Raw genomic sequence first — 72,089 nt, 5'->3', positions numbered from 1 at the left:
TCCATATTTATAACCTAACTACCTTAACTAACTAATTGCACCTCGGCAGTGTAACTAGTCAGACTATAGTATAGTTTTGGGTAAATCGGGTGTCGATCACGAGGAACGGTATTGACTAATTAATCTACTTACTATTAAATTAACCTAATTATTAACAAAGGAAGGGGTTTTATCTAATTTTGCAAGTTTTAGATGAACTTAATTCTTAATACAAATTCAATCAATTAACAAAACACCTCTGTTAGTTCGAATCCACTTTCTCTCAATGGTTTATAATTTAGCTATGACAATTACTGTTGGTACCAATTAAGATAGTATTAGCAATTTAGTTCTAAATCTACTAGCATTAATTAATTCATGTAAGTCTAATGTATGATCACACAATAGTTAACACAGAATCAATTATTAAATATGGTTGGAGCCATGTAAGATTGATTTGATAAACACAATTATGGTCATAATATGAGTTCTCTAGCACAGCCTAATTCAATGTTCCAATTACTTATCTAAGATTGGTTTTATCTTAGCTCTAATAAACTAGTGTTCACTGAATTATTAGGTATTCATATTCATGCAGCTTCATATTCACTAACTACACAGAACAAGAATTTAAAGCAATAAAATACTAAATCAAACATGTTAGGTTCAATCAATCTAACACAAGCACAATACCAACAAGTAAAGTCAAATCTAATGTGTTAAAACCATGAGTTCCAGCTTCATCTAGCTAACAGAAGCAGCTAGATTTAGCTGGACATACTAGCAATTAAACAAACACAAGTCATATTAAAAAGCATACTAAATGTACCAAACTATAAGTCAACTTATGAACTTCTCTTCTCCTTTTGTGTTGATACCCTATTTCAGAACTTCTTCTCTTCTGATATTCGTCTTTAGGAACCCTCCAAGGCAGCCAAAAAGTCCCTCAAGTCGTAATGGACAAGGATATATATACTTTCTTATTTTTCCAAGTTCACGTCGTGAATACGAGATAAACGTGTTCGACAAGGACTCTTTCATCCGGTGCATATCTTCTAGAATACTCCACTCACGTCGTGAGTCTTCAATTACTCACGTCGTGAGTACGTGTTTTGCTGAGTTTTTATTCTTCTTTCCTTCAAGCCTCCAAAGTTCCATGTTTTGTCAACTTTGGTACCTCTTCTTCTAAAATGCTTCTATTTGGCTGCAAAATATAATTTAAGCCTATAAGTACCATTATTCTATGCAAATAACCAAAATATTAATAAAAATGTAAATAAATATTGCCTAAAAATATGTATAAATATGGCAATATCAGTGGTCCTTGACTTGCCGGAAAGTCAAGGTCGAGCATCAGCGACCTCATGGTGGGGGATATGGTTCTCCTGAAAGTATCACCTTGGAAAGGTGTCATCCGGTTCAGGAAGCGGGGCAAGCTTGGCCCTAGGTATATCGGTCCCTTCAGGGTTTTGGCTCGGGTGGGCCAGGCTGCGTATCGTCTAGATCTTCCAGCCGAGCTCGGCCAAATTCATAGCACATTTCATGCCTCTCAGTTGCGGAAGTGTTTAATGGATGAATCCGCAGTCGTGCCCTTGGAGGATATTCAGGTAGATGACCGCCTGAATTACGTTGAGAGACCACTGACAATATTATATCGGAAGACAAAGACCTTGAGTAACAAGGTTGTTGAACCAGTGAAGGTGCAGTGGCTTCACCACAAAGGGTCGGAGTGGACATAGGAGCCCGGGGAGGAGATGAGGGAGCATTACCCAGGAATGTTCGAGACACCGGACTTCGAGGACGAAGTCTGATTCAAGTGGAGGAGAATTGTAACGCCTGGTTTCCGGTATGAATTTATTCCCAATTAATTGCATTTTCTTGGAGGACTCGTCGAGTCAGAAGCCTCAACTCAACGTGTCGAAGTTGTTTTGCACGCGAAATTTAATGAGTCAACTCGACGAGTTGGCATCTGGGAAGTAAACCCTAACTTTAGGGTTTTGCACCCTATTTAAACACCTTAAGTCCCAGGTGTTGGCCTCATTCCCAGCCTCCAAAGCCCCTAACCCTAATCTCGAAACCCTAGAGCCTCCTTGAGTGTTGTGAGCTCATTGTGGGTGTGTTTTGGTGTGTTTGAAGCTCATTGAAGGAAGGGAAGTTTGGTGCAAGGTGGTGGTTCAAGTAGGAGCTTTCAGATCTTGATTCTCTGCTCCATTTCCAACACATTTCGGGTATAAAGTTCTAACCTTCCTTAATATTTTCTTAGATCTCTTCTTGGGTTAGATCTGCATGCTTTTAGCCATGGATGGGTGGTTGTTGGGGAAGTAGAAGTGCCAAGTGTTTATTCTTTCAGATCTATGATCTTCATGAGCTCTTTTGGCATAAAGGTGTGCCAACTTTTCCTCAATGGTTTATAATTTAGCTATGACAATTACTGTTGGTACCAATTAAGATAGTATTAGCAATTTAGTTCTAAATATACTAACATTAATTAATTCATGTAAGTCTAATGTATGGTCACACAATAGTTAACACATAATCAATTATTAAATATGGTTGGAGCCATGTAAGATTGATTCTATAAACACAATTATGGTCATAATATGAGTTCTCTAGCACAGCCTAATTCAATGTTCCAATTACTTATCTAAGATTGGTTTTATCTTAGCTCTAATAAACTAGTGTTCACTGAATTATTAGGTATTCATATTCATGCAGTTTCATATTCACTAACTACACAGAACAAGAATTTAAAGCAATCAAATACTAAATCAAACATGCTAGGTTCAATCAATCTAACACAAGCACAATACCAACAAGTAAAGTCAAATCTAATGTGTTAAAACCATGAGTTCCAGCTTCATCTAGCTAACAGAAGCAGCTAGATTTAGCTGGACATACTAGCAATTAAACAAACACAAGTCATATTAAAAAAGCATACTAAATGTACCAAACTATAAGTCAAATTATGAACTTCTCTTCTCCTTTTGTGTTTATACCCTATTTCAGAACTTCTTCTCTTCTGATATTCGTCTTTAGGAACCCTCCAAGGCAGCCAAAAAGTCCCTCAAGTCGTAATGGACAAGGATATATATACTTTCTGATTTTTCCAAGTTCACGTCGTGAGAAGATAAGCCTCACGTCGTGAATACGAGATAAACGTGTTCGACAAGGACTCTTTCATCCGGTGCATATCTTCTAGAATACTCTACTCACGTCGTGAGTCTTCAATTACTCACGTCGTGAGTACGTGTTTTGCTGAGTTTTTATTCTTCTTTCCTTCAAGCCTCCAAAGTTCCGTGTTTTGTTAACTTTGGTCCCTCTTCTTCGAAAATGCTTCTATTTGGCTGCAAAATATAATTTAAGCCTATAAGTACCATTATTCTATGCAAATAACCAAATTATTAATAAAAATGTAAATAAATATTGCCTAAAAATATGTATAAATATGGCAATATCAAAATACCCCACACTTGTGCTTTGCTTGCCCTCAAGCAAATCTAATTATTTTTAAATTAAATCTTTATCACCAATATCACATAGAACGATCCAACTCAAACTCAGTCATTATGCCAAGACCTCAATGCGTGCATTTGTGTCTAAAATTTTTCATAAGTAACCCCTCCTCAATTCTAAATACTCACAATCCTCAAAAACACGCGCCCACTTCTTTTAAACAATGCTCATGTTATGCATCCCTCCGAATCCATCCTCATAAATTTTTCTAACCTCAAGGTATTTTTGTAAAGCTACCCAAGCATACATAATTTAGAAAATTACAACTTTTATATACCACACTATGGAGCTCTTGAATTCTTCACTTCTTTGATAATTGATATTTGATTTCTTCAAATTCATCACCTTTTTGTGTAATTCTTGGTATCTTCAACTTTTATATTTCTTGTTTTGATCTTTGATCTTCAAACTTTGATACTTCTATAGCTCCAAAAATTCTTCAACTTTTCACTTTTTGGTAATTTCTCTCTCTCTCTTTTTTTACATGTACTCACTTTTTTTATTTTTTACTTTTCACTCAAAATCTACATGCTTAAGCATGGGCGCTTAACTTCAACCCTTATTGGTTAAGGCATTAATCTATGTGCAATGACTACATAAGCTTCCCTGGATACATTTCAGGTACAGGCTGCTAAACATATTGCATCCCTCAAACTAAGCGATGTTGTGTTTTTGTCTCATGATTTCACTAGAATAAAGGAGGCCACAAATGCACTATAACGTGTATTGGCTCAACTAAACATTTGAGCTCTCATCGGATCATCCCACACAACGCTAGCAACTTAAGTTTAAATTATCATTATTACTAGATTTTTCTATTTAGATTATTATTTCAAATCTATTTCTAAAAATTTTTAAATTTACTAATTTTTAGCAATTTACTTTTTCGACCCCCTACCCCACACTTATTACATACAATGCCCTCATTGTATTCATAGAAGAAATGAAAACAATAAAAGGGAGAAAAAGGAACAGACTCCCCTGCGATAGCAGTGGCGAGATCGAACTCCAGTCATGCGGATAAAATGTGCATCTCGAATATGGACTTCTTCTAAATAGGAACTTGGATCTTGATCTGTTCGATATGTAAAACACCAATAACGAATCGAAACTTCAATTTTCAATAAAGGTGGTGCAAATCTCCAAAACGTGAAGAATAATGTGGGAAAGCTGACGCCACATTATATAGTGGAGAAAACAAGCCAGAATAATCTTCAAAATAACTCCAAAGAGAATGGTGGTGAAGTGTATAGAAAATGGTGAATGAAAAGGCTATATTTTTGTGATAATTTTCGACTCACGACGTAAGTCATAGTGTTCACGACGTGAGGTCGCTAAATCTGAATTATGAATTCCTTCGTAACCCAGCTCACGACGTGAGGAATAAGGACTCACGACGTGAGAACTGGGCAAACAAAAACTGAAATAGCCCCATCCTTCTTGTAAATAAATGTACTCCAACCAATGTCTTAGTGAATTAAGACCCTTCTAAATGCAATGTTTGACGACTCTTCTAACTCTACCCTTTCTCTCGGCTCACCCCATACTTATTTCTAATTTGTGGGTCTCGACTCTCGACTTTAGACTCTAAATGACACATGTCTAGACGTATACGCTCTCGACTCGACTTTCCTTCCCGAGAATCCTTTAGCAAATCTGAAATATAGCAACCAAAGGAAAAACAGAAGTAACATAATATTGTAACAAAAGTTTAACAATCCAAACAAGTTCAAAAACAACACAACCCAAATTAAAAAAAACTAAATAATCAAGATAAAAACAAACGATCAATCATCTTCTTCATCATTATGTGCTCCACTTGTTCCCGCTTCGTCTCCCCTTGAATGTTGATAAGAGCTCCATGTAGGACAAATGGGGTATTGATTCCCCAAGTGTGATGGTTGCTCAATACCGAAATGTCGAACCATGTTCTCCATTGTACCCCCGATCCAATTAGTACTCAATGATAATTGATCAAAATATCCCGCCATATCTCCTCCAAAAGGTGCTCCTCCAAAGGGTGCGTGTTGGTGCACCGGTTGCCCTCTCTCTCCTCGACCTCTAACATTCCTTCGCCGAGGTCGTGGTTGTGGTTGTGGCTCGGGTTGCTCATCTTGATGCTCGTCTCCATCATCATCATCCGAATGTAGAATTCCCCAATGAGACCCATAATTCTTTACTACCCGCATTGTCTCCAAATATCCCATAGTGAACTTGTTTCCCTCCATACAAGTCAAAGAGCGGGTAATGTCGGGAACGATCAAACCATAAGTCCGGGCCAAATGTGTGATAAAATGGCCACCATAAATGGGGCTCCCGGGGCGGGAACTCGTAGCATATTCCGCCAAATAGTGGGCCAAGAAGTATGGAATGTTGCAGCATACTCCCGGCTGTAAAATTGACCACAAATAGAACAAGTTCATCTTTGTGACCTTGTCCCCATGACGTTTATAGTGGGTGGAAAAGGTGATAAGGCGGTGGAGTAGGCGGTGGATGGGAGATTTGATGTTGCTCTCTGGTGACACCCCGGAATTAAACACTCCCGAAGCAATGTTGTTCCAAAAACTAACACCCGATGCTTCATTCTCATACCCTCGGGCGGCCTCCCTCAAAAACATCACAAAATTCTTGAGTCATGGCCTCATGTGCCTCATATAAACCCATACGCCTAGAGAACTCGACTAAACTGCATTCTCGGTATTCGCCCCCGAGACGGAAAACCAATGCTTGCTGAAAGGTAGGATCTTGGACATTTTCATGAAATGCCACAGTTGCAAAGAACTCCACACAAAGTTCCTTGTACACCCTCTCTTGAATTCTAAACAAGTTGTGCCACCCTTTACACGTAAATGAAAATCCATTTCCCAAAAATATCTTTGTGAGATACTGGGACATCTGATCAACAAGCCCAACCTCCCTCAACCTTGCCCAATTAACTGTAGGGGCAACAACAATCTCACGGTTGTACAGCCACCCCAACCGGTTGTTGCACCGTGTCAAAATATCCCGAGGCAAAGTTGTTGGGAAGACGTAAAATGGGTGCAAACTAGCCACCCATATCGGAACCTCTCTTATTGGACCCATTTCTGCAAAACAAAACAACAAACAACCACAAAACAAAAATCCAAGACATTATGAGAAAACAAAAAACTGTATCATTCACGTCCAGGATTCACGTCATGAATTCCTAAGGATTCACGTCGTGAGTTCGTTAACGAGAGTAAGAATCGGTCAAGGCAGTTTCCGAATCGGGCCAAAAATTTCGTTGGGGGTTTACTCCTATGTTACTTCTAAGCACAATCCAACAAAATGCAAATGCTATTTCATGAATCCTAGGGCATGTATAAACAATCTACTAAATACCAAACCTTAGCCCTAAATGCAACTTATTAAAGCAAAATTAGCCATGAGAACTAAGAAATCTTTACCTTAAATAGTTGATTACGTAAGAAAAAGAGAGTAGAAGTTGGATTTGGCCGCAATCGGTAAGATGGGGGGGGGGGGGGGGGACCAGAAGACAGCCTCACTTCGTGGAGAATAAACAAAGTGGATGGTCAAAGGAATCTATTTCTCATTTGTGGTCACGTGACATTTCATAATTCACGTTGTGAATTCCTAAGGTTCACGTCGTGAATTCTCGTGGACTGAAAAGTTGGGCCATTCCATTAATGAACAAATGGGCTGGGGCATGTAATGGGACATTTAATTAAGCAATTATTGGGCTGAAACATAGAATTGGCTAACAAATTAGGAGTCAATATATCTTTCTGGGAAAACAAATTTCCCAAATTTTCCATAAGTACAAAGTCAAAGTCAACTGGGAAAACAAATTTCCCAAATTTCCCATAAGTAAGTCAACTGGGAAAACAAATTTCCCAAATTTAACAAGGATGTCTTCTACAATCCCCCTTGGGTGCGTCACCGAACGATTGGCCATGTGGAAGGTCATCTTTGTAGCCTTCATTTTCTGAATATTTAGCTTTTGATAGAATGAATATGGCATCAAATTTATGCTAGCCCCAGAATCGGCTAAAGCATAAGTCTTCAAATTGTTTCCAAACTCACAAGGAAGAGTGAGGCGTCCAGGATCTCCCATCTTCTTAGGTATTTCTCCCAATACAACTCTTGAGCTTTGTTCACTAAGAATAACTTTGGAGTTCTTCTTTAATTGCTGACGAGTGTCTATAAGGTCTTGAGGGAACTTAGCATACTCTGGAATTTTAGCCAGTTGACTAAATAAAAGGAGTATTAATAGGAATACCCTTTACTTGCTTGATAAACTCCAGATGTTCCCTTTCCAGTGGACTGAGATTAGCTCGAGACGGGAATGGTAAAGGCGGTTTATATGCCGGAACGTTTTCAGAATTTTTCTGTTCAGACTGAGCCCACGACGTGAGCATATCGGGCTCACGTCGTGAGTCTGGTACTTCAGCAACATCTTCGATTTCAATCTTTGACTTCTTTGGCTTTGGTCCGGATGGCTTTGGTTCCACCTCTAGTGCTTTTAGGAACTCAGAGATGGCCTCTTTTTTAGTATCAATCATCGTTACATGGGAATGAGTCTTCTTTTCGGGAAATTAGGGGGATAATTTGTTGCTCACCAAAGTAGTTAGTTGACCAACTTGGACTTCTAGATTATGAATCGATGCTTGATGATTTCTTAATGAGGCTTGCTGGTTAATCATCATTGATTGCTGTTCTTTCATCATTTTCATGTGTTCCTTTAGCACTGCATCAGTATCATCATGCCTTTTCTCGGAGACCTCCATAAATCGGGTCAAAATATTTTCCAAGTCTACTTTATTCTCGGCTGGTGGTTGCTCTTTTTGGTAGAAGCCTCGGCCTGTCTGCTTATATTTTTCTTCCTTTTGCTTCTTGTACTCATCGTATCGCAGCCACTCTTTCTTTGGTTTTCTCCAATCCTCATCATATTTTTCCCCACTCGAGTAGCAAACTTGAGCCTTTTTATACCCGTTATCATCTAACCTTCAACCCTTGGTCAAGTGTAGACCATTACACCTTTCACATCCAACTCTTATTGCATGAATTGATTGGTCCATTTGGGTCAATCTTTGGTCCATATTATTCAACATCGCCATCATAGCAACCATCTCTTCAAAATGCGCACCTCCACTACATTTTACTCCATCGTGTCTTGGGTTGTGGTACTCACGAGAATGCTTCATAAACTCTTCAATTAGCACCTTGATCTGGTTAGGATTCTTCTTCGTGAGAGGGCCTTGCGAATCAAGGAGTTGTCTAGTCATGACATTGACCCCATCATAGAAAATAGACATCTCTTGTTGAATATTAAGGTCATGTTGAGGACAATTCCTTAACAATCCTTTGTAACGCTCCCATGCCTCGTATAGTGACTCCCCCGGTTGTTGCTCAAAGTTGGCTATTGCCTTCTTGAGTTTTGCTATCTTGGATGGTGGGCAAAATTGGTCTAGAAACTGCTCACGCATTTGAGCCCAAGTAGTGATTGTACCAGGTGGGAGTGCTTTCAACCAGTCTTTTGCAGCTCCTTTGAAAATAACCAGTAGCATCCTCAGCAAGACAGTATCTCTATTAACATTTGGGACATTAAAATAGCCAGCAATGTCGTTGACCTCATCTAGATGTTTGAAAGCATCCTCATGATCCTTTCCATAAAACGGAATATCCTTTAGTGCATTAAGGATATGTCCCTTCAACTCGAATGTGGCAGTGGCAGGAATCGCGGGTTGTACTAATCCCGGACCAACATCTTCTCGAATACGCTTCTTGTAAGCTCCCATTGACATTTCTTCGATGTTCGCCATTTCGTTGCTTGGATCGTCTTCGGGTTCGCTCGTATATAGTCCAAACTCGTTCTCGGACTCGTATTCAGATTCGTTTGGGATAGGTATTTGATCTAAGCTTTCAATCTTGCTCTTGTCCTTTGAAGATGAACTCGATTCTCCCGTTTTCTTCCCCGACTTCTTTGAGAACACTGACTTGAAATCTTGTAAGGGTGTCTTCTTTGGTGTTTGATCGTCTTTCACGTTCTTATCCTTCTTTTTGTGAAGGGCTGACTCTGGATCTTCAAGTGGTGGTACCAAAGGTGTGTTGGAACCTCTGGTCATGAACTCCTGCAAAATAAACAAAATAAAAACGTAAAACTGAACAAAAACTAAATAAAAATTTCCTACTGACTGGCCACCACGACGTGGTAAAGGTCACCACCTCGTGTTGTCGCAGAAAAACTAACAAAAAAGAAAAAAAACAAAGAAAAACGAAAATCTACTGAATTCACGTCGTGAGCTTAAGGATCACGTCGTGAATCTAGTACTGAAAAAAACCTAAGCTGGAAAAAAATAACTTTTTGCAGGTTTTACCCCACAAAAAGGATCGATCAATCTAAAGCAAATAAATAAACAATCAAATAAGCCGTTCCCCGGCAACGGCGCCAAAAACTTGATGCGTGCAAATAACTACACCTAATTCCATATTTATAACCTAACTACCTTAACTAACTAATTGCACCTCGGCAGTGTAACTAGTCAGACTATAGTATAGTTTTGGGTAAATCGGGTGTCGATCACGAGGAACGGTATTGACTAATTAATCTACTTACTATTAAATTAACCTAATTATTAACAAAGGAAGGGGTTTTATCTAATTTTGCAAGTTTTAGATGAACTTAATTCTTAATACAAATTCAATCAATTAACAAAACACCTCTGTTAGTTCGAATCCACTTTCCCTCAATGGTTTATAATTTAGCTATGACAATTACTGTTGGTACCAATTAAGATAGTATTAGCAATTTAGTTCTAAATCTACTAGCATTAATTAATTCATGTAAGTCTAATGTATGATCACACAATAGTTAACACAGAATCAATTATTAAATATGGTTGGAGCCATGTAAGATTGATTTGATAAACACAATTATGGTCATAATATGAGTTCTCTAGCACAGCCTAATTCAATGTTCCAATTACTTATCTAAGATTGGTTTTATCTTAGCTCTAATAAACTAGTGTTCACTGAATTATTAGGTATTCATATTCATGCAGCTTCATATTCACTAACTACACAGAACAAGAATTTAAAGCAATAAAATACTAAATCAAACATGTTAGGTTCAATCAATCTAACACAAGCACAATACCAACAAGTAAAGTCAAATCTAATGTGTTAAAACCATGAGTTCCAGCTTCATCTAGCTAACAGAAGCAGCTAGATTTAGCTGGACATACTAGCAATTAAACAAACACAAGTCATATTAAAAAGCATACTAAATGTACCAAACTATAAGTCAACTTATGAACTTCTCTTCTCCTTTTGTGTTGATACCCTATTTCAGAACTTCTTCTCTTCTGATATTCGTCTTTAGGAACCCTCCAAGGCAGCCAAAAAGTCCCTCAAGTCGTAATGGACAAGGATATATATACTTTCTGATTTTTCCAAGTTCATGTCGTGAGAAGATAAGCCTCACGTCGTGAATACGAGATAAACGTGTTCGACAAGGACTCTTTCATCCGGTGCATATCTTCCAGAATACTCCACTCACGTCGTGAGTCTTCAATTACTCACGTCGTGAGTACGTGTTTTGCTGAGTTTTTATTCTTCTTTCCTTCAAGCCTCCAAAGTTCCATGTTTTGTCAACTTTGGTCCCTCTTCTTCGAAAATGCTTCTATTTGGCTGCAAAATATAATTTAAGCCTATAAGTACCATTATTCTATGCAAATAACCAAAATATTAATAAAAATGTAAATAAATATTGCCTAAAAATATGTATAAATATGGCAATATCAGCGGTCCTTGACTTGCCGGAAAGTCAAGGTCGAGCATCAGCGACCTCACGGTGGGGGATATGGTTCTCCTGAAAGTGTCACCTTGGAAAGGTGTCATCCGGTTCAGGAAGCGGGGCAAGCTTGGCCCTAGGTATATCGGTCCCTTCAGGGTTTTGGCTCGGGTGGGCCAGGTTGCGTATCGTCTAGATCTTCCAGCCGAGCTCGGCCAGATTCATAGCACATTTCATGCCTCTCAGTTGCGGAAGTGTTTAATGGATGAATCCGCAGTCGTGCCCTTGGAGGATATTCAGGTAGATGACCGCCTGAATTACGTTGAGAGACCACTGACAATATTATATCGGAAGACAAAGACCTTGAGTAACAAGGTTGTTGAACCAGTGAAGGTGCAGTGGCTGCACCACAAAGGGTCGGAGTGGACTTAGGAGCCCGGGGAGGAGATGAGGGAGCATTACCCAGGAATGTTCGAGACACCGGACTTCGAGGACGAAGTCTGATTCAAGTGGAGGAGAATTGTAACGTCTGGTTTCCGGTATGAATTTATTTTCCAATTAATTGCATTTTCTTGGAGGACTCGTCGAGTCAGAAGCCTCAACTCAACGTGTCGAAGTTGTTTTGCACGCGAAATTTAATGAGTCAACTCGACGAGTTGGCATCTGGGAAGTAAACCCTAACTTTAGGGTTTTGCACCCTATTTAAACACCTTAAGTCCCAGGTGTTGGCCTCATTCCCAGCCTCCACAGCCCCTAACCCTAATCTCGAAACCCTAGAGCCTCCTTGAGTGTTGTGAGCTCATTGTGGGTGTGTTTTGGTGTGTTTGAAGCTCATTGAAGGAAGGGAAGTTTGGTGCAAGGTGGTGGTTCAAGTAGGAGCTTTCAGATCTTGATTCTCTGCTCCATTTCCAACACATTTCGGGTATAAAGTTCTAACCTTCCTTAATATTTTCTTAGATCTCTTCTTGGGTTAGATCTGCATGCTTTTAGCCATGGATGGGTGGTTGTTGGGGAAGTAGAAGTGCCAAGTGTTTATTCTTTCAGATCTATGATCTTCATGAGCTCTTTTGGCATAAAGGTGTGCCAACTTTATGGTCTTAAGGGCTTCATGCATTCATTAAGTCCTTCCTATGGCCCTTTTTGGAACATTAGAGCTTCTCCTAGTCATGCATAAGTGTAAAGTTGGAAACTTTACGTGGCCATTCAGCCTCTAAGGCCAGATCTATGGTTTGGGCCATGCCTTTAGTGATTAAGTGATTAATGATGAAGCCCTCAACCTTTTAAGCATATGGTTTGGGTTTTGAACCCATTTTGGTGGTTCTTAGGGGTAAAGTTGGAAACTTTACCCTTCTTGATGTTATTTTAGTTGAGATATGAGTTATGAAGCCCTTAGTCTCGATAGTGTTCGCTTAATGGATTAAGATGTTGGATTTTTGGCGAACCCGGCGAGTTTATGGATGAACTCGGTGAGTTGGATTGGTTTCTTCCTGACTTTACAGACTAATGGATAAACTCGGTGAGTTGAAGGACAACTCGGCGAGTTGGGTCAACTCGGATCGTTGACTTTGACTTTAGTCTTTGACCAAGTTTGACCTATAAGGGGCTTTTGGGCATTTTGTGTTGTACTTAAGAAAATATTTTATGTTTAGGGGTTGAGTAAAGTCGATATTCGAAGTCGGGATCCGTTCAACTACCTATCTGTATTCGAGGTGAGTTTCCTTACCGGGTTTAGCGGGTCGAAGGCACCAATGCCGACCCATGTTAATGTTATGTTGTTAGTATGCTAGCTGTCTTTGTGATTCTTGCATGTGCTTGTGTTTATGTGTTTTTTCGGGCTTAGGCCTGATGGATATTTGTATGTTATGTGATTATTGCATGTATATGTGGTTATTTGATATACGTTATTGTATGTTGGGCGGGGCCCGTTTACCGAGCTCAGCTCGATGTCGGGCGGGGCCTGATGACATGGCGGGGCCCACTCTATGTTTACTGTATGTTCATTGTATGGTTGTTATGTGGTATTTTGGGGAGACTCACTAAGCTTTGTGCTTACCGTTTTTAGTTCATGTTTCAGGTACTTCCGGTTGTAAAGGGAAGAGATCGGGATGACTGCATCACACACACCGTTAAGATTCCGCTTATGATGTTTACTCTGATTTTATGACCAAAATGATACATTGGGTTTTATTTAAATGTTTGAATGCTATTGGAAAATACTATTTTATCTATTATTAAAATGAAATTTTTGGGACCGTATTTTTGGATGTTTCAAGTTTCCTCCACCATTAAGCCTCATATGAAGACCTTTTAGGGTCTGTTTTGAAGTCATTTTGGATGGTTCAAAACATGGTATTTTTACATAAAAAATACTCACTAGAATTGAAATAGAAATTAACATGAGTTTTAGCAACAACAAAGAAGGTAATGATTCGAAAACTTTGAGCATTTCATGGACTTGATTAATAACCCTTTTGAGAGTGTTCATGAACATATTTTGGCAGCCATTAAACCACCAAAATACACTCATTAAGATTGAAAAATTAACCACACATAACTACAAAAATCAAGAGTAGAAAGCATCATGATCAAGGATAGAAAACAGGAAGCAATTGACAATGATATCAACCAATTCTTATCAATTGAAGATGAAATAACATGAGAAAGAAAACCATAGACTTGCAAGAAGGAAGAATTGATTTCCAACATTCTCAGTTGATATCCACGCATAGAAACAAACAATCAAAATAGAAAACAAAGTCTAAGTTTCATATTTTGAAGTTTCACAGCCCGACCCATGTTCAGTGTTTTGAGCGTAAAATAGAATCTACAACTTCAAAAAGGGTGTTATTAGAACTTCTGGAAACTAGAATCGATTTCATACAATTTTATCTCTCTAGGGAATTGTCTATTTCGGACCAGATTGAGGCCTATAGCCCTCGCAAAACAGATCATCAATTCAGTTCAAGTTTCTAACTTTGACAAACATCAACAAATACTTCAACGATTAAGATAAAGACTCGAAAAATAGAGACGGATGGTAAGAAATTCATTTATACCTCTGAAATGGGATAAATTTCTAGGAGAAGAAGTAAGGAAGAAGTCTTTAACCCAACAAATAAGTATCTCCAATTGAAAGCACCAAAATCACCACCACAAATTCTTAGATTTCCACCACCACTTCAAGAAATGAAATGTACTCAAGAACTCACTTCAAAATAGTGTGGAGGCTGCCAATTAGGGTTTAATCCCCTATTTAGGGTTAGGGGGGGTTACTTAAATACATCATAACTTTCATTATTGGCCCTCAAAGTATCACAAAATGACTCATAGACCCATATACTTTATCAAGGTTCATTTTATTACACTTTGGCCATCCAAAGATAAATTTAAACAATTGAAAATGTTAGTTTAAGAATAAGACTTAACAGGACACTAACACCGATGACAGATAGAAATTCGGGCCGTTACACTTTAAACCGATTTTATTATTTAAAAAATTAATTAATTTGCAATAATAATACACTTCTCCAACAATCCTAAACATAATGATTGAAATTTGATGTAGCAAATCAATTAGGGTTGATATCTTCTTCATGAACTCGCCCAATAATATCAACTGATTGAAAGGAGTTTGAGTCCCAAATTAAAAATCCAACATGGAGCTTCCATAAATCTAAACACATTCATCAACCAAAATATATTATCGACATTGATATCTACTTCCAACATGTCAATCCATAATAGAATCATGGTTGATTGAATTCACCTATTTGGAATTGCAAAACCACCATTACATATCCATTTCATAACAAAATCTTTATATGAGAATAATCATAGGTCTCTTAAATCAATTGTAGGAGATAAAATATATTATTTAGTAAATGATTACGAATATGTAATCGTCAAGTTTTGTGAACCGATTATGCATAATGTAGAATGGAAAATAATTAGGTTGTAAATAACCATATCAGAGTAAGGAGATCTATTATGAGAAAGATTGCAAATGGGTATTTTAGTAATTTAGTTATAACCTAGTTTAAAGATGTTTTTTAAAATTTAAATAGATTAATGACAATTAAATTAAGTATTCAATATATATGTGAGTTTATTGGTTTTATAAGATATACATGTAATTTAAGGTTTTACAAAGATATAGACGTAATTATGAAAATTTATAAAGATATAGACGAAATTCACCCAAAAAACTATAAAGTTTCTTTTATTTTTCTACCATGAAACAATCAATTCAACAATTTCAAATCATGCTAGCAAATATGTGCGTAACAATTATGTTTTATCTTTCTTGCCAAGTTGAAACGATGTGTCTTCATCTAATGTGCATAACATTCGTGTTACGACAACAATTGATTAAGCTACAATACTTCTTCTTCTGGATGCTGCTGTAATGACCCGACTTTTCTTAATAAAATATTTTGGGGATTTATCAGAGTTTTACTATAAACTTTCAAAAAACCCAAAGTTTTAAAACCTTTTACATCCCATAATACATTCAGGTTTACAACATATCTTAACCATGATTTAAAGCAACAAGGATATACCAAATAAAATCTACATCTAGACCATGTCCTTGGTGCTATTGTCCCCTCTTGTACTCTGACTATTACCTGAACCTGCAACACATGACAAACTATAAACATCATACAACATTTTCTGGTGATCTATAAAACACTTTATTCTCGTCTTCTCATGCTCTTCCATTTTCTTTTCTCATTAAGATCCAAATGGTCTAGTCACATAAAATAACTACGTCTATCATGTAAAGTGACATCATAGTTCTAACCTTACCGGTGTACAATCATCCAAACTCAGGCCCCTTACTTTGATCCTTCGTTATTCCATCGACAACATTTCTTTTCTATAATCCCTTACGGATTCCAATGATTGCCCAAGGAGCCACTATGTATAATCCCCTACGGATTAAAATGATTTCTTACGACTCCACTACTCTTTATGACCCGTTTTCTTCCTCTCTCTATATATGTCATTATCTATCTTCGTATCTCTATCTTTTCTCATTTTATCTAGATCTCCATTTCTCCTCTTTATCTCAAACTCTTCTCATTATTTCTAGCTCTATCTTTTCTCGTTATCTCTCTTTCTCTAACTCTTCTCATTCTTATTATCTCTATCTCTATCTCTTCTCATTATATCCCTATCCATAATTCTTCTTATTTTCTATTTATATATCTTATCATTAACTCTTTATCTCTAATTCTTATAATTCTATATATCTTTATTTATTCTCATTGTCTCGGTATCTCTAACTCTTATCATTCTCTTTATCTTTATCTCTTTTCATTATCTCCCTATCTCTAACTCTTCTCATTCTCATTCTCTCTATCTCTTATCATTATCTCTCTATCTCTAACTCTTCTCATTATCTCTATCTCTATCTCTATCTCTACCTCTTCTCATTGTCTTTTTATCTTTAACTCTTCTCATTATCTCTATCTCTATCTTTATCTCTACCTCTTCTCATTGTCTTTTTATCTCTAACTCTTCTCATTATCTCTATTTCTATCTCTTCTCATTAAACACATATTCTCTTTCCAAAAGGATTTGCATATCTCTATTCCCGAAGGAATCACATATCTCTATTCCAGAAGGAATCACATATCTCTATTCCCGAAGGAATTATATATCTATATTCCCGAATGAATCACATATCTATATTCCCGAAGGAACCAAATATCTATATTCCCGATAGAATCACATATCTCTATTCCCGAATTAAAAAATAGAATAAATAAAAAAACTTCAACTTGAGTTTAATTTTAATTAAAAACAAAGTTTTAAAAAATTAAAAAATTTCAGAGTTTAAAGTATAATTTAGTATGATAAAAAGTTTGGTGGTTAAATCAAATCATTTTATCACCCCATTTAGGCCACATAGTCATTTAGGCCAAAACCAAAAAAGTCCATACTTTAAGATCTAATTTAGCTTAATGAAATCAAGTTTTTTTTTAGAATTTGATGGTTATTTAAGTCAAAACTTAATTACTTTAAAAACTAGCTTATAAATTATTTTTCGCAAAACATAACAACCTAATAAACCACAAAATATAAAACTATCTTATTTTTGGGATTTTTTAGATTTCAACCTGATAAAGAATTGTTTTTTGTTTTTTTTTTTATGAAAAAAACATTATAAATATAAATGATTTTTAAGAAAAAAATAATAGAATAATTTTAGATAAAATGTTAAAAGATATATTGCTTCTATGAAAAATTTCATTTTCTAAAAATGAAAAAAATAATAAGCTGGGTATAACAAAATCCATAGAGACGTGATGAAGACTACAACAGTCGCCAATGAAAATCCAAAACCCTTTGCCAATTCGATGCAATCGAATGTGGGAATGAATGTCGACGGCGACGGCGACGGCGACGTAGTCCAATAGTTTTTAATTGGTAGTAGAATGTTCAGAACTCCGACAACTAGTGTTGGCGGCAACGGCGGTGGTATCCCGTTAACTACCACCACCTCCGCTCAATCACCAAACCAGTCGGACACGGGTGATCAAAGCCACCATCGGTCTGCTCCTTCGAGAGCCATTCAGTTTCACCCGGCCAAACCCGCCATCATCGACCTATTCAACCTCTATCTCGGTGTACGTTTTATTTTTTATAAATCAAAGTATCAAACGACCGTTCGACTTCGCAATTCACGAAGGAAAATGTTCATTCGCTTTAGAATAGTCTTTTTCTCACGTTCTCGTCTATGCTTTCATCTACGCATTTTGATTTTCGTCTGTCAATCAATTATAATCTTTGCAGAGAAATGGCCGCCATAAGTCAGACGATTCGATCCGAGAACCTCCGTAAGTCAATACACCGCTCATCTTTCTGTTTTTTGTTTGCATTTTGAAGAACAGAGGATTGCGATAAAGCTAGAAGTAATTTATTGTAGCACATTGATGATTTGTGATAAATTTTCACTATTTATGAAAATCAACTACAGGAACAAGACACAAAAGCGAGTTATTGCCCTCAATAGAGACATTCACATTCCTCCGTGCGATGGACAGTTTCTTTTAGACTTTGAGCAACTTCAGAGTCAGTTTCCTGTAGGTTTCTAACTACAGAAAGCATTTTCATTAGCATCTAATTTATCTTATACTGTATAAACTGTGGTTGTTTATGGTTTATCTTTCCAGGGTCAAGAACAACTGCGTGCTGTGTTGGAGTCTGTGTTTGTATCTATGATTATCCAGTGTAGTGGTCATGCACCAAGATCAGAGTTTCTTCTTTTTGCTTTGCGTAGTTTGTACAGTATTGGGTATATATATTGGGATTCTTTTCTATCGTCTCTTCTTTCTTCAGTCACATCTGCAGAAATGTCTCATATTCAGTCTCCAAATCCGGAGTCATCTTTGATTTCAGTTCATGGAATTGGATCTCCATCTCAATCAGCAAATGAAACATCTTGTACAGCTTTGTCTCCTGTCAAATCATCAATAAAAGATTTCCCTATAAGCAGCCTGCGTAAGTTATCTTGTGAGATAATTATTTTTGCCATGGAAGCCAACTTAAAGCCAAGTACATATGCTGATATTTTCTGCCACATGATGAAGTGGCTGGTAAACTTGGATCATAAGGCCTTATCTGAATGGCTACAAAAGTGTTTAGATGTGGTTTGGATGTTGGTTGATGAAAAGAAATGCCACGTCCCCTTCTATGAACTATTGCGAAGTGGACTACAGTTTATAGAAAACTTACCTGATAACAAATCACTATTTACACTCATTTTGGAGGTTCATAGGAGACGAGGTATGATGGCCATGTACATGTTAATGTTAGATCAACATCTTCATTGCCCTACATTTGGAAGTCAACGCCTTTTGTCTCAAGCTGCAATTAACATGATTGGTGAATCAGTCCCACATCCAAGATACTCACCTATTACATATCCAAGTGTTCTTGGAGAGCCATTGCATGGGGAGGTAAGCATATGCAACTTCTCCCAAATCTTTCATTGTGAAACATCTTCCTCTGAAAAGATATTATTAAGAACACTTCAATGATCTAATATTCTGGTACCTCCACTTATACGTAGAGTATGAAACTGTTCCTTGAGATACAACAGATTAAGAGTTTTAGAGTTTTTTCAAACATTTGTCTTAATGACATAGCAAGATTGAAAATGATGTATTATCCTAGAATGAACATCTTGAATGATCATGTGTATGTATGTAGGATATTGCTTTTTCAATTCAGAGAGGAAGTGTTGATTGGGAGAGAGCTATGCGATGTATTAGGCACGCCCTTCGTAATGCTCCATCACCTGATTGGTGGCGGCGTGTGCTTCTGGTGGCACCTTGTCACCGAGCACAGCCACAAGGATCACTAGCAGGTGCTGTCTTTAGTTCTGACATGATTTGTGAGGCAACCATTGATAGGATTGTTGAACTCTTGAAGCTTACAAATTCAGGTAAGCTTATAAACTCATGACATGATTTGACATGCATACGGGTTCCTAATACAATCCATCTAAACTCTAATTGCATTTCCAACCTTCAATAAGGTAAATAGAAGATTATACCTTCATATGATTATATCTTCTATTCTTCAATAATTTATCTTCAAAGCTCAAAGATGAACAAAATCGCACCTACAACCCTTTTTTAAGCTTATGGAATTGAGAATGTGATAAATGACCAAAAATCCTTTTTTTAGTTATTTAAATAACTTGGTCAACATTATGTTGGAGTTGGAGTTTAACAAGAAAAGCAATTGACTTCTCTTTTCAATGTTGCAGATGTGGATTGTTGGCAGGAGTGGCTTATCTATTCAGATATCTTTTTCCTTCTCATGAAAAGTGGTTGCATTGATTTTGTTGATTTCTTGGACAAGTTAATTTTATGCATAACCAAGGAAGATAATCAAGAAATTCTCAAGACAAATCATGTCACATGGTTGCTTGCACAAATTATACGTATCGAGCTTGTAATGACCACTTTAAGCACAGACTCAAGAAAAGTAATTGTTTTCTTTATCTAATTTAATCTTTAATGATGGTCACTTGGTCAGTAAATACATAACATATACTTAAACATGTATAGTATATTATATTTGTAGGTGGAAACAACCAAAAAAGTTTTGTCATTCCATAAAGAAGCCAGACCCTCGGATCCTAATAATCCCCAAAATACCCTTCTTGACTTTATAACCAGTTGTCAAACCCTTCGAATATGGTCACTCAATTCATCAACAAGAGAATATTTAAATAGTAACCAACTTCTTAAAGGAAAGCAAATAGATGAATGGTGGAGGCAAGTAGGTAAAGGTACACCATATCGTATACCTACAAGTTACATATCACTAGTTTCATTTTGCCATGTGGCTGATTTTTTTTTCTGACGATTTTGCCCTTTCCTTCCAGGGGATCATATGATGGATTATATGAATTTGGATGACAGATCCATTGGGATGTTTTGGGTTGTATCTAACACCATGGCACATCCTGCTTGTGAGATGGTGTTGACTTGGTTGACTTCTGCTGGACATGAAGAATTACCAGGTCAAAATATACAGACTAATGAGAAAATGACAGTCATGAGGGAGGTTAATCCTGTCCCAGTGTCACTAATGTCAGGATTTTCAATTAATTTGTGTCTGAAACTGGCTTTACAGATGGAAGATGTTATGTTTTTTGGACAGGTAATCTAATCTGTATGACTTTTTGCAAACATACCATGATTATGATTGAATTGAACATATGTTTTCTGATATTTAATTTTTGACATTTTATTGCAGCATGCACCTAGTATTGCCATGGTGGAAACATATTGTAGGTTGCTTCTTATTTTCCCTCATTCGTTGTTTCGTTCACATTTAAGTGTAAGTTCTTCTCTTTAATTGCTTCTTGAAATATCAATTTTTGTTTAAATTTGTCTTAAATTTTGCAGCATTTGCTTCAGAGGAACCCTGAAACTTTTAAAAAGCCTGCAGCCACACTTTTAGTGCTTGAAATACTCAACTACCGCTTATGTTCATTGTACAGGTGATTCAGACTTATGCTTTCTTTTATCAATATCGACAACATTTTTTTTATTACCAATTTTCTGTATTTAATATTATTAGTACAATTATAGATACCAAGGAAAGAGCAAGCCATTGATGTATGACATCATCAAAATTCTGTCTACACTAAAAGGAAAACGTGGAGATCATCGAGTGTTTCGATTGGCTGAGAACTTATGCATGAATCTCATTATGTCATTGAGAGAATTTTTCTTTGTGAGGAAGGAAGGGAAGGTACTAGGGGCTTATTTGTCTTTTTCAAGTATAATTTTTTCGTTTTTCAGTAATATAAAGTAAAAACCACCTTCATTTAAAAATCTTTTGCAGGGAGCTTCTGAGTTGACCGAAACATTGAACCGTGTAGCTGTAACGAATCTTGCTATCATTATTAAAACACGTGGAATTGCTGACGTGGACCACCTTCTATATCTTCCAACAATGTTGGAACAGATATTGACTGATAGTCAACACACATGGTCAGACAAGACCTTATGTTACTTTCCAGGTGTCCTTCGTGAGGCCTTGATTGGGAGGGTGGACAAGAGAGGCCTTGCAATCCAAGCATGGAAACAGGTTACTTGCTATTTGGCTATATGAAGATATCATTGATGTGTTTGGAACTTTAGATAGTAATAAGGGTATTTTTGTAATTTTGCAGGCAGAAGCAACTGTTATCCATCAATGTACACAGCTCCTATCACCACCAGATGATCCAACTTATGTCATGACTTATATAAGTCATAGTTTTCCTCAACATAAACAATATCTATGTGCTGGTGCATGGGTACTAATGCGTGGACACCCTGAGAATATTAACAGTGCAAACCTGGTAAAATAAAATAAAACAGCTGTCCACTTTATACTTTCTTCCAACATTTTGTTTTTATTATAATTTATAAGTCAAACCTCTCTCCTTTGACTACAGGGACGTGTGCTTGGAGAATTTTCTCCTGAGGAAGTGACTGCAAATGTGTACACTCTGGTGGATGTCCTTTTGTGTAATATTCACTTGGACCTAAAACATGGACATTCCTTGCAGGTTTTATAATTCTTTTTGATTTTTTTTCTTCCAATTAATTGGCCTTTAATAGTCATAATATAATGTCTCAGTTTGGTTTCAAATTTGTAGGATGTAATATCAAATGTGTGTGGAAATCTTGCACATTTTATTTGGAAACACGAGTTGCTGCCTCCAGATGTTTTGCTTCTTGCACTGATTGATCGTGATGATGATCCCCATGCATTGCCTATTGTGGTATGCTCTTCAAGATGTATAATCTTTTCAAATCATTTTACATTTGTTAATGATTTTTAATTTCAGATAACTAATTGTATTTTTTTAAGGTTAATTTACTTGAAAGACAAGAGCTTCGACAAAGAATAAACTTTTATGTTGCTAATTGTGGAAGCAGCCCTGATCATTGGCTTCAAACTGGAATATTTAATCGTACTGAATTACAGAAAGCTCTTGGCAATCATTTGTCATGGAAGGAAAGGTGATGTAAAGACACATTTTTTGTCCTTTTCTGTTAGTAAAAAACCATGAGTTAATTGTTAGTTAGTCTAAATTATAGACATTATGTTACATTTATAAACATTATGTTACATTTTTTGCAGGTCACCAACATATTTTGATGACATGGCAGCACGTTTACTTCCTGTAATCCCATTAATTATTTATAGACTTATCGAAAACAATCTTACAGATTTAGCAGATCGTGTCCTTCAATTCCATTCATCTTTCCTTCATTTCTACCCTTTAAATTTCACATTTGTTCGTGACATTCTTTCATATTTCCACCCTCATCTTCCCCCAAACCTCATTTTCCGTATACTAAGCATATTAGACGTAAAAAAGGTAAAAAAAAAAAAAAGGAAATTATATTTTCACTTTTTTTTTTCTTACTGTTTCACTAACCATATAACTACTTTTTATGTTTTACAGACACCATTCTCCGAGTCATTTCCTCAACATGTGAATTCATCAAACAACATATCTCCACCATTGGAGTACTTCACTTCTCTTTTAACAAATCTTGTAAATATTGTCATCCCACCTTTATCTAATAAAACTAACCAATCAGAATCAACTTTCAAACCCCAAAACCAAAAACCATTCTATCAAATTCAAGATCCCGGGACACATACGCAACTTGTTCTCGAAACCGCAGTTATAGAAATCCTATCTCTCCCCATAACCCCAACACAAATTATCTCATCATTTGTACAGATTATTATTTCCTCCCACTTTCAACCAAAATTTAATCAATCATCTTGTTTGATGATTCAAGCATGTGGGCTTCTCTTGGCTCAGCTTCCTGTTGAGTTTCATACACCGCTTTTTGCTGAGGTGGCACATGTGATTAAGGAGAGTTCGTGGCATTGCAATGGTTATGGCTATGTTTTGTTGGATCCAACATGGGCATGTCAAGAAAATACCTCAACTGCCCTTGGTAGGTTTTACAAAATTTTGGTTTCGTTTGAATCCTTCATGGGGTGATTTAGTCTTTTTACTGTGTAATAATGATAGGAAATATGGTGGCATTGCTTCATGCGTTCTTCAGTAATCTTCCACATGAATGGCTGGAGAAAACACATCTTCTTGTGAACCAATTAAGACCTGTTTCTTCTGTTGGAGTGCTAAAAATAACTTTTCGTATAATTGGTCCTTTGTTGCCAAGATTAGCAAATGCTCACACTCTGTTTGTTAAGGTATTCTACTTTCAAACTTTTTCTTATTAAAACATTCTACTTTGATTTTGGACTCATTATGTTTTAAACAAATAAACAAATAAATGAAAGTAGGTTGCTATTTTGAGTCGTTATGTTTTTTAATTAAATTTCCAGACTTTGGAACTGCTTTTGAGCATGATGGTGGATGTGTTTGGGAAGAATAGTCAGCAGCCATCAATTCCTGTTGAAGCATCAGATATAACTGATCTTATAGACTTCCTGTAAGAATACACTTATTTAATCATATAATCAATCAAATGAGTAACTTCTTATACTATATTTCTTATCTGTGTAACAAATTTATAAAACTCTGATTTTATTTATTTATTTATAACTTTTATCACAGTCAGCATGTGGTGCATTATGAAGGGGAGGGGGGACCTGTACAGACGAATTCTAAACCAAAAGCAGATGTATTGGGTTTATGTGGAAGAGCCATTGAGAACTTGCGTTCAGATTTGCAGCATCTTCTTTCTCACTTAAAAACTGATATTATGTAAATTCTTCTCAAAAATCCATCTTCAAGTTTCAGGTTTTACTTCTCTTTTACTTACATTACATGCTTTCTGAATATATATATATATATATATATATATATATATATATATATATATATAGTCTGTATAGATGTACTGAGTAATGTTTTTGAGATAACTGAAGTTTTTATATTAACAGAAATAATATAAAAGGTAACAAGTTAGTATAAACAGTTAAACCGCCAAAAAAATTTATATCGTTTAGTAAATGTTGAAACTTTCCTTTTATTACACATATAAACTACAAAATAGAATTGAAAACATAAAATCTGTCCTTGTAAACACCTGAAGCTTTACAACATACAGTTACAATGAGAGAGATTGTTGATTGTTTCTACTGGGAAGAGGAACAGGATCGAGCTTAAAAACATGCTCTTAATAACTCCAAAAAATATGTATTGTTTACTTGTTATCATCTTTATTCATTCTGCTACTTGATCCAGGTAACGTACTTTTACCAAGGTTATAAGGTGCTGAAGCCATTACTCTATATAAAAAAAGTATAAACATATACAAAAAAAAAAAAAAAAGTCATTAGTTTTTCCAATATTTGACTTTTGAGGTCAAACAATCAATCAATTAAGCAAACAAAATACACAATTCGTACCATACCTTTCCTTTCGCTTCTCAAGAAACCGAGCCAAAGATGCTCCCCTCATCTGGGGAACCGCTGCATGGACAAAGTCAGTGTCACTGTCAGTGTTGATGTTAATGTCAGTGTAAGACTACCGACTACAAATAACTTTGATTTAAATACCTGACTGCATGACTCGTCGAAGCGAGCTCATGGCTTTTGTAGCATCCATTGCTGCCCTTGAGCTTGTGCCAGTCGATGGATTGATCGACACTGGGCTCGAGGGGGCGGTGGTCATTGGTTGACTCACGTGGACCCCGTTTCCGGCTAATAACATTATGGCTTGTGCCTATAGACAAATGAAAAGATTTTTAGGGTTTTGTTTTGGTTGAAATATTTAAAATTAGTAACAAGAAATAAATTGATTTTAAGTGATTGAACCTTTTCAGGGGACATATCATCGTACACGTTCACAGTACCCTTGTAAAAGATGGTTAACTGAACCGGACTACGTTGTTGTACTTGTACACCAGAATGATTTCCAGTCCGCCTACTATCACCTATAAGTTTTTAAGTAAATGATACTAATTGGATATAATTTTTAATTGTTAAAATCAATCTAAAAGTAGTAACTTAAACAAATACGCACAGAAAATCGCAATAACAATTTTACATTATTTAAAAAAAAAAACAAAGCTTTGAGAGAAGAAAAGAATTTAGAAAAATAGAACTTTCAAAAAAGAAAAAATAAAAAAGAAAAAATTCAAACTTGTTTTGATGAAGGCATTTCTGAAGTTCTGAATCATGTAAATTAAAAAATAAACCTTCAAACTCCATTAGCGAACATACTTCTTGTTATATCCAAAATACTAACAATTAAAAGGTTCAGAATTAAGTCAACACATGGAATAGCTTTATGAAATCACTCATAAGCACCATAAACCCAGTTACCCCGACTAATTAATATTTCAAGAGTTACAAGCAATAAAGATTAAAAATTATCAAACAATAGGTCAAAACTTGATTTTTTATAAAAAAACCCATCATGAATTAAACCACCAAAATCCCAATAAACAAACGTATAACATGATATTTTAAGAAAATAAAAACCCCATGAAAACTGAAGCTTTAATACTTTGATAAACCACAAATAGTAAAAGTAAAAATGAATATTACTGGAAAGATGTACCTGCTTCAATGGCTTCTTCCTTAGAATTCAAACCCATGAAATCCCTCTCCATTTTCACCTCAAATTCCAAGATTTAAAACCCAAAAATATCTTCACAAGTTTAAAAAAAGAAAAGAAAAGATATGAGAGAGAGAGAGAGAGAGATTTGGAAGTGCAGCGAAATTTAGAGTGAGAGGGAGAGGGTTTTTTAGTCCTGCTTGTTCTATGGAAAAATATCGCAGCCGTTGATTACATTAAATAGAAAATAGCATGTTTATATCACTTCCCTAAATAAATACTATAACATTTTCTTTATTATCCTTTTAAAACTAATCATAATTTTTTATTTATAACTGTAGTGGCAAGGTCCTTTTACCTTTTTTGCACCTGGGGAATATATTATTGTTACAGAAAAATTCCAATATCTATTATATTATGATTTTTATTTATTTTACAGTATTTAACAATAAAATCACATAAGTAACTTCATTAAGGGTAGCGGAATATCTAATATAAAATATAGAGTAAATTACACGGATAGTCTCTATGGTTTGGGTAACTTGCGCGTTGCATGTTTGGTCTCTGATGAAAACCAAAATAGTTTTTTTTTATCAGACAGGGACCGAACGCGTAAAAAAAAAACATGTCAGATGAAGATTTAATGATAAACAGGGCCGTTCCAAGCCCATTTGAGGCCTGGGGCAAAATAAAAATTTAGGCCCTGTAAGGGTGTTACTTGGTCGGTTTAATTCGTTTTTAGTTTATTCAAATTGGTTTAATAATTTTTTTTTTAATTTTAACACGTAAACAAAACCAAATAATATGGTGTAATCGGTTTTGATTAATTCGGTTTGAGGTTGTTTGGTTCGGTTTACACAGAGATTAAAATGACTTTCACGACATATTTGTTTTTTACTATAATAAATTAATAAGTGTATACAAAAATACCAATAAAGATTTATGATGACTTTTTACTTTTGTAAAAAAAATGTCTAAAACTGAAGCTCTAAATCAAAACAAAAATGAGGAATATGATCAACCAAATGAATAAAAAAATACTTTGCAAGTCAGCTGCTACAACCAAGAAAAAAATAATTATTTTTCCATTTTTACCCTTTGCAACGAGTGGATAACAATTTAACTTCATAAAGTATGAACGAAGAAGGCAGTAACAATTTAAAAAATACTTATTTTTCCATGATTGCCCTTGCCAATAGATTCAAATGGTCATGTACTTTATTGTACATCAGCAACCAAGAAGCACTTAAAACCCTTTGAATGAACAATAGAGATAACTTGAGCAATGTGCTGCCGTGCAGATAACATCAATTAAAATCTCACTTACATCACCAAAAAATCATTGAACTTTGGGGAGAAAACCTGAAATAACAAGGTTCAATGATTATTATACAACAACAAATCCATTAAAATCAAAGATTATCCAACAGTTCCCCATACGTTTTGAAGATATGACATTTTATAGCAACAAAAAACCAAGGCAAATTACATAGTGTAGGAAATAGAAATTCGTATGAAAGTGTAAGAAAAAACAAGAAATTCAGAAAGGCAAAATCAGATTTAGAAGAATAAGAAATTTCAAGAAGCTTTAAACTTACAAAAATTCAGATTCATAAACCAATTGCGTCTACGACTCTCAATTATCGAACTTCCAATTCAGAAAGAAATATTAGTGACTCTCGATTCTACAGGTTCAAATTCAAAAGAAATCCTAATGCCTCTCATTTGGTGCATCCGTGTAGCGATGCTATTGAAGATATAAAAGATCAGAAATAAGAAGGGATGAATAAGAAATCGTCAGGTGAATAAGAATCAAAATGGGAAACATAAGAAGAAATGGAACTCAGAAATAAAATAAGAACATTAAAAAATCCAATAACAATTAAAACAAGTGAAGAACTAACCATTGGTTGGAGAAGTGGAATCGATGGCGTTTGGAGTTTCCATAGAAATCGATTACTGTAATCTATCAGTGTTGATGAGCCTTGAAAATAGGAAATTGACAACTCACGCACGCTAGGTAATCTCGCTTGCGTCGCCTTCTTTTGGCACGCGATCAGTGTTGGACTATTGGGCCAATCCATTAGGCTTAAAAACAATGGGATAACACCATCAAATCCAATATAAGAAGAAAAAAAAGGGGGCCCTTTGGCATTTGGGGGCCCGGGGTGGTCGCCTAGCTTGCCCTGGCCCATGGGCCGGCCCTGATGATAAAATAAAACCATTCAAAATTTACTGTAAAATCTTGAAGATTTAATGATAAAATAAAACCAATATTCTTTTGATTATTACAATATGCATATTTTGATAAATTTTACAAACAAGAAAGTTACTAAAACTTGTATAAAAGAAAATACTTAAGTCAACGACATACGAGATTACTGAAGGAGCAATGAGCAGGTCGGATGACTGGCTACGCCGGTAACAATTCACGTGCGCGCCATTTTAAAACGTAAAACTCACGCCCAATAAAAAAAACAACCAATCATCTGTCAGTTGCCAACGAGACCCGTCACTGGAATTGCGGGCCGGTTAATTTCTTTTTACAGTCATATCACATGTATTTAAATCTAACAAAAGCTACAAAATTGTATATTTTATAAAAGGTTAATAGGTATCAATTAAATTGATTAGAAAAACCTCGTAGCATACAATAATCACAATAATCATCTACCCTAAATTTATTACAAAATAACTGCATCTCGCGATATTGTTATTTATTTATTTTATTTTATTTTTGACAAAAGATAAATCTATCCACAATTTTCTAGGATTCAATAAAAAATTAGTCTAATCACTAAAATAACCATGATTTTGGGTAGATTACTTCCTCTGTAAATATCTGTTATCCGCGAAAAAGTGAAAGAAAGCTTAATTGACATGCAAAAAAAAGTGGTTTATCACCTTTGCAAAATCTTGAAATCAATCCGAGAAATCGTCTGAAAAATGATGAGAAATCCTAATTTTTGTTAATTTTATAGGTCAAAAATACAATCTTTAGATTTCTTTTGCAATGTTTGAATATTTCAAACACAAAGAACTTCAAATAGATGATTTCTTTTTTTGAAAAACTTCCCCGATAAACTTGGATATTCACAAGTGGTCATGCGCAAAAAAAAATGTTGATTTTTTTTTTTTCAAATAGGATCCATCCTTTTTCGAAGAAAACCGTCTGGAAAATGATTGATAGAATTATTATGATTTGATTTTTTTAACTGATAATAATTATCATAAACTTTAAATGGTACATTATTTTATAAAAGTATATTTAAATTTTTTACTGTTTACTGACAAATTTGTGTTTGATATTTAATAGTGACTACTAATGGGCTATAATTATCATTGTTTATTGTTGGAACTTTTCTTATAAAATATAATAATTTTAGCGAAAACGAAATTAGTACAATAATTTTTCAGATAATAAGTTAAAAATATAATATCTTTAATGAAATTTTTTTATAATTTAATAAAATAGATTAATGATTTGATTTCCAAAACCTGAATCCACTTGCATTCGGATGAAGATTTCCATGTTTGAAAACAAAAACGTGAAATGTGATTGGGACCAGTAATTAAAAAAAGTTTGGACAGTTGTGCAATACATTAAAAAGGAACCTTTGTGCATGAAGTATTAAAATCAAAGTAATGCAACACATGTCAAAATAAACTATTCGTGGCGTGCTATCTGTCCAAAAACACGTGTCTTTTTCTGATTTGATGAGTTTTAAACGTTTATGACAAAACAAGATAAATGCTAAATGAAAACCTTAGTAGAAGTAAACTCGTGCATTGCGTCGTATATAGGATGTAATTTCAAATGTTAACAGTTTACGATCGACGATTTTACTATATGAATAAGACAGAAGAACATAAAATGATTTTCTACCGTTTGGTTCTTGATATATGCATCATGAGAGAAACTTGGTGATGATGGTTTAATCTTGTGAAAAATGGGGTTCTTTTTGACATCTTGGTCAATTATATGGTATTTTTGTTTTCATCTTGTTTGAATCTTATATGCATTATATTATTATACACATCTTTTATAATAGTTGAAGTTTTATCATTACTAGGGACGTGTTCGGCAAAATTAGCTGGTAGCGGGTAGCTTGTAGCGTTTTGTTAAACGCTACATAAAGTAGCATTTGGATTTGGAGCGTTTTGCTTAAACTAAACGCTAGAAGCTTGTGGTGCCAAATAAGACTTTCTGTTCAAAACGGAGCGTTTTGTCAAACGCTCCTAAAAGCTCCGTGCCGAACACGCCCTAGATGCGGTTCTATTCTTTTATGATTTTTCTTTTTAGAATTCTTGGAATGTTTGAGACTTTGAGTGTATCTAATTGTTTGAATTGTAAGTAGTTTGATTTTTGAAAAATTATTTTAAATAGTTTGATTCAGGAATTAATATTTTACAGGCTTATAAATTGATTTGTAGATTGTTTGATTTTAGGAAACACACGTATTTCATTTATTTTGTATGGATATTGGTAAATTGATTTTAGTGGTAACTCCTTTGATCTTTGTAAACAACATTGAATTATAATTGGTTTTGTATTATTTATCATGAGTAAATTGACTAGTGGAGTTTATATAGTTCATTGCGTCCGAAAAAGAGTTTATATAATAATTTTTCTATAGATATTTAATCACTTGTTCACTGATATCAAAAATCACAGTAAAATGGTATGAATTACTTAACATATTTAATATTTATTGTATTTTGTTGCAGTTAAAATGAGAATATATTACAAAAAAATCATTGAACAAAAAATATTAATCATTTTAGTCGTTTTTAATGCTTTACGATTAGTAATTTTTATTTAAGTGTACAACAAAAAAAGTGTTTTTTTAAGTTAGAAGATGTTTAAAGAGGTTAGATGATTCTGATCTACATCTGCACCAAGATGAGGACGCACATATTTTTTTACGTTTGTGGTTTTCTAATAAACAATATGCGAAGGCTAATGTGTAACACCCCGATTTTCAACTATCGATTTAAATGACAAATAATCGTTCCAACATCTCCCATGATCAATTCTAAACTTACGTATAGACTAACCTACAGCGGAAGCAAAATAAAATAAAATAAAATCTTCAATTGAAGAACTTCGGGTGTTACGTCTTTGCGGAACTCCTTTATCGTCTTGTTGTAAAATCATTCTCCTTGCCTTCTTACTGCCACTTGCTAAATAGTTTCCTGGGTTGCGCACATTTAAAGTTTCTAAATGGGTAAGCCTAAGGCCTAGTGAGTTCGTGTTGCACATACATGTCCATCACTTAACAAAAACAAATAGTTTTATCATATATCTTCAATAAATCATACAACAAACATATCACCCGATGACATAATTTAGGGGAACGATTAATTATCCAGAGAAAGAACCAAATGTTCATTTCCCTTCTCCTTGAGACAACTCATCATCCATTGTACTCAAGTATTTTAAATATCCAAGGAAATGAGTATGATTCTCAATTCTCATCCCCGCCGATCACATACATCCGTCATGCTCACGGCGATTAAACACCCCACTCGTTCCCACTAAACATGTCACCCAAAAAAAACATACACACACAGTAGACAACAATTCCAAAATAACATTTACGCACAACCATACTTATCATAAAACATATTGTCAATAAATAAATAAATAAAAACAACATGATAAACATTTATGTGCGAGCAACCACAGAACACGAAAAACTCACATCGTAACCGACAAATTCTAACCGAAGCTGCTAACCTGCACCCTATATTCCAACAACAAATTTTCTAAGGCAACATCCGAGAAAACTTCCTATGAGTTCATGGTATGAGGTTCGACTATTCGTATGTCTCGTTCGACCAACTAATATTTTAGTTATAATGCTAAAAATATATTAAACTGTATATTTTTCTAAGAAAATAATCAATAATGTATTTATTAAATAAATTGGGTAGAAGTATACCGAAACTGCAAGGGCTGAAATGCAAATGTTAACAGATTTTATTGTAAAAACTAAAAGTAGGCAAATTCCCAAACTGCAGGGGCTATATATGTAACAATGGTTTTAATTCACGAAAGAAACGTTGTATTAGTAATACTTTGATTTAGAAAAAATGACATGTTATTTAAACTACAAGGTCCCTTTCTGTAATTACTGGGTTTTGATTCTCAAAAACAAAACGTAAGGACCAGAGTACCAATAAATTTTTTAGCCATTTTTTAGTTGTTGACTTTTCATATTTCTAAATATTATTAAAAGAGAACCTTAAATTCCAACCTAAAACAATCGGGACCGTTATTTGCATATCAATCCTATATTCTCCACCCTTGGATTATTTGCTGACATCATACTTGACCAGGTATTGGTCAAACACGGTTACGTATTTGTATTCCTATATTTGCATATCAATCCTATATTCTCCACCCTTCATTAGATAACACATGTTATGAAGGTTCAAGTCTAACAATACTACCATCTGAAGTATCAGGTCTCCAACTCCAAGTTATTAGTAGCAGCATGAAAAGTTTGAGGACTTCCTCAACATTGATTGCTTCCCAAAATGCCCTTGCAAATAATATTTCAGAAGCTACCATGCTTCCCATGGTCAAACAGACCGTTTGGCTGCTAAAAAGTGCACATGATGAATTGGAATGTTTTAGGAGCTTCTTTGACATGGGAGAGATGTATTATTGAAAGAGATTCAAGATTCAAGGAGCCAACTTCACCAAATTTGTGTAAAAACAAACTCCTGTCTTGCAAATAACTTTTCCAATTCCATCTGAAACCAATGAAGCTTGCTCTCTATCCACACACAATCCCAGAGTCAACTGTGCAGAGTGTCGAACAAAATTTTGAATAAGAGAAAATCCGGCTCAATGAAGAAGAGAAGAAGTTGTTGCTGCCAGTACAGTACAGGTCAGTTTCCTGTTCGCTTTTTTTTTTTTTTTTTTTTGCTTTTGTTGTTATCACACTCTGGTTCTATAATAAGTCTATATGTTGTTGAATCAATTTTGAATATCTAACAGCCATATCACATCAACTCCTCCCAGTGGTTGGATATAACGGTCTGATCCATATGCTATTGTATCTTTCACCTTACCTAGGTTCAGTTGTCATTCGTGAACTATGTTATGTGCTAGGCGCAAATTAGTAGCTAGCGAGTTACATATACATGGTATATGAGTCATAGGTGAAGATGATTTGTGATTATTTAAGTTCAGATGATAATGATAGTGATATATTGACAAACAAATAATGCATGATATTAAACTATTCTTTAGGTTTATTTACATCCCATGATTCGCAATGTACATGGGCGGAAAATGTCGAAATCTTTGGGCAATGTGGTAGATCCTATACAACATACTACTTTGAAAAATAAAAAATTATCAAAGTACTTTCTTTAATGTGTTCATTAAAATATCATACTATAAATGCAAGTTGGTAAATAAACAAATAATTGAAATAAGTTGTTATTCTTGCATTTAGCTATTCATGAATTATTTCTATCACATTTATGACATTTAAGAATTATATATACCGTAATGGGCATAAATATAAAAAGGTTTAAATTTTTTTAATTGTGACACGGATAGAGGGTGGTGGACCAACTTAAAGTGCTTCAGCATTGGCAGCCTTGAACTCTGCTTTTAAACCATATTCGGTGGAAATAAAGTAGGTTGTTATGTATCCAACATTTTTTTGGTGTTATTTCTTTATAAAGTACGATGTTCTTATTTGTATTTTTTCCTTTTACAAAATGATCTCAACAAAAAATAGGTAACTGGATGAAATGGTTATAAATTTGAGCAGTTTGAAACAGGTTGGCAAATTGGTTATAATTTTCAACAGTGGAAGCAAGGCAAAGTAGGATGTTATAAAGACTCTTTTGCTGCCACTTGAAAATTATAGCATTATAGCTACCACTTGAAAAATTGTTTTATACATGCTAAAAAAATAATGCTATAAAGAGTCTTACATTCAAAAAATGTCCAACGGTTGAAGCAAGGGAAAGTAGGATGGTATAAAGAGTGATGTTGAACCATTTCTGTAATTTTTGTTACAGATGGAGTATTTATCTAATTTTTTTTATTACATAGGGACCATCTTAAATGGTGCTAAAATTTCATTGTATGGATTAATAGGATACATCCGAAGTCCCGTTTGAATTGCTTCATAAATTGATTGATTCAGGGTATGATGTTTGAGATAAAAATAGAGTGCTTAAATCAATAAAATTGAATAAACGAACTATAACAAGTTTTATTTGCTACAAGATGAACTAAGAAGGCAAGTTTGATCAATTTTTTTACATTAATAACTATTTTTCCAGTTACGTTACCCTTCTCCCTTATTCTCTGTATTTATTTTACAATTTACAATTTCCTATGTCCCTTATTCTCCGTATCTATTTTGCTTTCTCACAATTGCATCTGTGTTGAGTTTTAATTTTGAAATTTTGCATATTTATGAACATGTACTAAGGGACGTATGAGCAATATTTCAGCTAATTACAGCACTCACCCAACTGCATATTTGTTAATGGCATTATTATTGCTAAATGACCCAACTGCATATTTGTTACCATATATATATTACTTCATGGTAAAAACCATGATTGTGGTTCTTGATTAACATAATAACCAACAATGATGTTTGCATATGCTAATTTTTGTGTGCATTGTCTCAAAATCCTAATAACTTCCTCAAGGGCGTTAAATGGTAAAATTGTCATCTATTCTTAAGTTCAATGCTCATTGTTTGTGCGTTGCTTGTGGTGATGAATGTTGTTTCTATAGGTGGGTCGGATGGTTCGTGGTTTCTGACGAGCTCTGATAACAATACTCATACTCTTACTTTATTCACATCGTAAGTAACTTCTATTATCAATTCTCCCTTTAATTAAATTTATGTTGTTTTTGTGTTTTCTGAATAAAAATTACAAGTAATAATTATTCAACAAAGGTAGAAACATTTGTATGCAATTGAAATCATTCTGTTTTTCTTTTACAGACTAGATTATTAGAACTGTACAAATGAAAAGTCTTGGTCTTCAATTGCTTTTTAAGGTTAGTTTTTCTTTCACTGCCTTAAACTAATTAAAATTATCCTAAATTAGCATGAGTAAATGATAAATAATCAATCGCATGGAAAAAATTATACCCAAAGAATGATTAATGTTTTCATAAGAATTTTGATATTGACATTAGTTTGACATCAAGAGTGGAAGATATTAGTCTAGCCGTCAAAACTTGATAATGACCATTTTACCCTTCAACCAAAACTTAGAAAGAATAATGTACCATAGGGACCAAGTTTATCATTTTCTCTTATCTCTTAATTAAAGTTTATAATATTTCTAATTTGATCTTTTTTTTTGAAGGCTTGTTGGTTTTATTTTTCAGATCTCCTTCTAACAAGTTTTATCCTCCAAATCTCCTGTGTTGGGTGTTGCTGATTGTTCTATTTTTTTTTACATCAAAATACAAAGCCCTAGATTTTTTTTTCCATTCGATCTCTCTTGAAAAAGGGCATTAGGTGACATGCCATTACCTTTCCTCCTTAGAATTGTTAGTTTCTTGGTCTTTTGTTTTATATTAATATAATCGTTTTAATGAATTTGTTTTAATGTAGTGTAAAATGAGGAAGAGCATCAATAAATGGAAGCTACGAAGGAGAAGAATAATAAATATTTTAGTAAAAAATGACCCTATAGCATAAATTCCAATAATTTCGGTTTTCAAGGTTGCTTACCATAAGTGTGGTTTTGCTTCAACTTAATTAAGTATTGATTAAAAGAATTACTAACATGATGAAGTCTGATTATGTTGAAATTTAGAGCTAAAAATCGTGCCTTCATTAAATGACAACCATTGCACATAGAATTGTAGAAGTTCGGGCAATAGTTGAATCGGTGCATAATAAACCTAATGCAGCCTATGGTTATATTGATGAGTGACCATGTGTTCTTGGATGTTGTAGGTAACGGGATGTAAGATTTTAGAGGTAGCATAAACAAGATTATTATGGAAGATGGGATTTTTTGGTTGTTTTGAACCACATTTCTTGGGAAAAATTATGTTTATGATTTGCCATAGCTAAATTATAGTGTTTTTGTTTCAGTATTTCAATAAAGATTAAATAAATTTACGTTGGATTTTTATATAGGTTTTACATTAAAAGTTAATATGAAATCTATTGTACAGAAAAACATATTATATTTTAGAACTCGATATGTTTAATATTTTGAGATTCGATTGTATAATATTTTTTTATGTGTATACAAGAGATGACCATATTATATTTTAGAACTCGATATGTTTAATATTTTGAGATTCGATTATATAATATTTTTTATGTGTATACAAGAGATGACCTTTTTTGTGAGTGACTTAATCTATTTCTAACCAATCGAAGGTGTGTCGCATCATAGTTAACTTTCAAAAAAAATAATAGCAAAATAATTACCTTTCAATCCAATAACAAAAGTGAACTTATCTTTTTTACAAATAATAACATTCTTGTCTTTTTACCAAACAATAGCAACATATTTTTCTTTTCAACCAATAATAGCAACATATTTACATTTTAATCCAATAAATAGCATTGAAGTTATCTATTGTTACAAAAAATAAAAGCATGCTTAACTTTTTAAAAAATAATAGAAACATACTTTTCTTATGAACCAATAAAAGCAACATACTTATATTTTTATCTAATCATAGCATCATATTTATATTTTCAAGTAACTATTGTTTATTTGACACCATATAATGCATCATCAATTGTATAGACAATTATGTTATACAAATAAATTGTCAATTTATATTTTCAAGTAACAATCGATTCAATCTATTGCACTTTGTTATGACTTTTATCAATGTGATAAGATTCTAATAAATTGTCAATTTCTTGATCTTTTAGAAAAAGATGTTCTAACTGGATTACCATCTATAAAGAGGTCATTCAACAACTATATATATTTACCGATTTCAATATATTTTTACACATTTCAATAATACCAATAACCCTGGTTTTTTTATAATTATTTTGCAATATCTATATACATTTGTATTTTATGTATGCGTTCCCCGCATTTAACGCGGGTCATAATCTAGTTATTTTTATAAAACAAAACCCACTCTCTGAATTAGACCCACCCAAAAAACGGATTCGAGCTGCCTCCTTCTTAACCCGAACATCCCTCTCTTTTGTTTTTCTGTCATTTATATATTTTATTTACAGCTCCAATTTTCCCAGATAACCATTAAATAGTTATGTAAAAATCAACGTAGGCTATCTCCAGATCTTACTAACATAAATCGACATCTAAAATTCTGAAAGAAACATCACAACATTCTAAAATTCATTTTTTTTCCAAAGACCAATTATTCATTTTTTTTAATTACCTATTTCTTGGACGAAACAGAGACATATAATCAACCCAAACCATGAACCACACACGCTTCATATATTTATACAACTAATTTGAACTTAAATCGAAGAACCATACCTTGATTTGCTAGAAGAAGACCCGTAACCTTCAAGAACTTATCTCCTCAATTTCTCCCTTGATTCTCAACGATTTATTATAATTCCGGTGGGGTTTTCATAGGGTTTTACGAGCTTTATATAATGCCTAACATTGTAACTGCTAAAAACTTATGATTTTCTCGAATTTACTCCTCCATTGAAGGTGACAGGTTTTAGGATTAAACCTCATTATTTTGCCTAATTAATACTAATTACACCTAATTTTATTTCTAGAAAATAAACAGATATATTAATTAGTTATAATATTTTCTCTTATCTGAGTTATCACATAATGTTTGCATGTTGTCTGCGTAGTGTTGGCAAAAGAGACACAAAAACTCTTCAAACAAAAAATAAACACCAACTTACTCTAAATTAAAGAAAAATATAATTGTCCAACCATTACTTTTCAGTACATTGATAAAAAAGCCAAATAAAAAAATCAAGACCCTTAATAAATAGAATTTATAGCCCATATTAAACTAAAAAGTTATTAATTTAAATGGTAAAGCTTATGTTGAATGACATTTAACATATTCAGTTTTTGACAAACTGATAGGGATGTCAACGGGGGTAAATGAGACGGGGATTGCATCCCCCGCCCCACCCCCGAAATTCTCCCGTTCCCCCGTTCCCCCGCTCCCATCCCCGCCCCCTGTTAGGCTTGTCAAATCCAACAAATAAATGGGTACGATATACTCCAAAAGAACACTACTATATTGCACTAAAAGGTAGTACAAGGCAAGTAGGGTCGATCCACATAGACACGGGGCAATCAGTCTATACATCTTTACGCTAGTTATGTTGGTCACCAATAGTAAAGATTGGGGGGGGGGTTGAATGCAATGATTAGAAATTGTAAGGACTCCAACTCTATGTATGACAACTTAGCAATGCGATTCAAAGATGACTAGATACTTGCTCAATTCTATCTAAGTTGATACTTGAAAGTGTTAACAAGCTCTAACACTTCCTATTCACTACATTAATTAACCAAAACAAGCTCTTTGATTAACCCTAACCTTACTAACCTAATCTAAGTAGGCTCTTAGAATTAGATCAAAAGATTGCATTAAAATTTATGTGAATGTTCCCAACAACACCCAATACTCCTCACAAGCTCGGGATTGTAAGAGTGTGTGAATAAGATTCACACTAAACTCATTCAATGGAAATCAGTTTGGTGCTTGTTACTTAGTCCAATTCACAAAACAATTACGAATTTTGCAATTAGATAACTTGAATGACCTAACCCTAATTCAAATGGAGAATGCAAGGAAAAAAATGAAAATAAGAAGGTTAAAATCTTTTTGAGTTATTTATTTATTTATTTTTTATTTTTTTTATGCTTGAAAATGATCCTAATGTACAATTCTATCCCTCCCCAAGATTAAATATAAGCATCGTTCCCGATGCTTGGAGAGGGTGGAACAACCTATTGCGGAGGAGGAGGAGGAGGGTAGTACCCGAAGTTTCAGGTCCAAGCCCAAAAGTCTTCCTCATGCTTGCGTTGGCGCTCTTGATCCCGAGCATATTGAGTGGTGAAGGAGGATAAACTTTGGGTTAGGCTCGTGAGATCTTGATGGTAGGTGTCAAGACGGGTGTGAATTGATTGGAATTGCTCCATGTATTGTTGGTGATACGACGGGTGCCCATCATCACGGGATGAGCTGGCACCACCCGTGGAAGGAATATTTTGTGGTTCCTCCTCTCCATCATAATCACTTCCATCCTCCTCACTTTCTTCATTTTCCTCATCTCCCTCACTAGAATAGGAGGTGGGGAAAAGCACGGGGTGATTTGCCAATCAGTGAGATTGGTAGGACGTCTGAGGGCAAGAATGTTTTTGTTCTCAGGTGTGATCCGGAGCTTTGGGATATTATGAGTACGTGAAGAGGGTAGAGTGGTGCTTTTGGGTGAGGATGGTTGAGGTGAGAGTGATAGACTCTCTGTTTTGGATTCAGACACACTTGAGAGGGGTATATCCTCCCAAATGTTAATGACCGGAGGGGTTGATGATGAAGAAGTAGCGGAAACTGGTTGCGTCTTACGAAGCTTGGCTTGCTTCCCTAACCTCTTTGCAGTATTCTCTATCACCGAGTCAAATGGCAGTGGTGTACCTGTACGGAAAGATCTAGGCATAAACAATTAGTAACACCGTGTCCCCGACAACGACACCAGTTTGTTAGGCGTGTCAAACCCAACAAATAAAGGGGTACGATATAATCCAAAAGAACACTACTATATTTCACTAAAAGGTAGTACAAGGCAAAGTTAGGTCGATCCACAGAGACGAGACAATCAGTCTATATCTCTTTGCTAGGTACTTTGGTCACCAACAGTAAAGAGGGAGGGTTGAATGCAATGATTAGAACAAATAATTAAAGACACAAGTAATCAATTAAATGAGTGAATTAAATTCAGAAATTGTAAGGACTCCAACTCTATGTATGACAACTTAGCAATGCGATTCAAAGATGACTAGATACTTGCTCAATTCTATCTAAGTTGGTACTTAAAAGTCTTAACAAGCTCTAACACTTCCCATTCACCACATTAATTAACCAAAACAAGCTCTTTGTTTAACCCAAACCTTACTAACCTAATCTAAGTAGGCTCTTAGAATTAGATCAAAAGATTGCATTAAACTTTACGTGAATGTTCCCAACAACACCCAATAATACTCACAAGCTCGAGAGTGTAAGAGTGTGTGAATAAGATTTACACTAAATTCATTCAATGGAAATCAGTTTGGTGCTTGTTACTTAGTCCAATTCACAAAACAATTACGGATTTTGCAATTAGATAACTTGAATGACCTAACCCTAATTCAAATGGCCAATAAGAATCACAATTAGAATCAAACATTTGATTAAAGCAAAATCAAATTCACTAGATAGAAACTAAAAGCAAACATCAAGTCATATGATTAAAATCACAACTCAAGAAGTTAAAACATAAGGTTGGAGAAACTAGGGTTCTAGTCACACATGGCTAGAGCAAGATCACAAGTCGAAAAGATGGAAATAGTACGCAATTACAACTTACAAATAAGAGAAATAATATTTCCAAATGATAAATGATCAAATCCTTGCAAAAGCTTTCGAAATCCTCTCACCAATAGTGCTCTGATATCACGCGTAAGTGTCAAAATGACCCAATTCCCGTGATATGAAAAAATAGGAAAAACTGCCAAAAGTTAGTTAGGGTCGAACACTCCCCGTGTCAAAATAGAGTAAATCAACACGGGTCGTGTTGAGTGGAAAGTGGCACTCAATCCTTAATTCTTCTTCCAAAGTATAATGCTCAAAATTGCTCAGCTGGGCCAACACGACCCGCGTCAAAATGGGCTAAACTGACACGAGTCGTGTTTAGTGTGGTCAACAACTTCTTTTCTGGTCAAACACGACCTGTGCTCTCTTTTCAGTGTAAATCCAACACGCCCCGTGTACTCCTCTGCCTCCAAATCCAAACTTGAATGTTCTAACTTTTCCGTTTTGCGCCCGATCATCCCGAAATATTCACCCATGCTTCCCGGCACCTCCCAAAGCGCGTTCTAACCTCCAGTTTACCTGAAAAGAACATGAAAGCATGGAAATAAGGTTGTTCTAGAGACTAACATGAATTAGATGAAATGCAAGAAAAATGAAGAACAACTATGCTAAATAGATGCATAAAAGGGACTAAAAGGTGTGCAAAAGGTGCACAAAATGCACCTAACAAATCTCTCCAAGCTCAGACCTTTCTTGTCCTCAAGAAAGAACAAGAACTGGACGAACATGACGATTTCTAGATAGCAAAAAGAAATATAGAGGAAAAGGGGACCGAAAGATCCTAAAAGGTAAGAACGAATACATGCAATAAAACTATGAAAAAGAAATACATGTATAAAAGATACTTAAGAAACAAAATGAACCAAAGAAAAATTTAAGAACACAAGTAATTTATTTATTTTTATAAATATATATAAATACGATCAGACTTTACATCGATGGGGCTCCAATCACTAATACCTAGGCGACCATTCTGCTACCTTCCACATATCAAAGACTCCTAAAGTGAGGAAGACCACGAAATGGTGTAACCCAATAACCCAACCATAATTTTATTTAAACTTTATACCTTAATTAGCTTTATGAACGAAAATAACACAGTTCGAGATCTCATGTCCTTAAGACTAGATGGTCAAGAATCAGAATCGACGCATCCTTAAGAACCCGGCATGACCAAATCAACTTTCACTGAAGTAGCAAGGGCCAACCCCCGTAGGATCCTGAGCTCTATGCTTTCACTTTTTTCGAGAGCCACAAGCATCATATCACACAGTTCTTCATTCGCCAGATTTAACTTTGAGATGGCTTCTGATTTGATTGAACTTGGATTTGTATCTTCGTTTTGAGCTCGAGTTCTTCAATCAACTTTTGAATTTCTGAAAGTTGCTTCGATTGAGTGCTTGAAAATTTTGATTTGGGTACTGGATATGACAGTTGTACCCTTTCTTCCTTCGTGACTGTGTGGATCTGGTACTTAAGCTCTTTGTTTCCGCGAGGGTAACGCGTGTCAACAAATAGGGCCATGTTCTGTGGGTCCAGAGTTGTCGATAAAGATTCTTTTTACTCATTCAGAAGCAAATCATCCTAAAGCTATTATTACCGCCCACAAAAACATTTCAGTATGCCATTTTTTTTATTATTATCTAAGGCTGGGGTCTCGAATCACGCTGTTTGGGACCCCTAGTAATGACAGTTGATTCTACACTTCCGATGACTATCCGGTTGCTTCAGATTTTTTTCATTTTGATTTTTCGTTTTCCCAGTTCATGGAGCTATCATATGTAAAGATTGTCTTCATCTCGTATTAATTTTTTTTTTAAATAAATAATGCATGAAAATGGAATGCAAAAACTTTGAAACTAAAAATATTTTTGGGTTTTATAGATTTTAAAATGCAGAATGCAAGGAAAAAAATGAAAATAAGAAGGTTTAAATCTTTTTGAATTATTATTATTATTATTATTATTATTATTATTTAATGCATGAAAATGATCCTAATGTACAACTCTACCCCTCCCAAAGCTTAAATATAAGCATCGTCCCCGATGCAGGGAGAGGGTGGAACAACCTATTGCGGAGGAGGAGGAGGGTAGTACCCAAAGTTTCGGGCCCAAGCCCAAAATTCCTTCTCATGCTTGCGCTGACGCTCTTGATACCAAACATATTGAGTGGTGAAGGAGGAAAAATTTGGGTTAGGCTCATGAGATCTTGATGGTAGGTGTCAAGACGGGTGTGAATTGATTGGAATTGCTCCATGTATTGTTGGTGATATGACGGGTGCCCAACATCACGGGATGAGCTGGCACCATCCGTGGGAGGAATATTTTGTGGTTCATCCTCTCCATCATCATCACCGCCATCATCCTCACTTTCTTCATCTTCCTCATCTCCCTTACTAGAATAGGAGGTGGGGAAAAGGTACGGGGTGATTTGCCAATCAGTGAGATTGGTAGGACGTCTGAGGGCAAAAATGTTTTTGTTCTCGGGTGTGATCAAGAGCTTTGGGCTATTATGAGTAGGTGAAGAGGGTGGAGCGGTACTTTTGGGTGAGGATGGTTGAGGTGAGAGTGATAGACTTTCTGTTTCGGATTCAGACACACTTGAGAGGGGTATATCCTCCTAAATGTTAATGACCGGAGGGGTTGATGTAACGCCCGTAGATCTGGGCTTGTCAATTTAGAGACAATAAGCATCAAAAGTGACTTTTTGATAGAAGATTATTTAGAATGAATAATCTTAACTAAGTTGTAGTGGTCATGATAAGGATTCCGAAAATTTAAAGAATGCCGAAATCCGAGTTATAACGAAGAAGTTATGACCTGTCGAAGTTTCGCGATAGAACCGACACGACACAGCGTGACGTAAATAGTGAATTTACGATAGAGCGATATTTGGCCTTAGTGATCTAAACGAAAGTCGTAGAATACGTTAAACCGAGAGCGTTCATAAAAAGAACGTCTAAATCTGACTTCGTATGAGGAAGTTATGATTTTTCGAAGTTTCAACTTAGCGGTATGCAACCCAAAGTTCGAATATGAGATCGAGTGGTTTCTAGCCGAAACAATCTAAATGAGAATCGAAGATATCGAAGATATCGTCGATAGTAGTCCAATGGTAAAAAGACAGACGAAAACGGACGTCAGATGAAGGAGTTGTGAATTCCTAACGGAGTTTTCCTGTCCCGGCCTACTAAAAATAATATAATAAAAATTAAGTCAAAATTAGCCGACGAAGTCTAAACGAGAGTTGTAGAGCATAATCTCACCTACGCGTGGATATAAAGAACGTCGAAAACGGAGCTCGTATGCGAAAGATATGAATTTCTGAAGTTCGGGGCACGAATCCCGACACTGTGTCAGAGCTCACGACGTGAGCACAGTGTTCACGACGCGAGCAGAGACTGGACACCCTCCAGAGCAAGTGGATGAATGACGAACACAGTGATGACTAAGCTCACGACGTGAGCACTTGAATCTCACGACGTGAGAACTGAAAAATGGCCCTATAAATAGAAGTTCAAGGGGCAGCCGGGTTTGGTTGTTCCTTTTTCACTCTCTCACTCCCGATACTCTCTCTAGTCATTTTGAAGCACCCCCGAAGCCCCGGTATCATCCCGAGACCCTAAGCAAGTCCCGAAGCTCCGAAGATCCCGAGAAGAAAAGAGTTTCCGAGCCGAAGCTCTGCCCGCGAGAAGCCCGGTGTGTGAAGATATCCCGGTTTCACCGAAGAGTTACTACTTGGAGAGCCGTAGTGCTGTCCGATAATCGCTTATTCATGTGAGTGTGTAGTTACTTTCTTCTAACACATAAATATGGAGTATTTGCTATGAAATACGTGCTATGTGTTTGCATATTGTTGTTTATTTGAGATGAGTGTGGAATGGATGTTTTATATAGGTTTTAAATGAGTTAAACTGTATATATATTTTTGTATCTACAAATATGTTGGGTAGAACATGGGTAGATGAGATTGTTGGTGTGTGATAAAAGATGAGTTGGATAATGAGATAAAAGGGTGAGGAGGTTAGTTTTAGATCCGGAAGTACGGGTTATGTATTTTTGAACTATACGTTCATCCGATAAGGTATCATGTGCATAGTCCCTTTCATGAACATGATTTTAATACAAGTATTGATTAAAGTATTAAATATATATGTATGTGAAGTATTTGTTATTGCCCGAAATACGTGCTAGATATATTTGATGATATGCAATGTGCGAATCAGTTATGGTTCAATATGTGTTAAGATGTGAATATATGATATTATTACTTAAAACTCTGTGTTAAGTATACACTAGTTAGCGTTGCCTAAACGGATATAGTATCGAAAATTGATTATAAACTTTGTAGGTTTGCCTAGTGATGGGTTAAGACTTAAAAAGGGATGTTTAGTTCAATTAAGTTTGGACATTGGGTAGCCTCTTATTAAGAGTACGTGTGTGGTGAGATCGATGATCGGTGGAGTACGTCCTACGTACAGAAGTACATTTTATGTACGGAGTCCTTTTCAAAGCCCTATGTCTTGGGTGCTGCTTGCGCCTGGGTATTATTATGTTCTCGGGTACGAGTCCTACGCATACCAGAGTACTATAATGTGCCGGAAGTATTATCATGTACAAAGTCTTTTCGACACTATTGTGTGTCGGTTACGGGAGCGTACAAGAGAACTCTATTAGTATTTCCCCATACTTTTTATTTTGAAAGAACTTTGGAGTCATCGTTTCTTTCTTTTATGAAGTGATCGAACGAGCTTCATATGTCAGCGTTTCTTTTCACGAAGTAATTGAGGGAACTTCGTAGACTGCCTAATAAAGTGTGTCGGTAATAGACCACTAATAGGTATGTCTGGTGTTAATTTGCTGGATAGGGTGAGTTTGGGGGTAAAATAACTCACGATATTCAGACCACTGTTTGGCAAAGTTCGATGCTGGATAGGGTGAGTCTGGGGGTAAAATACCTCACGATATTCGGACCACGGCTAGGCATTTTTATCTAGATAACTACCCCTGACTTAATTGTCTTGTGGTTCTTTTTACGAACGGAGGTTCGTGGTGAAACTTATTCCATTCCCCTCATTTGATGTCTTTATTGATCCTCGTTTGCTGCCAGAGAATTTCCGAAGCAGCTTCGTCGGTTCGTTGTTCATATCGATTCCTTAGACTAGATCTCGTAAGATCATTGTGTAGGATCAGTATGTGGGGATCGACGGGATGTGATAGATTGTTTTAGAAATATGATATATATGTGTTAGTTAATAATAGTGATCTTGCCGGATTTAGATATACATTATTATCACATTGTTTTTGAACTAGGTGTTCATTAAGTATTTTGAACTAAGTGTTCACTAGCTGTTTTTGAACTAGGTGTTCATTAAGTATTTTGAACTAAGTGTTCACTAGCTGTTTTTGAACTAGGTGTTCATTAAGTATTTTGAACTAAGTGTTCACCATATGTTTTGAACTTATGTGTTCATCAGGTATTTTCGAACTGAGCGTTTAATGGACGTTTTGAACTATGTGTTTATCAGGTGTTTTTGAACTATGTGTTCATTAAGTATTTTTGAACTAGAGGTGTTCACCAGATGTTTTGAATTAAGTGTTCACTAGGAGTGTTAGAACTAGGTATTCACTAAGTATGTTGAACTAAGTGTTTACCGGTTGTAATTTGAGGACCTAGGCAGTGGTGGACTTTGTGTCAATTCCTTAGGTGAATCCTTAGGAATAAATGAAAAAAAGGATAGTTGATTCTTAGGGTAAATCCTTCAGAAATAAACGAGATAATGGGGATGGGTAATTTGGATTGATTGATGATTGAATATAATAAATATATTATTGTGGGTCGAAAACCCTATATGCTCACCAGGCTCCCAAGCCTGACCCACTCAGTTTTCTTTGCATTACAGGTAAAGGCACAAGAGTATAAGTTGGTTGACTTAACGAGAGATTCCGGATTATAGACCAGTAGTTGTAAATAACTGCTGTAATGTTAAATTGTATTGTTTATGCTTTTTGGTCTGTATCGGAACATGACATACCGATGTTTTATTATTTAATGAAAAGTACATTCTCTTTGAGAAATGTTTTGATAAAGTTTTATCATATTTTGTTTGGGAACAAATTCCACAACAGTTTTCTTTAAAAGATTACTCTGATTTTAAAACAAAGCATAAACAAATCGGTCTTTTCTGGCCGTGAAATTGGGGATGTCACAGTTGATGATGAAGAAGTAGCGGAAACCGATTGCGTCTTACGAAGCTTGGCTTGCTTCCTTAACCTCTTTGCAGTCTTCTCTATCACCGAGTCGATTGGCAGTGGTGTACCTGTACGGAAAGATCTAGGCATAAACAATTAGTAACACCGTGTCCCCGGCAACGGCGCCAATTTGTTAGGCGTGTCAAACCCAACAAATAAAGGGGTGCGATATACTCCAAAAGAACACTACTATATTGCACTAAGGTAGTACAAGGAAAAGTAGGGTCAATCCACAGAGACGGGACAATCAGTCTATACCTCTTTGCGCTAGGTACTTTGGTCACCAACAATAAAGAGGGGGGGGGGGGGTTAAATGCAATGATTAGAACAAATAATTAAAGACACAAGCAATCAATTAAATGAGTGAATTAAATTAAGAAATTGTAAGGGCTCCAACTCTATGTATGACAACTTAGCAATGCGATTCAAAGATGACTAGATACTTGCTCAATTCTATCTAAGTTGGTACTTGAAAGTCTTAACAAGCTCTAACATTTCCCATTCACTACATTAATTAACCAAAACAAGCTCTTTGATTAACCCTAACCTTACTAACCTAATCTAAGTAGGCTCTTAGAATTAGATCAAAAGATTGCATTAAACTTTATGTGAATGTTCCCAACAACACCCAATACTCCTCACAAGCTCGGGAGTGTAAGAGTGTGTGAATAAGATTTACACTAAATTCATTCAATGGAAATCATTTTGATGCTTGTTACTTAGTCCAATTCACAAAACAATTACGGATTTTGCAATTAGATAACTTGAATGACCTAACCCTAATTCAAATGGCCAATAAGAATCACAATTAGAATCAAACATTTGATTAAAGCAAAATCAAATTCACTAGATAGAAATTAAAAGCAAACATCAAGTCATATGATTAAAATCATAACTCAAGAAGTCAAAACATAAGGTTGGAGAAACTAGGGTTCTAGCCACACATGGCTAGAACAAGATCACAAGTCGAAAAGATGGAAATAGTACGCAATTACAACTTACAAATAAGAGAAATAATATTTCCAAATGATAAATGATCAAATCCTTGCAAAAGCCTTCGAATTCCTCTCACCAATAGTGCTCTGATATCATGCGTAAGTGTCAAAATGACCCAATTTCCGTAAAATGAAAAATAGGTAAAGCTGCCAAAAGTTAGTTTTAGGGTCGAAGACGCCCCGTGTCAAAATAGAGTAAATCAACACGGGTCGTGTTGAGTGGAAAGTAGCACTCAATCCTCGATTCTGCTTCCAAAGTACAATGCTCAAAATTGCTTAGTTGGGCCAACACGTTCCGTGTCAAAATGGGCTAAACTGACACGGGTCGTGTTTAGTGTGGTCAACAACTTCTTTTCTGGTCAAACACGACCTGTTCTCTATTTTCAGTGTAAATCCAACACGCCCCGTGTACTCCTCTGCCTCCGAATCCAAACCTGATTTTTCTAACTTTTCCGTTTTGCGCCCGATCATCCCGAAATCTTCACCCATGCTTCCCGACACCTCCTAAAGCGCGTTCTAACCTCCGGTTTACCTGAAAAGAACATGAAAGCGTGCAAATAAGGTTGTTCTAGAGACCAACATGGATTAGATGCAATGCAAGAAAAATGAAGAACAACTATGCTAAATAGATGCATAAAAGGGACTAAAAGGTGTGCAAAAAGGTGCACAAAATGCACCTAACACCCCCGAAAATATTATAACATTTCGAAAACATTATACTAACAACTTAAAAACATAGTATTTTATTGAATTTTAGAAGCTCAAAATCTCTATTATTATTTATTATATTTATATAATTAATATATATTAATGTAAATAATATATTATCGGGGCCCCCATTGGGAGTAGGGATGCAAGTTTGACCCGTGGGTTCAGGGTTAACCTTACCTCCGTACTCACCCCCGAAATTAAACGAGATTAACCTTACCTCGGCCCTTACCCCCGAGTTTTAAAGAAATATCCTCATATAGGATCGAGGTCCCACGGGTTCAGAGTCACATTAGATTTTTTGACATCCCTACAAATTGATAACAATATATTGCAACTATTCAGTTATAGAATATCAAATTAAAAAAAATCAAATAGGTATTTTTTAATGTATATAAAAATAACATAATAAGTTATTTTAAACATCGGTGAAATATATATATATATATATATATATATATATATATATATATATATATATTTATTTGAATATTTCCCACAAAGTATCTTTTTGGATTAATACTATTAATTAAGCGTTAATTATATAGATAACAAAAGTTCTATTTTAATTAACTTCTATTGATAAAATTTTAACAAAATTGTTTAAATCTTGCAAAAAAATTAATTTAAATAGTTAACATGAAATTGTTTAAATCTTATGAAAAATTAAATTTATTAATTCATATGTCCAAATATCACTGTAGAATAAGGACTACATCGGAATGTAAAAAGGTGCAATGTGAGATGTCACATTGCGAATTATTATGTCTACTCTATTGCCTGTTTCTATAACGATTCAACACAAAAATAAATAGTTCGAAACTACCTTCCCAACCAAATGGTCACTTTTCCAAATCTTGAACAAGCTGATCATTTTGGATTATGAGTTCGTTCCCAATAATCATTTTATAAGAGAGGTGATATTAACACTTATTTTTTGATTCATTCGCTAAAAATATTTAAATTTTTATATGTTTCATTTTAATCAAAATGAGATTATCGTGATATGAAAGTATAAAAGTCAATTTAAAATAAATAAATAAATATATGGATAAAAAACAGAGAAAATACTTCTTGTAAATATCCCCAACGATTGGTGCTGTTTGTTTTTTCTGAGACAATATGTCTGCAGTCTGCGGACCACATCTGTAGACCTCTGCAGTAGAAGAGGTGGACCAAACGTCAGCAGTCTGAAAAAAGAAGACTGTTTGTTTTTTTAACATCTGCAGGCTACTAAAATAAACTGAAATCTAAATAAACTGATTTTTTTAAACTTCGAAGTGATTTTTTAATATTTTTATGACTTTGTTATAAATAATTAACAAATCTAGATCAACTTTTATGTATTATTGTATAAAAAATAAAAATAAAAATGATATGAATTAACGTATATATTTGATAAAAAACCAACAACTTTGGTTGCAAAGTTATAACTAAACATTATAATTAAGGATCAAAAAATTTGATACAGAAATGGATGGAAATAAACTTCGATTTTTTTAATTAAATCCATTAAAAACGTACCATAAATATTTTCTCGAGAAATTGACGATACTGTATTAAATAATGTTTTACAAAATTTGGCAAAAAAATATAAGAATATATATTATGATTTTTTTTCATATTTATATAAACAACTTCAACGACTATTATTATAATAAATATTTATTTATAAATTTGTCAAAAATATCATTTTTGTATCGTCAAACGTTTTTTTTTAAGTTTTGTAATTTTTTTTTTCAAATTGTTTATCATTAATAAAGTTGGAAAAAATATAAATTAAAAAAAACTTAAAAAAAAAATAAAGATATATGTGTTTTTTTAGGCTAGAAGATGTCTGAAGATGTTAGAAGACTTTGGTCCACATCTACGCCAAGAAGAAGGCGTGCAGACATTTTTAGGTCTGCAGTCTTCAAAAAAACAAACAGTCTGCGAAGGCTAATGTCTGCGCGTGGTCTGCGCGGCGCAGACAGAAGAGGCTACGCAGATCTGCAGACAAAAAACAAACACCACCTAACTTCTTATCATAATAAAACCTTTTTAACATTATTTTTTTTTGTAAATTTTAAATTACGATAGCCACATGAAAATTAAAATAATGTTTAACTATCTTATTTATAATTAAATATTCCAGACCTAACATGAACATGACCACTTGGGTCTTGAATTTATTGTGGGGGAAATATATATATATATATATATATATATATATATATATATATATATATATATATATATATATATATATATATTTTATTGTAATAAAAAAACTATATTATTTTTTATGATATGAATACTTTTATTGACAAAAAAAATACAATATTCAGTTGCTTTCCTGTAATTACTAAAAAGATTTTCTATTTTTTAAAATTTTAATTTGTATATCTACAAATATTTTTATTAAACTACGATAAAACTTTTATTTATTTATTTATTTATTATCCTGAGTCTTAAAGGAGGAACTCATGGTTACCACCAAAATGATTTTCAAGAAAAAAAAAAGCCTTTCATGTATGTCTTAACTTTTGATCCGATCCTAATATAAAACATCTGGTAAATTTTCGTAGTTATTATATCTAATCATTTGACCAATTATATCTAAGTCAAACATCATATGAATAAAATTCTCCATAAAATAATTGACAGCACCCATACAAAAAATAAACTAATGGAGTAATGGTTTATACCTAATACTCATGATTAAAACATAATATACAAACCCAAAAGTCAAAGAGGGATACCCATTACCCAAGTCCAATTACCCTTTGGGTTAATTTTGGGCTGATAAACCGTTTTGGGCTTACATATGCCCACTTTACCAAGATAAGATCTTTATATTTGTATTATTAAACTACTATTTTATGGAGAACATTAAAAATTATCTACGTTGATATAACACTTCTACAACTCACAAAGTATTAATATGTAGAGAAATTAAATATCCTCCTATTTTTCTTCCAGATATCCTCCTACCCATTTGAAATGATGACAAATGTATTAAATTAATGATAATCTTATCAAAATATGACACATGTTATCATTTTACATAAATAGGAAGATAAATAGGAAGAAAAGATAGGATGATATTTAATTTCTCATGTATAAAATTGTTAATTTAAATTTAAAACATTTCGAGATTTTTGGGAGCAATATGTACGGAGACACAAAACCTCATCTATCCGTTTAACGACTACTGAAATTAACGGTCTCTTCTTAGGATTCTCAAAAGTGCAACATATCGCAAGTTCTAACATTTGCACCATTTGCACCCGAATCTTTTCCTTCTTGTACACACGAAGCCTCTCATCAAAAACATCTATCATTTCCTTTTCTTGGAACATCAATCTCACCCATTTCGCAAGGCTAAATCCCTCTTCTTCTCTAACCAAATCCTTACCCGTACAAAGTTCAAGAACCAAAACCCCGAAACTATAAACATCGCGTTGTTGGTTTGCACGTTTGACTACTTCTGGTGCAGAGTATTCAGATGACAACCCCACTTTACTAAATAACTGAGATATTCCAAATTCAGATATCTGGGCAACATAGGATTCATTTAAGAATACATTCGATGATCTTATGTTTCCATGACAAACACCACGACCTCGTCCATGGATATGCTCGATACCACGAGCTACACCATAAGCAACCTTCATTCGAGTTTCCCAATCCAAAACCATATTACCTTTACCTCCTACACCAAAAAGATGAAAAACAAAAATTCAAGTCGTGGTATTCTATTTAGAATCTCTGTTTGTTTAGCTGCATTCTGGACACCAAAAACAAGATTTTGGATGTATTGGCTGCATTTCGTACAATCCAAAATCATATTGTGATCGAACTGAATGCAGCTAAACAGTTTGAGTCACAAAAGAGAAAAGGTTGGGGTTTACCATGTAAAAGAGAATACAAACTACCAAAGGGCATGTAATCATAAACAAGAAGGTGTTCATGCTTTGAAAACATGTATGCTTTAAAAGGCAACAAATTTTCATGAGAAACTTCTCCTAGTTCTTGAAGATTTTCTTTGCTTATTCCATAAACAAATTGTCCTCTCAATCTCTTGACAACCACAACTTCACCAATCTTCAAGAAAACCTTGTAAGTATTTCCTAGATTGCCCTTCCCAATCAACATGGCATCAGAAGACAACAAATCATGCAAATTATACGTTTTGTTGTTTTCTTGAACGAACTCCAGATTATTTTCTCTATCATCAGCCATGCTTATTGTACACAAACTTCAAATTTCTGACAAAAAACGGCGTCTTTTTAAAGAAAATTAAAGAATCTCTCATGTTGACTTTCTTAAATAAAATAGAGTTAGGTGGTTTATATAAAAATTAAGGAATAAAAGAAAAACACACCAAACTATATATGTTAGATGAACATGAACCCACGTTAGGGAATAAAAGGAATAGAAATTCAATAGGTTTTAAATTAATCTGCATTACTTATCCTTTTATACGAAATGAAAATGAAGATGACAATATCTACAGAAAATTAATGAAGCTTAAGAGTTAAAGATCTATCCATATCCATTATAATAACTCCAAAATCAAACCATATTCTCTTCTTGTAATAATAAACAGCAAATTTGGGAGCTTGAATGAAATCCGATAGATCGATCAATCCTTGTTCTTCAATTTCTCAATCCTGGCATTCAACTGTTCAACCGTGACGATCATATGAGTGACGGAGTACAACAACCAGTAAAAAACCAAAGCGGAGATGATCAACAAAACGTTACGCTGGCTCTTCATGAAAGATTTCTGTTGATGCAATTGCTCTGTTGGGGTACAGCTGGAATCAGGCGATTCACAAAGCTGTCTGTAGTTTTCGTATTTGTAGTAGATATCCATGAACAGAAACACGGAAAATGGGACGACGGAGAAGAATGGTTTCAGGAGGCTGTGGATGACGTGGACCAACCCTTTTCGGAGCGGACCAAGACCTGGCATGGTGAGAAGAAGGACCATGATTGCTTCTGCGCCTGTAGCGTACCCTAGCACCACCCATTCTAACGCCATTGTTGATTGATATTGTGTGAAAAACGAACGAAAAGAACGAACAAACCCTAGATCTGGTGTGTGTTTGATTGGTTATCGAGAAGAAGAAAGAAGAAGAAGAAAAGGAGAAGGCATTTTAGTGGATGGTGGTTGGTTATTGGTTTTACGGGAGCTTCTGGTGAACACGTGGCGTTTTGCTAGCGAATTAAGGAAAATCTAATAAGGGAAATTGTTTGCGAGAATAAATCAGGAATTAAATATTTTCTGTTTTCCTTCGTTCTAAAAACCAAATACCCCTTCAGTTTTCTTTTTCTTTCTAAAGAGCAAACATTTATAAATCACATATATGGGAGTTCAAAATTCCACAAGATTTATTCAAAGGTATTATAAGAACACTGGCGACACAAACCAACAAAAGGCAATGAACCGGATAGGGATAATAACTTACCAGGGTAATCATTTTTGTCGTTTTGTTTACGTTTAGGTAACTTCTTTATTTTTGTACATATTTGACCATTTAACTTGTTATATGTGTTTACATATTGCCATTGTCACCAGCTATAACAGGTGACAATGATAATATGTGAACAAATTAACAAGTTAAATTGTTAAATGTGTACAAAAAAAGAAAGTTGTCTAAATGTGTACAAAACGGAAAGTTAATTACCTTGATAAGTCATTTTTTCCACTTTTAATAGCGATTTTATTTTTCATATTTGTTTGTATTATTTTTTTAAACGTTATTTTTAAAATATCCATAATTTCTTAAATATTAATCAATTTTAAACTTTACTTTTTAATTAATAAATATGTTTTTGTTTTGAAAAATATTTTATATAACCTCTTATAAATTTTTTCTTTTGTTTTGAAGCATATACAATATTTTTAAATATTTTTAAAGTAAATAGTATCTAATAATAAAATTAAATAAATTAAATATGTAACAATAAGTATGAAAGGTCTTTTAAAAAAATAAAAAGAAAATATTACTTAGCAAATAAAAAAACAAAAAAATCTATATAATGTAAATGTTTTAAAATTAAAACTTTTTAATACTTTTTAATTGGAAGTTTATAAGCGTTTAATTTTTTTTTAATATAACGTTTTAAACTAGTATTCAACGAAAGTATTTTAAAATGTTATAAAAAATATTAAATTGGCATACAAAATTTGTAAAACACTTTAAAAATATTGTAAAAGAAAGTTTAGAAATAAATGTACTAAAGTTTTAAAAAAATTGTATGAAAATGTAAAAAAAAAACAAGTTAAAAACTTGTAAGAAAAATTTAAAACATTTATAAAATATTTGGTTTAAAAGTACTTGTAACAAAATTATATGAAAGTATAAAAAAAATATAAAAAAAATTATAAGCAAGGTTTAAAACATTGTATTAGAAAAACCTATAGGAAAAAAATATCATAAAAATGTTGTAAGAAATTATAAAAAATCTTAAGAATTTATATAAACAAATTGTTCACATTTAGACAGCTTTCTTTTTTTGTACACATTTGATCATGTAACTTGTTAAATGTATTCACATATTACCATTGTTACCCGCTATAGCAAGTAATAATGGTAATATGTGAACACATTTAACAAGTTAAATGATCAAATAAATACAAAAAAAATTTAGTTACCTAAATATGAACAAGACGAAAAGATAGTTACCCTCGCAAGTCATTTTCCCAAAAATTTTTAGAAAAAGTGATGTTATACCGACATTACATGGAGGTTTGGAGGGAATGAAGGGATAAAATCATAAAATCGCTCCACCCTAAGGAATGATTCACCACACAGACTAATTTTATATTTCAGTAGTTTATATTATGAACTCCGCAACAACCCTTTATTTGATTTTAGTCTCTCATGGTCATTTAATAACAATTTATATATTTAGTTATTTACCGAAGGTGGCAACAACCCCCGATTTGATTTGTCTTACAGTCATTTAATAAGTTACAGATCGGTTCCTGAAGAATTAAATATCCTTAAAGATTCAGGACGAGTTAGATCTCTTATCGTTATTATAAATTTTTATCCTCATGATAAATTATATAAATAAATATCCTCAAATATATAGAATATACAATAAAAAAAATTAGGTTGTATAACCATTTTGTCCCCACCATAAGTTATATAATTTATATATGTAGTTATTTATTAAGGGTGGTTTAAGGATATTTTTTTTGTAGGTGAATAGTTGAGGGCTGGTTATTTTAAGACGATTATATCCCAAGACACTTGTTTAAAAAGAAACCTTTAAAAAGGCCTTTTTCTCCCCCATCAATGAGAATCTTAGAAAGACTTCCTCAAATCATAAAACACTTTTCATAAATCCTCGATGGAGTTCCTCAAATAGTAAAATCTTAGACATGCTAATAGGCAAAATCTATTTCTTACAAAACACAAACATAATATTTCAACTGTAACAATTTATATTTATCATATAAAATGATGGTTAAAGGTTCAAGCATATCATTAGAGAAAACTATGATATACATTCATATCGTTGTGATCCAACTAAAAACAAATAAAAAAATTACAACAAACAGAAACTGACGACACACAAATCTGACATAAACCCAACACCAAAAAACAGGTTTGGGTAAAAGATTTTAACTGGTTTAAATACACCAAAAAACAGAAACTGACGACACACAAATCTGACATAAACACAACACTATAACTTTAAGATCAAGCTCTTTCAATCTATTTAATGTTTACAAGGTCTATAAGATAATGAAAATTCAAATAAAATTATTACTTACACAATTCAATGTTCTTCCCATACATAAAATTCACACACCATCTTCACCCTTCACTTCTTTACTTATCACTGCAAAACGAAAAAACAAAAACAAAAAAACCCTAAATAATCCTTCATCATCTTCAACATAATCTTATAAAACAGTAAAGAGTTTTACATGTGTTTCTTCTTGGACGCTTTAGCCTTTTCCTTTTCTTCCTCCATTTTATGGAACAAGCTTCCATCATAAACACCTCTAACCACATCTTTCTTCAATAATCCTTTCTCATCCTTACCCAGATAATACAAGATCTTCCATTCTGTAAACCCTCCAATCCTGCAACAAATTTGAATACCATTTTGTATAAAAAAAAAAAAAAAACCATGATGCAACATGTAAGATTTGAGTATGAGTTGTTAATCACCATCCTCCATAGCCTTTTGGTTCCCTATTTCCTTTGATAAATTCTTTGAGTTCATCTGCTGTCAACCCATCTGAATTCGTTCGTGCATACTTCTCGAATATCTCCTCAAACTTTGAAGGAACAAACCTTAAAACACGTGGCATAAGTGTATCCTTAGATTCAATTCACACATACGTAAAATAAAAATATGTGGGTTAAGTTTGTTTGAAAGATCCAACGGCCAATAATTCATTGAAATCTGCCATTGAAGGGTGAAAGAAGAAGTCATTTTGTGGTATGAAAACTACGTAAAATGACATATACCTTCCATGAGTGTCGTAGACGCCAGAGTCACTGCCATGTTTTGCCATATTTATGTTTTGGATCTCAATCGGGAAGAGTAAATTGGGGAACTTCTTCCCCTGTTTCAACCAAATAAAAAAACCTAGATTTGTGATCCCAATACGGCAATATAATATTGGTTAATTGAAAAAACATTCATAATAAGCTCATAATCATGCAACGAATTGAAAAAGAAAGATAAGATAAGATACATACAGGGCGAGTTTTTCCACTGAGACCCATATTAATGAAGAGAGCAGCGACTGAGGATAGCAGAATTCCACTCCCAATTGCTCGAAACCCTAATCACATCAAATTGAAAAAAATAAAAAACACATTTCTCAAATTAACACAGGAATTGCTGATTGATAGTTTAGGCATACTTCAGAATCATTACAGAAATCAAAATACATGGAAAGAGATTTCGAAGTAAATCGAATGAACCGACCTTGAAAAGTTTCCCAGGGGTAAATCACACCATCGTTGTTACGATCAAAGAAAGCAACGTGCTTTTGCAACACATTTTCGTCGCTCTCGATTGCTGCATTCATTTTTGGACCACAACCGAACTGCTAAACTCCAATTGAACTAGAAACACAAAAAAAATAAAAGAGAAATTAAGATTAACAGCCGTTTATAGTACCTTTAAACGCGGATTCTACAGGCATGGATTGATGCTTTGCGTAATTATTACGCTTAAAGTTAAAGATTACAGAATCTTGTGTGTATGTAAAGATAAAAGTTGTGTGAAGGCAAGATGGAGAATCCAAAGACAGGTTGTGGAGGGTTTTATAATGAGGTTTTGTAAAGAAGAGGTGAAATTGGATTTTTCACTTTTCTTGATATGGAGTTAGCGCAAAGGACACATGTCGGACTGTTGTAGTCACTTACGGCCTTTTGATTCCGGGTGGAGCCATGCAATTGGTTTCTTGTTGATTCAGAAGTAGGTCGGTTTCGGTATATTCCCATTTAAGACAGGGAGAAACAAAATGAGGAGTTTTTACTTTTACACGACGGATGGCACTGGCAGTTACAGCCGAATGGTATACGTATCATTAAGGGTACTGTGGCCGGGTGGCAAGGCCATCACGGCCGTCCACAGCAACACCTCTCCAACAATTGGAAAGAAAAAGAAGAATTCGTATCCGAAAATCCTTTGATAAAAAGATAATGTCTTTGTCAATCTATTAAAAACCACTTTCACATTTCACAATATGAGGTTAGAAAAATCAAGTTCAACCATATTTACACATAACTCAAAACACACATTCAAATAGATATAAGAGTAATTCGAGGTAAACGATGACAATATGAGGTTAAAAAAACCAAGTTCAACCATAGATAAGAGTAACAGCTTCGAGGTAATCGATGAGGAGCTGAAACAATATAAAAAATCCCAACTTAACCCTAAACATTAATGCGAGATGCATAATTCTCGAAAATGATTTTCTAAGTAATTTTCTTATTATTTTAACCTTTCTTTTCTATGTTTAATTTTCTCTTTTTGTATTTTTATTTTGAGTTATATAATATTTTAGTTTAATGAAAATCTAATGCTTTTATTTCCTTTAGTTAATTAAAAAATATAATTCACTTATTTAAAAAATAAAAAATAAATTATTTTGTTGGTGTGGTGTGGTGGGTATGTGCAAAAAATAATGTGATAATGGTGATGACTTGAGAAGTGGTCACGTTGTGAGTATATCTTAGTGAGTATATTTTATGGTCTTAGGATATAAACGGATGTGGTTAATAATATCTTTTAGGTTTTTACTATTTTTAGGGAAGATAAAAAAAAATGTTATGAAAAAAATGATTTTATAACAACACTTTTGGTATTTTGAGACGTAGGAAGAGAAAACTAAATATCTTCATACATTTTGTTTCTATTCATCTTTCTATTCATATAAACTAATAATACGTGAAATCTATTAATTTTCTTTCTTAATATTTTCTCTTGATTTTGACATTTGTCTTAATCTAATAAGTAGGAAGTGTAACACCTACTTTTCAGGTGTGAATTATTAAAATTGAAGAATTGTGCAAGTTAATTTGAGTATTCGAAAATTATGAAAATCACGCTGAGATTAGACTTGACTCGCGTCACGATGGGCGTGCTACCTGTAGCGTCGTGAAGGCCAGGTTTAGCGACATGAAGCTGTCAGGGCCCAAAACCTTAGATCTCGGGCTTTGAGCCCTATTTAAAGGATGTGATGTCTAGGATTTGCTCCACCCTCAGTCTCCATAACACTCAGAGCACTTACATCAAACCTTAGCCTCCCTTTTTGATATTTGAGCTTATCATGCTTGTTTATGCACCTTGAAGGAGAAGAATGTGTATTTGGTGAAGCAATGAAGAAAGAAACAAGTTAGATTCGACCTTTTGAACACCTTCTGGACCATTGTAAGTCTCCAAGGTTGAAGCTTTATGTGTTATTAAGCTTAGATCTATGATTGTATTCATATTTTAGTCCTTTAGTTAATGTTTGGTTGAAGTTTAAAGAACTCCAACCTTAAAGGTTGTGTTTTTGTATCTTCTGGACCTATTGTGGTAAGACGATGAGAAGTTCATCTTGTCATTTGGTCCATACATGAGTTTAAGAGCTTTTTGGTCCCATTTTGACCTAGAATTGGATTTATGATGTTAAGGAGATGCAAATGGATAAAGTTGGAAATGTTATCCATTAAGACTATATTTTTATGAGTTCTAGAGGTTTAGATATTATGTCTTAAAGGATTAAGACATGGATGAAAATTGGCATATCTGCAAAGTTCGCACTATCACCCCGCTCCCGAGTTGAAGCAAAGAAAAGAAGAGAAGAGAAACGAAAGTAAGGAGAGAAAAGAAGAGAAAAGAAAGGAAAACAAATTTGTCTTTTGTGCTCTCGAGTTGGAGAGAAATGGAAGGAAAGTTAAACATTTTATTCTTTCTTTTCAAATCCTCCCAAATCGGAAGGAAAGTTAGGAGGGAAAGTGATCCTTCCATTTCCTTCCACTTCCTTCCTTTAATGAAACTCGGGAGCATCAATCTCTCTTACTTTCCTCTCATTTCCACCAATTTCCTTCCTTTTCTCTCCTTAAGTTGAACTCGGGAGCGGGGTGTATGAGTTCAGTCCTTATAGCACCAACGACTTTCAGGTAGATCGCGACTATTTTGTCGCCTAGCAAGTAGCGCCGCGATACTATGTTGGTCGCGGTGAGATGACGTGGATTGTTGACTTTTTGACCAAATTGGACTTTTGGTCAACTTTGTTGGGACTAGGTCTTAGATGAGCAAAATTGTAAGGACATGAATTTTTCAATCTAACAATTTAGGGATTTATCAGAGTTTTCTAACAAATGTGGAATTCTAAGCTCAAAAAAATTCTACATCCCAGGCTACATTCAGGTTTACAATAAAGTCATAATCATCATTTAAAGCAACAAGGTGTATTAAATATAAAAACTACTTCTAATCCAAATCCTGGTGCTCCTACGTCCTCTCGTAGAATGGTTACCAACTGAACGTGCAACACATGAAAAAATCTACAACATCAGGCCACAGGTTTGATGAGTTATATTTTAATCTATTCTCATGTATTTATACTGTACTACTCTTGTTCTTTCTTTCATTTCTCTTACTCTATCTCACTGCATGCCTTCTCATCAGTTTTCATACTCATCTCATACTCTATCTTCATGTCTTCTCATGTTCACTTCATGCTATATTCATCTTCTATCTCAACCACTTCTGTTTTCATTGTAACGCCCGCAGATCCGGGCTAGTCAGTTAAGACACAATAAGCGGCGAAAATGACTTTTTGATAGAAGGTTATTTGTAATAAATAATCTTAACTAAGTTGTAGTATATGTCACAAGGGTTCCGTACATATAAAGAACGCCAGAATCCGAGTTGTAACGAAGAAGTTATGACTTGTCGAAGTTTCGCGACAAAACCGGCACGACGTTATGTGACGTAAAAAGTGATTTTATGATAAAATGCTCTTTAGCCTTAGCGATCTAAACGAAATTCGTAGTATACGTTAAACCGAGAGCGTGCATAAAAAGAACGTCAAAATCTGACTGCGTATGAGGAAATTATGAATTTTCTAAGATTTGGCATAGTAGTGTACAGCCCGGAGTTCGAATTTTAGATCGAGCGATTTTTAGCCGACACAACCTAAATGAGAATTGAAGATCTCATTAATATGAGTTTAGCGATAAAAAGACAGTCGAAAACGGAGTCCGTATGTAGAAGTTATGAATTCTACACGGTCGTTTAGCAGTGTAATCTTCTCATGCTATTAAATTTATAATCAATCGATAATTCGCCAATGGAGTCTAAACGAAAGTTGTAGAGAATGTTCCCACCTACGCGTGGATATAAAGAATGTTGAAAACGGAGATCGTATGCGAAAGTTACGGGGTTTAGAAGTCGGCAGGGTGCTGCAACGAAATGGGTGATGTGGCGCAATCTGAGCCATTGCTTACTCCGCACCAGATGACGAAACGTGGCACCAACTCGAAGAGTTGGACCAGCTACTCGACTAGTTGGGGGTCCGAAACTCAACGATTTGGGCCAGAAACTCGATGAGTTCACCACTTTTTCATCCTATAAATACCACTCGAGAGTTCCTTCATTTTTCACACTTTTTACCCTTTCTTTCCCTCTCTACCCACTCTCCAAACCTCCCAAAACATCCCCAAAAGCCTATGAAACTTCCCTAGCACTTGAAGAAAGCCTCGGAGTGCCCGGAGGCTCCGATAAAAAGAGTTTTTCGGTTTGAAACTCTGCCCGTGCAGAACCCAGTTTCAAGGAAACCTCTCGGTTTCGTCGAAGCGAAGCGTTGTCCAAGTTGGAATCACCACCATATCAAGTGAATGCATAGTCCCTTCATGAACATTATTTTAATACAAGTATTAATTAAAGTATTAAATATCTTTTAAAGAGTTAAATATCTTTTAAAGAGTTTATGTGTGAATGCATAGTTACTTACACATAGATATGAAATATTTTATATAAATTACGTGCTATGTGTGCATATTATCTGTTTACTTGAGATCTGTGTTGAAGATCTAAACTTCTCTCTTCAGATCTAAACTTTTTCTTTTCAGATCTAAACTTTCTTTTTCAGATCTAAACCGTATATGTATTTTATACTTGAGATCGATGCTGGATGAAAGATTTAAACCTTGTTTTTCAGATCTAGACCTTTTTCTTTAGATCTGAACCGTATATGTAATTTCATTTCAGATCTAAAATTTTTCTTCAAATCTGAACTGTATATGTATTTTATATCTACGAATATGTTGGGTAGAACATGGGTAGATGAAATAGTTGGTTTTGATATTGCCTGAAATACATGTTAAGAGCATATCTGATAAATATATGATGATTTAGGATACAGAGTAGACCTAAATAAATTAAGAGGGATATTGGGTAGTATCTCCTTATGAGTACAAGTGAGATATACACGGAGGGAATAACTTTAAAACTTGTCATTTATCCGAGAGTATGGATTAGACTTAGCTAGTTGTCCTTAGTCCGAGAGTATGGTTAGGACATAGTTACTTGTTTTTAGATCCAGGAGTATGGATCAGTGATATGTGCATATTTAATCATATATTTTGCATAGAATCTTAATACTTTTTGGCTATTTTAATGCGATTATTGAACAAAAGGTGCTTAATTACGTTTGAATTGTATTTTCAGCCTAAAAGACATGCTCGGAAGCAAAAGGAATCAAGACTAGCTATTGGAAGCAATGAAATTGAAGAAAGAAGAAAAAGAGTCAAAATCATGAAGAACTCGGCGAGTCAACTCCTGACTCGACGAGTCACGAAGAACATAGAAGTCCTTGCCGTACACGGATTTTTAATGAAGGACTCGGCGAGTCGGTCCCTGGACTCGACGAGTCAACCCTGTTTCCAGAAATCTACAAATAGGGGCTTTGAGATCGACATCCGGTTTCTCTCATGAACCCTTGGAGGCTAAGCAACGATTGAAAGTGCTGCTAAGGTGCTGGAAACCAGAGAATCAACCCTACATTCGTTTTTGAGGAGAATCAATGCAAATTTAGGTTTAATCTTTACTTAAATCTTTTGTTTGAGCTATGTATGAACCAATTGATTTCGTTTTTGAATTAGTTTCTGCTGCAATCATGAGCTAAGGCTCATATCTTCTGTTTAGGATAGATGATTTTGTGAATATGGTTTGATTTGTGTGGTTAGATTAATTTAATTTGGTGAATATTGTTTTGTTAAGCTTGTTAAAGACCCTTATGTGTTAACAACAACTATTTTATGTTAATTAACCAGTAAATTAACTTGCATGAACATCTCTTAAATGCTAATCTCATATGATTTATGTGAAAACATTGTTATATGCCTAGGAATAGCGAACGTGAAACTAGGGTTAACTAGGGAATAGGTAAGTTAATGTGTGAGCTTGTGTGACAAACCATCAACAAGAGGTTAATTGAACGACCAATTCAATTAGCTACTACAAGTCTTACTAACCCGAATCAATAAACTAGGGAATTAGTTAATTTAACCAACTGGCCATTGATTGAATTGATTTGTTTTCTAAGGATTAGTAATATCGAACGTGAACCTAATCACACTAATCGGTAGCCAATGCTAATTAATCCATTGCACTTGCCATAAAAATCAACCATAGGAACAAATGATTCAAACCTAAGCAGAAGTCTCCTTAATTATTGAATTTAGTTGCGTTTTTGTTTGATTAGCTGTTAATTGCTTAGTTTAAGTGTTAGTTAAGTTTCTAGTCTGGTAAAACTAGAGAAAACCCTTTCCTTTATTATTTGTTTTTAGATAATTCTAGTAGTTATTTTAATTACCGTTCCCTGTGTTCGATACCCTGCTTGCTAGATCTATACCACCGATTGACAGGTACACTGCCTTTTGTGTGTCTAATTTACATTAAAAAGTAGGACTAAAACTAGTTCGTTTCACACACATCAAGTTTTTGGCGCCGTTGCCGGGGAACTGTTCTAAAATTAATTTAATTGCTAGTGTTATCGATCCTTTGTGTAAGATTTATCTTGCACAAAGTTACTGCTTTAATTAAGTTAGTTAATAGGTTTGAGTTTTAGTTTTTAGTTTTTAGGATTTTTCGTTCAAATTTAGACTGTTTTAGCAGTGAATTCGCTGAGTCCCTACGAACCGACTCGATGAGTCCATCGCTGATTGCACACTTTCGTTTTTAGTTCATTTTTGTTCTTTTTACGCGTGTTTTTCTGTTTTGATTGCAGTACGTTTATGACCCGAGGATCAGGCACACCCTTGATCCCACCGCTCGAAAACCCAGAATCCACTCTTAGGAAGGACAAGAACAAACCCGTAGAATCATCTTCAACACCAAAGAAGTCACCATTTAAGAGCCTCAAATAAGCTTTTAGCAAGAAAAAGGGCCATAAAGCTGGAGAATCCAGCAACACGAAGGAAGACACCGAGTACGAAACTGAAGGAGAAGGAAGCGAATCTGAATACGAAGAAGGAAGTGACATAGAAGGCGAACTAGATAACACCATGGCTAATATCGATGAAGTTCCCATGGGTGAATGGAAGAAAAGGATGCGTGATGATACCAACCCAGGACTCGTGCAATCCACGATTCCCGTAACTGCCACCTTTGAACTTAAGGGCCACATACTCGCCCAACTTAAGGAAATCCCATTCTACGGGAAAGATCACGAGGACGCATACAAGCATCTAGACGAGGTCAATGATATAGCCGACTACTTCAATGTTCCTAATGTGGCTCGTGACACCGTATTGCTTCGTATGCTACCAGTAACATTCAAGGGAGCTGCGAAAGATTGGTTGAAATCACTCCCTCCAGGATCCATCTGTCACACCCCCAAACCAAGGATGGCGGAAACGTCCGGGGGTGGAGGACTTCATGTATAGTATCATAACAACAATTTCAATAGTGATCAAAGTAAACATAACCAACATAAATATAATTGAAAAAGTTACATCATTGTATGAATTACATTTTTATGAATCAATTACATTATGTTGGTAAAATATGAAATGTTTGACGCCTTAACGTCCCATCCACAAAAGCACTTGTTTACCTGTTTAGTGATTTCCTGAGAATACAAGTAGTTTTGAAAGAGTGTCAACAATTAAGTTGGTGAGTGCATAAGCTTTTGTATGTAGTTATGAAACCTTTTCTTGTAAAAGTAGTGTTCGTTCCAGAAAATCCAATATTTTCCTTAATGTGTAAATGTAGTCTTAAAACCCAAAGACCGAAATGTACAAGTAATTTGTCATATTTATAGTAAAACAATGCAAGTTTAAATCGACATAAACTCGTTTGATTTTACTGAAATCCCCGTAAATTCTATGTTTGTTAATACCACATGTGAATTATTATAACCATGCTATGACCTAGTTGGCCTGAAACGACGTTCTTCAGGCGTCGGAAATGTTATGACATTTGTCACCCCAGACCTGTCGGTCTAGCTGTTGCATGCAGCTAAGGTGTGGGTTTGTCAGACCCAATATAGATCTATACACAAGTATCACGCTCTCCCTCGAGGAGACTCTGGTTATAATACATGACTTATTTGTAAATTGAATCGAATGTCTCACAGAAGTCATTAACGAATTTACGTGTAGTGTAATGAAAACTTGGTACCGTATGGCCGTACCTTGCTTAATGAAAATATCCTTTGTATAAATGTACCCTTTTTAAATGTATGTGTTATGTAATGTTTCAATAAAGTCATTAACGGAATTACGTGTTATGAAAACTTGGTACCGTATGGCCGTACCTTGCTTAATGAAAATATCCTTTGTATAAATGTACCCTTTTTAAATGTATGTGTTATGTAATATTTCATAAACTATACCTATTATAGTTTATCAACCAAGGGTAGTACGTAGTAATGTATGCAAACTATATTCAAAATAGTTTATTAAATGTTTGAATGTATCGGTTGTACTTTGATTATAATCACTTGTTATTCTTTATATTTTATATGTCCAAATCCATTTGTAAACTGATGTGTGTCTAAATATTAAGATAAAATGTCATATATTGCAATAACATATAATCACATAAAGATATACACCTTGCTCAACATGTTACAAGGTGAAATGAAATTGACAGCAACTTTTTGTTGTATACAGTTTATGTTACTGTTCTTAGAAAATTTATAGAAAAATCATCAAACTAATAAATCCAAATCCGCAAATTCTGAGAGTTTGGAATATGAGTCTAGTTTGTTCGTAAATTTTATCATGATTTTTAGTGATCTCTAACAGAGGTGAAAATGTTCATAATCACAGACTGGTCCGGGTTTGCCTCTGAAATGATAGGCAGTTTTGTAAAAATCACCATAAATTGTAGAAAAATCATATGGAGATGTGCAAGTAGCCATTTTAAAGCTAAGAGTTTGAACTACTTGCACCTGGAACAGTTTTGAAAACTAAAATATTTAAGTTGACCAAAACAGTCCGTGATCGAAGTTCATCTTTTCTGATGTAATCTGATAGAAAAAGTTTAATTGTGTTCTTGATGATTTTACTTGTATTCCCCCCTTAAAACCTAAGAAAAACATGTAAATGTAGGGGTATGAACTCACCCTATGTGGTTTCAGTAGATGAAAGTAAGAGAGAGGAAGTGTTCAACCCAAGAACACTAAGAAGATGTCTTGATGATTCGAGAATCTAACACCGAATAAGATGGAATTTGTGTAAGATATCAATGATTTGAGTAGAATGGAGTGTAATAATTATATGAATGATGAAGATACTTACTAATTGAAGAAAGAAATCCCTGGAGAAAGCCTTGAAGTTCTTGAAGTTGAGAGAAAAGATGAGAGAATTTTGGAGAGTGTTCTTTGGTTGCTAAGTGTAGAATGAAAGAAGTTAATGAGAATGAGGAGATATGACCAATTCTCCAGCTCTTAGAACGTGGGAAGAGCTGGAGATTGGGTGTAAAGGTCCACCAAGGTGACAAGGGGTAGTGGGAAAGAGTGGCTGATCATAGAGTGAGGTGGTGGTGGTTTGCTTTTGTCATAAAATAAGGAAAAACAAATATTCCCTCAATAATTAGTTCAACCACCAATTATTTTAATATATTTTTATAAAAACCCTGGAGATTTATATATTTTGGGGCCTTAGTTTATAAAATAAAGTTTTGGGTGAAAATCCCACGTTAAAATAATGAAAAACGGAGTTAAAACAAAGTCATAGTTGAAAAACCGGTAAAAAGGGGCCGTCTGCGAGACCTCTCGGATGGGGGCCGAGACTTCGGATTCAGACAAGGACTTCGGCCTGAGAGCTTCGGATCCTGCGAGCTTCGGATCCTGATCCCTTCGGATGAGAGGCTTCGGTCATGAAGTTTCCGTTTTGGGTCCTTAAGGCTATTTTACCCGTTTTTACCCCGTTTCAAGTGGTTTTTGACCCGGTTAAGGGTCGGGATGACCCAATGATTCCAAAAAGTTATGGGAACTTTTGAGAGAGATTTGGGAGAGATTTCAAATAGAAAGAGATAGAGTGAAAACGATTTAGAGAGGTTTCGTTTGTGATTAATTTGAGTGTCCGGCTTCATAACGCAAGGTTCGTAAACCCCCTTTAAGCCATGATTTATTGTCCTACACAATCCCGATGATTGTGCAATAGTGTTTTATCGCTTTGGTTCGTTGTTTAGCACTGTTAAGGCTAAGGAAAATCAAACACATGAACTTTCTAAATGATGATTTCTCATTAAAATAGCGAATTGTATAGTGATTACATAACGTAAACCCTAACATACAAGGGTTATTGGAGTTGACCGGTTTGACTTGTTGACTTTGTTTGACTTTGACTTGACCGAAATTTGACGGTTGTCACATCATCCCCCCGTTAGAAGGAATTTCGTCCCGAAATTTTCATTTTGACTGGGATTTCAAGAGTTTGGGAAGAGATGTGGATACTTTTGTTTCATCTGATCCTCGCGTTCCCAGGTGAATTCGGGTCCTCGTTTAGCTTTCCAGCGGACCTTCACAATGGGAATACGACTTTGCTTTGTTCTTTTGATCTCTCGATCCATGATTTCTACCGGTTCTTCCACGAAGTGGAGACTCTCGTTGATTTCAATTTCGTCAAGAGGTATCACGAGGGTCTCGTCGAATAGATTTTGTCAATCATATTTTCGGGGTTAAAAATAAAGTTTTATTAGTTACCTATAGCGACGACTTGTCGTCACCACAAGTTTAATCTATTACGATGACTTGTTGTCGCTATAAGTTTTTAACAAGAGCCAACGACATACCTATAGCGACACACAAGTCATAATTTGCATGTGTGAAGACTTTGAGTACTTTCTAACTGGTTCATGTGTGAAGACTTGGAGTACTTTCTAATGAAAACTGTGCTACTAGGGAAATTGGAAACTGGTACGTAGCTTCAAAGTCAAGAATATGCAGTAGGCATGTGATGCATTAAATGCATGAGGCACACAAGTCATAATTTGCAGCAACATATACGTATATGTGTGTGAATTGAAGAAGAAGGTTACGGCTCAAAGAATATATATATATATATTCATTTTCTCTTCATTTGTTAGATACACAATAACCATAACATCATAGACTATATATATTCAATTTCATTTGTAATTTTCACTAGTTTATATTCCGCGAGTGTTACCGAAATCATTTATCAATTTTTCAGAAGTGCTTAACTTGTTTTGTTGCATTCCCAACAATTTGCTATTAATTACTTCTCCCACTTTACTTATATAAATCATCATATTCTTACCGCGACTTTTAACTTCTCCCTCACAAATGGATCCACCTGCAGATCATCAAAACCCCATAGATGACCTCGATTGATTTCAGTACTTTGATCATCAAGATCTTTTCAGGTATATATAAACGTCACTCATTACACCATCTTACGCACAGAAAAGTGATTTTGTTGACATTGATCAAAACATGGTTTGGATTTGTAGTGATCAAAAAGAGTCTTTCATCGTGTTGGATTTGATTATCTTGAGTTTTTGGATTTTTGCAGTGGTGACATGCTCAACCATCATGATTACGAGTTGTCGGAAAAATTGCATGAAGTGCTCGATCAGAACGTTTCCACAGTACTTAACAAAGATCAAAACATCATTTCTAGAAATGAGTTTCACGATTTTGATCCCCTTGAAGATATAAGCTTATGGGATTGTTGGGAGGATGGTAATTTACCATTGGTTAGTTTCAGTGAAGACTGTAAATCCGGTGGTGAGGCTACATGTAGTTCTAGTGCTGCCACCACTGATCACGGTGGCCGGAAGGTGGCAAAGAGATTGAGACCATTGGAGTTTGAAGAGATAGAGAAGTACTTTGAGATGCCGATAATCATGGCAGCAAAGGAACTAGGGATAAGTTTAACAGTGTTGAAGAAAAGATGCAGAGAGCTAAACATAAACAGATGGCCTCATAGAAAACTTAAGAGCCTTCAATCCCTCATTGAAAATGCCAAGGTAAATTATGATAATAACCTTCTATACATTACTCATGCACTTGGTAACCAAAGTAGTTTTGGTATTTTCTAAAATTTTAATTGTTAGTTTCTTTATAACTAAACATAGGTCCTAGGCATATGCCACATCAAATCAATTGATTTACTACGATCTCCTGATTTATATTTATATAAACTTAACTCATTGTAAATTTTGTGAACTCACATGAAAAATATATTGCATCTACCTTAAAAAAAATTAGGAATTGGGATTAAAGGAGGAGATAGAGACGTTAGAAGGGCACAAGAAGATGATGGAGAAATTGCCAGGTATGGAATTGACAGAAAGAACAAAGAAGCTTAGGCAAGCTTGCTTCAAAGCTATTTATAAGAAGAGAGGACTTAACAATCCTTAGCCATTTTGTTATAATTAGTGGATTTTAATCTACATTGTATGTGTTTTTCTCTTGATAGTTTGATACCATTTTTAGTTTCATTTTATGTATTTGTCTATTGATTTTTAATGCATAAAATTTTGTATAATTTGGGTATTATAGTTTGTATTATGTATTTAGCCATATTCTAGATTGCCGACACGACTACGCCGACGACTCTATACCAGAGGTCTATAGACTTATGAATTTAGTAGGAATAACTTGATTATAATCTTGTGATTTGTTCCATGTCTGATCCACTCCTAAGATTCACTTGACATGCCCCCAGTTATGTGTAATTAAAATTTTATTAGACTGTTGATCCTAATGAGTCTACCCTAAGTCCACAACCAAACAAGGAACAGGTCCTAAGGCGGACTCACCATTTCTAGGTCAATCATTTCTTAATTACACATAACTTCGAGGTACACCTAAAGAATCTTAGAGTTACCAGTTGTAAATTGTTTGTAATACCAAGTAGTGAGATTCAATGAAATAAAATACATGCCTATTTCATTGATAAACCTTTTAGTAAATATCCTTACCATTTATATACACATGTATAATTTCGCACTTTAGTGAACTATTCTTGGTGTTTCTGTTAACGTCTTGGAGACAGAGTTATGGTAGTGAGTAGAAGTAGGTTTTGTACGGGCGTTAAAATTTACACATCATGTTGCTCGTGCGAGAATAGGGGTAGAAGAGATAATTAATAGACGCCTAATCCTATAATTACTTATAGGGGTGATCCTTATTAATTACGTCTATAATCACGTAGTGCATATCAGTTATACATAATTTGAGATAGAATAGACTTTCGAATAAATGACTCTACTCTAAGTCCACAACCAAACAAGGAACATGAAGTAGAGCAATAGTCATAGATTCTGAGTCTATAATATCTTTAATTATGTATAACCTTGGCGTATGCACTCAGTTATCATAGGCCTACTAATAGAGGTCTTTAGTTTTCACATAAGTTGGTTATAGTATCACCAAATACTCCTATAGTATTTTTAGGTGTTTAGATTCGATTCTTAAAGTATTCCCTGTAGGGTGTAGTTAGGTTGTTAGATTTGTTGCCCATTATGACTATCCCCCAGTATATGCAAGTCACTCCTCGGACAGATATAGTTGATCAGGCTATATCCTTCCCAGACTTGATTTACATATACCAAGGCATACTCATAATGTACAACTCCTCTTCTTTTACTTTATGTTCTTCTAGTTATGACACTATGTGAGCATGTATGCATGTATTTATACTTTTAATAAGAAACCATTCATTTTCTAAAAGTATATTTATTTGAAAAATGCACAAATCAGAGACTATTAGTCCCAATTGTGTTTATAGTTTGTATATCTTATGTGGTTTGATATACTTAATTCACTATAAACTGTGCTCTGATACCAATCTGTCACACCCCCAAACCAAGGATGGCGGAAACGTCCGGGGGTGGAGGACTTCATGTATAGTATCATAACAACAATTTCAATAGTGATCAAAGTAAACATAACCAACATAAATATAATTGAAAAAGTTACATCATTGTATGAATTACATGTTTATGAATCAATTACATTATGTTGGTAAAATATGAAATGTTTGACGCCTTAACGTCCCATCCTCAAAAGCACTTGTTTACCTGTTTAGTGATTTCCTGAGAATACAAGTAGTTTTGAAAGAGTGTCAACAATTAAGTTGGTGAGTGCATAAGCTTTTGTATGTAGTTATGAAACCTTTTCTTGTAAAAGTAGTGTTCGTTCCAGAAAATCCAATATTTTCCTTAATGTGTAAATGTAGTCTTAAAACCCAAAGACCGAAATGTACAAGTAATTTGTCAT

The 72,089-nt window shown here is 34.6% G+C and overlaps 5 protein-coding genes, 1 long non-coding RNA gene and 1 other non-coding gene across 8 annotated transcripts; 2 read left to right on the top strand and 5 right to left on the bottom strand.

The window, feature by feature from the left end:
- The first annotated feature begins 8,805 nt into the window (after positions 1-8,805).
- LOC145110164 (small nucleolar RNA R71) lies at positions 8,806-8,912 on the top strand. The gene has a single exon (XR_013709544.1). It is a non-coding gene; the product is annotated as a small nucleolar RNA R71 (small nucleolar RNA).
- Positions 8,913-17,561: 8,649 nt separating this feature from the next.
- LOC145103704 (mediator of RNA polymerase II transcription subunit 23-like) lies at positions 17,562-24,581 on the top strand. The gene is made up of 21 exons (XM_079040988.1): positions 17,562-17,898; positions 18,065-18,108; positions 18,249-18,354; positions 18,445-19,230; positions 19,484-19,718; positions 20,046-20,266; positions 20,366-20,573; positions 20,670-20,947; positions 21,044-21,127; positions 21,196-21,290; positions 21,382-21,544; positions 21,638-21,883; positions 21,969-22,139; positions 22,236-22,349; positions 22,440-22,565; positions 22,655-22,806; positions 22,928-23,168; positions 23,256-23,763; positions 23,841-24,022; positions 24,158-24,264; positions 24,390-24,581. The coding sequence occupies exons 1-21, from the start codon at positions 17,707-17,709 to the stop codon at positions 24,541-24,543; spliced, it is 4,413 nt and encodes a 1,470-aa protein (XP_078897114.1). The 5' UTR covers positions 17,562-17,706; the 3' UTR covers positions 24,544-24,581.
- A 172-nt stretch (positions 24,582-24,753) lies between these two features.
- On the bottom strand, positions 24,754-26,578 carry LOC145103705 (protein TIFY 6A-like). Of its 2 annotated transcripts, none has more exons than XM_079040990.1 (5): positions 26,343-26,578; positions 25,595-25,713; positions 25,337-25,502; positions 25,187-25,249; positions 24,754-25,066 (listed from the first exon to the last, which is right to left on the bottom strand). In XM_079040990.1, the coding sequence occupies exons 1-5, from the start codon at positions 26,392-26,394 to the stop codon at positions 25,062-25,064; spliced, it is 405 nt and encodes a 134-aa protein (XP_078897116.1). In that variant the 5' UTR covers positions 26,395-26,578; the 3' UTR covers positions 24,754-25,061. The 2 variants fall into 2 exon arrangements, with proteins under 2 accessions (XP_078897116.1, XP_078897115.1); XM_079040989.1 differs by having other exon boundaries at positions 25,192-25,249; positions 26,343-26,576.
- Positions 26,579-27,441: 863 nt separating this feature from the next.
- LOC145103706 (uncharacterized) lies at positions 27,442-28,539 on the bottom strand. The gene is made up of 3 exons (XR_013706807.1): positions 28,244-28,539; positions 27,938-28,086; positions 27,442-27,701 (listed from the first exon to the last, which is right to left on the bottom strand). It is a non-coding gene; the product is annotated as an uncharacterized LOC145103706 (long non-coding RNA).
- Positions 28,540-51,911: 23,372 nt separating this feature from the next.
- On the bottom strand, positions 51,912-53,091 carry LOC145109732 (putative inactive receptor kinase At1g48480). Its single transcript, XM_079046904.1, has 2 exons — positions 52,756-53,091; positions 51,912-52,556 (listed from the first exon to the last, which is right to left on the bottom strand). The coding sequence occupies exons 1-2, from the start codon at positions 53,084-53,086 to the stop codon at positions 51,973-51,975; spliced, it is 915 nt and encodes a 304-aa protein (XP_078903030.1). The 5' UTR covers positions 53,087-53,091; the 3' UTR covers positions 51,912-51,972.
- A 209-nt stretch (positions 53,092-53,300) lies between these two features.
- Positions 53,301-54,154, bottom strand: LOC145109641 (uncharacterized). Its single transcript, XM_079046838.1, has one exon. The coding sequence runs from the start codon at positions 53,889-53,891 to the stop codon at positions 53,490-53,492; it is 402 nt and encodes a 133-aa protein (XP_078902964.1). The 5' UTR covers positions 53,892-54,154; the 3' UTR covers positions 53,301-53,489.
- A 2,289-nt stretch (positions 54,155-56,443) lies between these two features.
- Positions 56,444-58,262, bottom strand: LOC145103703 (putative peroxygenase 4). The gene is made up of 7 exons (XM_079040987.1): positions 58,007-58,262; positions 57,812-57,904; positions 57,580-57,665; positions 57,346-57,443; positions 57,043-57,168; positions 56,796-56,954; positions 56,444-56,707 (listed from the first exon to the last, which is right to left on the bottom strand). Exons 1-7 carry the CDS (start codon positions 58,029-58,031, stop codon positions 56,698-56,700), a joined length of 597 nt encoding a protein of 198 aa, XP_078897113.1. The 5' UTR covers positions 58,032-58,262; the 3' UTR covers positions 56,444-56,697.
- Between the last annotated feature and the right edge of the window lie 13,827 nt (positions 58,263-72,089).

Source organism: Lactuca virosa, chromosome 4, assembly GCF_052849685.1.
Source record: "Lactuca virosa cultivar CGN04683 chromosome 4, Lactuca_virosa_CGN04683_v6, whole genome shotgun sequence".
NCBI classification, from domain to species: Eukaryota; Viridiplantae; Streptophyta; class Magnoliopsida; order Asterales; family Asteraceae; genus Lactuca; species Lactuca virosa.
Note: the sequence above shows the minus strand (reverse complement) of the source record. Positions and strands in the feature narration are given on the sequence as shown.

Bases quoted from the DNA above. Each gene is read 5' to 3' on its own strand.
- LOC145103704 (XM_079040988.1), top strand. From the start codon at position 17,707: ATGTTCAGAACTCCGACAACTAGTGTTGGCGGCAACGGCGGTGGTATC. The intron at 20,948-21,043 runs GTAATCTAATCT...ATTTTATTGCAG, and splicing joins ATGTTATGTTTTTTGGACAG to CATGCACCTAGTATTGCCAT. The intron at 21,545-21,637 runs GTACTAGGGGCT...AATCTTTTGCAG, and splicing joins TTGTGAGGAAGGAAGGGAAG to GGAGCTTCTGAGTTGACCGA.
- LOC145103705 (XM_079040989.1), bottom strand. From the start codon at position 26,394: ATGGAGAGGGATTTCATGGGTTTGAATTCTAAGGAAGAAGCCATTGAA. The intron at 25,250-25,336 runs GTATTTAAATCA...TTGTCCATGCAG, and splicing joins TCGACGAGTCATGCAGTCAG to CGGTTCCCCAGATGAGGGGA. The intron at 25,067-25,191 runs GTATGGTACGAA...TTTTTTATATAG, and splicing joins CTTGAGAAGCGAAAGGAAAG to AGTAATGGCTTCAGCACCTT.
- LOC145109732 (XM_079046904.1), bottom strand. From the start codon at position 53,086: ATGGCTGATGATAGAGAAAATAATCTGGAGTTCGTTCAAGAAAACAAC. The intron at 52,557-52,755 runs GTAAACCCCAAC...TTTTTGGTGTAG, and splicing joins TTTGTATTCTCTTTTACATG to GAGGTAAAGGTAATATGGTT.
- LOC145109641 (XM_079046838.1), bottom strand. From the start codon at position 53,891: ATGGCGTTAGAATGGGTGGTGCTAGGGTACGCTACAGGCGCAGAAGCA.
- LOC145103703 (XM_079040987.1), bottom strand. From the start codon at position 58,031: ATGCCTGTAGAATCCGCGTTTAAAG. The intron at 57,169-57,345 runs GTATATGTCATT...ACGTGTTTTAAG, and splicing joins GTCTACGACACTCATGGAAG to GTTTGTTCCTTCAAAGTTTG. The intron at 56,955-57,042 runs GTGATTAACAAC...AATTTGTTGCAG, and splicing joins CCAAAAGGCTATGGAGGATG to GATTGGAGGGTTTACAGAAT.